The sequence below is a fragment of the Macrosteles quadrilineatus genome, unplaced genomic scaffold (genome assembly GCF_028750875.1).
Source record: "Macrosteles quadrilineatus isolate MER2022 unplaced genomic scaffold, UCM_ALF_1.0 Scaffold_1__1_contigs__length_201487025, whole genome shotgun sequence".
Classification (NCBI taxonomy): domain Eukaryota; kingdom Metazoa; phylum Arthropoda; class Insecta; order Hemiptera; family Cicadellidae; genus Macrosteles; species Macrosteles quadrilineatus.
In genome coordinates this window covers 143,387,044-143,459,132 of record NW_026542594.1, presented here as the reverse complement: position 1 = coordinate 143,459,132, position 72,089 = coordinate 143,387,044, and the positions used below count along the sequence as shown (strand labels likewise).

The 72,089-nt window shown below is 31.2% G+C and overlaps 1 protein-coding gene across 4 annotated transcripts; it reads right to left on the bottom strand.

The window, feature by feature from the left end:
* Positions 1-27,219: 27,219 nt before the first annotated feature.
* On the bottom strand, positions 27,220-69,433 carry LOC128982945 (uncharacterized). 4 transcript variants are annotated; one of them, XM_054402043.1, is made up of 2 exons: positions 39,062-39,155; positions 27,220-28,240 (listed from the first exon to the last, which is right to left on the bottom strand). In XM_054402043.1, exons 1-2 carry the CDS (start codon positions 39,104-39,106, stop codon positions 27,965-27,967), a joined length of 321 nt encoding a protein of 106 aa, XP_054258018.1. In that variant the 5' UTR covers positions 39,107-39,155; the 3' UTR covers positions 27,220-27,964. The 4 variants fall into 4 exon arrangements, with proteins under 4 accessions (XP_054258018.1, XP_054258016.1, XP_054258020.1 ...); XM_054402041.1 differs by lacking the exon at positions 39,062-39,155 and adding an exon at positions 69,230-69,433 and having other exon boundaries at positions 27,221-28,240; XM_054402045.1 differs by lacking the exon at positions 39,062-39,155 and adding an exon at positions 44,644-44,932 and having other exon boundaries at positions 27,221-28,240.
* Positions 69,434-72,089: the final 2,656 nt, after the last annotated feature.

The window sequence follows — 72,089 nt, the reverse complement described above, 5'->3', positions numbered from 1 at the left end:
CCCCCAGCGAGCCAAAGGCGAGTATATATTTATATGGCTGCAATGAATCAATCTTTGTCTCTAAGTACTGTTTTTTTTTTTTTAATAATTGGGCGAAATAATTTGGTTATAATTTGAAATTGTATGTAAAACATTCTATGGCAAACATCTACACTAATAATTTTTAATACCGTAATTTAGAAAAACGGAAAGAGTCGCATCGTCGTAAGCTAATAACGTATTAAATCTTAAAGCAAGAAACTCAAAGATTTGTGAAACGCGGTATAAGGTTAATTAGGCTACTGTATTATAGAAACTACACCTTTGTGCCTACTTTTTAGTTTATAGATTGTAACATCTTAGAATTTTTCGCATAAAACCTTTTATAAATAATTTCATCGCGTTATTAAAAACCATCTCGTATCATAGTTCTGAGTTAAATAAATTGGTTAAATCTGAAATGTATACAACTCATTAGTTTGTAGTGGAAATTACTATTTGATTCCAAATATACATTCTTCGGACTGTACTACGTTATTTAGTTATCTTAGAAACCTCTTGCTATATTTTAAAAGATACTTAGACCGTTTTAAATATACGACATGAATAATTATGGATTATCTTAGGGTTTAGTTTGATTTCTGGACTTACCACTCCTCCTACCATATAAGACTTTACCTAAGTTATACTGTGGTACGGGTACCTCACCAGCTTTCTGGTTAATAGAAGTTCTTTTATATTAAAAATAGTAGAAAACATCAACCACTCGCCTCTAAATAAGCTAGGTACAAATTTTAATGATAAATCTTTTAGGCTTGCTGTTATGTGGTATCACATTAAAACTTTAAAGTTTGTATTTCAACCCTTCTTTACATGTAACCGACGGGTAGATGTGTTATACAAGTTAGCGCTATACAACAAACATTAAATTCTAAAACTCCATTTAGACATAGGTATATGTCATACTATTTGATAGTGTTATTGTATAAGGGGTCTAAAAGTATCATTCTCTCGACGCTTTATCAAGAAAGTGGCCAAGTACAAAATGAGACTAGTGGGAGTTCTGGCGACCTGACCTGAGCTCCGTTCTAAGTGGCTCTTTGTCACCATGACACTTCTATTTCCACTTACTATATTGTTTGGTTCTTCCTGACACAAACACATAACTCATCGCCGCAATGTAGGATTGTGGTTTACTAAATATACAGTGACACACTGTAAAAATAACTAAAACATCAATGGATAAACTGTAACGTCTAAAATATTATACATTTGTCAAAGTGTTGACCAGACAAATAATCATTAATAATTAACTGTTAGCATAAATAAAAACCCTTAAAAGGAGCAACATGTCGCTCTCTGTAATTTATTAACACTCTGTCCGAGTAAATTTAATATAATTCCTAAATAGAAACTATCTCGTAGTTAATAGCAGAAAGCCATTATTGAAAGTTGTTTAAAAACAAGAGATAATATGTACTGCGGTTACATTTTAGTTTCACTATTGTATATTATCAAAAATATACTTTGCATACAGTTTATCGGAGTAAATAGATCAGAGTAACAAAGAGTTTAAAGCGAAGCATAACTGAAACTTAAAAGTCCAGAAACATGCAAGGGAGAGTTAAAAAATAATAATTTTCGTAACCGAGTGTCGATGTTCAACCATATGGCGCAGATTGTAACCAGACATCAACAGTGGCCTGGCTCTGCGGCTCAATAAATATCGTAAAAATGTATAAACAAAATCATAAATTAGAATAAATCAGAATTTGATGGATTAATGTTATATGTCATAATATGTTATATGTCATAAAAAATACCCGCAGGGGGCCCATGCTTGCGTGGGTACGTGGCCTGGCGACCACGCGGACCCTAGCTCTCCCAGAGGGGAGGTAACTGCCCGGTGTCAGACCCGGCACTTCAGGTAGACCACAGTTATGGACGACTGGTAAGCGCCAGCCCCTTAGGGGGAGCCTCCAGTGACATTCCCTCCATTCAGGGTGGGGGGGTGTTTAGCTCTCAGTGACGCCGTTAATTCCGCCTCTCCTCATCTACCTGTAACTGTGGTTGTGACACCGTCCTACCTGTTGTGTTCGACTGACATTTTGTGAGGTATATCCTCGACTTTGGAAGTAGCCTCGTTCTGGGAGGTGAAAAACCTAGCCCCCAAAGGGGAGGTAACTGCTCGGTGTTGGTATCGGCATTTTCAAGTAGGCCACAGACATGGACGACTGGGCATTGGGTCCCAGTGACATTCCTTTATCCAGGATGGAGGGGTGTTTAGCTCTAGGAGAGATGGAAGTGCATCATATTCTCTAACCTACCTGTGTCTGTGGTTCTTTGGGCTTCGGCCTGCTTGTTGTGTGCGACCAGCATTTAGTGTGGCAAATCCTCGACTTTGGAAGTAGCCTTTCCTGGAGGTGAAAACGGGCAAGTACCCGTAGCTCACGGGGACACTCAAGGGCAACGCAACTTTCCGCAGTGTGAGGGTAACGGTTTGTAGGCACTTATGCAAACCAATCCCTGTCTCTGAGCACGGACGGTATGGTTATCTTGAGTGTGGGGGGTTTTTCCCGGAACCTCAATTGAGTCAAGGGTGTCGCCACCTCTGGTGGATAGGTTCATCCGGGTGGGTCCCACTTCTATACCTGCCTCCTTTTGGGAAACCCTGATGGCCTGGCAGTGATGTTGGGTCTGACGGGCAAACGAAGTAGATCGGGTGCTGGGTCCGAGCCCGCCAGGGGTATCTGGGGATCTATCGCTCTGGTTATCTCTGGTTTCCCAGCAATGGGTAAGGCCTCGATCGGGTAGTGGTGTAAATGGGAGGTTGGGGTTTCCCCCGTCAGCGTGCTGACGGTCCCCTTCCTTCTGGCTATGATGGCGGGTTCTGCCTGTCAGGGATTAGATAGGTCCCGAGTGTTGCTTGCACTAAATGCGTCGGGGCGCTCCATTATGGTCCTCTAGGGTTGTACCTGGTGGAACCCAGGTGGAGTGACGCTTAAACAAGCAGCCGGAATCCCTGGTTAGGATTGAGGGGCAACCCTCTTTCCGAAGGGTCTGCTTCGGCAGCCGGCGAGCCTGATGACCTTAAGTCATCCGCCCATGATGTGCTAAAGGTTGATGCGTAAGCTTCGGCCTACGTCATGGAGCCCGGGTATGTCCTCAAGGATAGGTACCGGGTACGCAGTCAGGGGGCTTCGGCTCTCATGACAAAGAAATAATAATAATAATAATAATAATAATAATATATGTCATAATCAGAGTAAGTACAGCCTTAGAAATAATCCAATTAATTATAGTATTCATTTTATTGCATTTGTAATTAATTTTATGTTTTAATTAGTGATGATAATAACGTCAAATTGACGTTAGATATACAGGATACATTGAATTTTGAGAATTTTTAACCCAAATGTTTGGTCCATCTATCCTAATTTCTTGATGTAGTACGTAACATTTGATCAAATTCCGAAATTGATGACATACAAGTATCGGCAACTCGGTAACATCAATAGTCGGAGAGGATATAACGATATTCAATAGGAGTTAGGAAAAGGAAGTTACCAAATCTCGAAGACAATTTCCTATTGACGGCAGCCAAATCGGTATCATTGCCATTATTGACACAGTTGTCGGATTCTTGACTGTCACATCAACTGAATGCATTCACCATTGTGTTACAAGTAGAGTTACATAACCTTAACTAGCTCTCATCTTCCTCCTGGCCAAGGATATTATCCTAATTTATTTTGGGCCAATTTATTTACTTTTAAGTATTTTTAATGCCTTGATAAAAAATTACACTGATGGCGTAGACACAAAATATATATGGTTAGGTTAGGTTTGAATCTTTATGGGACAAAAAAATCCATACAATGTTAGCAAAGTTAAATCTTATAAACACACTAGCTGACCCGGCGAACTTCGTATCGCCTAAGTTATAGGTTTCCCCTAAGACAGACCGATGGAAAGAAAGTACCGTTACGTTTAATTTTCAAGATGATCTCGTTCGCATCGCTCAATCACGTCCTGGTTGAAGTTCGTTCGCTACGCTCACTCACCTTTGGGTTGGAGCTCGTTCGCTACGCTCACTCACCTTAAGGTTGGAGCTCGTTCTCTGCGCTCACTTGCCTTCAGGTTAGCTCGTTCGCTACGCTAACTCGCCTCCAGGTTGAAGTTCGTTCGCTACGCTCACTCACCTTTGGGTTGGAGCTCGTTCGCTACGCTCACTCACCTTAAGGTTGGAGCTCGTTCTCTGCGCTCACTTGCCTTCAGGTTAGCTCGTTCGCTACGCTAACTCGCCTCCAGGTTGAAGTTCGTTCGCTACGCTCACTCACCTTTGGGTTGGAGCTCGTTCGCTACGCTCACTCACCTTAAGGTTGGAGCTCGTTCTCTGCGCTCACTTGCCTTCAGGTTAGCTCGTTCGCTACGCTAACTCGCCTCCAGGTTGAAGTTCGTTCGCTACGCTCACTCACCTTTTGGTTGCAAACTAGCTGTTGTCATAAATGTAAAAGAAATAATAGTGCTGCACCCTGTTGGTAATCCTTGTAACTTTAATGCTATTGAACATCATAGAACAGAACCAACTTGTTTATAGTCCAGGCAACGAATGCTAAAAAAAGGGTATAGAGGGAAATGTTTGGAACACAATTTCTGACTTCGTAACTTTGTTTAGTATAGTTAGGAGGTTAACATACCAAAAGTCCCCGCCTCTAGCCCATGTGCTGTGGGGGAGGGGGGGGCTTGAAGGTACCATTTTTCGGTTTTTTGCTAATATCTCGGAAACCATGCGTCCAAGCGAAATTATGCTAATATACAAAATTAAAGCTTATTAAATTTCCAGCAAGTTTGTAATTTACTATCTTTTGATATCTTGTATGGTTTTCGTGTTATTTGCCATCCAAAGTTTGTAAATTTGGAAAAATACATTTTTTTCTCATGTTTTTTGTTCTTTTTGACAAGTTGCCTCTCAAACTATGCACCCGAAAAATAAATGCTGGGCATAGGGTTGTAAAGAATTAAATTCCCTTCAATAATATATATAACTTTACTAGTTTACCTCCTTCCGTTCAGATTTCAAAGCAAATTAACTGTCAGTATAAAACAATTAAATTTAATTAAAATTTAAGAAAATTAAAATCTAGTGTTGAGCAAGGAATTTGAAGTCTTGCAACAGCTGTTGACTACTTAATATATTTTAATTTATCGCCTTACATTACTAGTTGGTTGGAACATTCACTATCAAGTAGCTAAGGTGAGTGATGGGCGTCTAAAAATAGCACAGATACACTATAAAAAATATATACTTGTGGGCTGCCTAACCAGCTTCCTCACACTTGATGATCTAGCTAGACTATTGTAATGGGAAAATATGGTGTTATAACCATGTTTATGCATATAAGAGTGTCCATATGACACTGGAAACCAATCACAACCATAAAATTGAAACCAAGACAATTGACATATTTAAGTAGGAATTAACATAAAACATTACATTAGTGAGTAGCCTTAGCCTACTATTGAGTCAATTCAGCCTTGCAATCTTAGTTTGGAAAGGACTACCATCCTCATAACCGTTTTTATCCTCTTATTCTCTTATTCTCTTATTAAAGAAGGTAAGGGAATGTGCTTTTTCTCGCACCATAACATCTTAACAAGGGTTAGATGATATTTTGAACGCGATTCTACTGGATATAACAAAAAAATCTTCAGCATTTGAGAAAAGCAAGGTTGCTTATGCGAAGTTGTATCTGAATTCCCCAGTGGCCCAAAATGCATCATCTGTCTTTCACGCCCCCTCTCCAACACCACCCAAATACAAAAGGTAGGGAAAATGTACATCTTGATTTGATATGGGCTTCAGCGAGAGAGGTATCGTGCACTTCAACTTCAATCTATACAGGTAGAAGTCAATTTTTAAATCGATGGTCTCCATCAAGCCTAATATCTCTTGTCTTCCTCCGACTGATGGTGCTTTAAAACATCGTTTCCTATCATGTACATTCCAAAAGGTTCAGCTGTGGCTGGGAAATAACCTGCCTTCTCTTATATAAGAGTGGAAAAGAATAATAAAAACTCTGTATTAACAGAGTACACTCAGCATGAAACTACACTGAAGGATATCCTCAAAATTGTTTTCTGCCTATGCACATAAAACTGTACTCGTGCAAAATCAGGTAGCAAAAAAGCAAGCCTAAAATAAGTATGCCAAAAACGTCAAAATGTTGTCCCTGGGAAAGATGACTAAGAATATGAAGAAAAACAGTATACCTATTTCCAAAATAGGTCCGATGGAGAAAAAAAGGATAAAAATGATGAGGATGGTAGTCCTTATTAAACTAAGATAGCAAGGGATAGAATAGTAGGCTACTTACTGATGTATTTTTTTATATTAATTCATTCAAATATGTAATTTATCTTTGTTTAAATTTAATGGTTGTGATTGGTTTCCAGTGTCATATAGACACTTTTATATGCATTAACATGGTTATAACACCATATTTTCCCATTACAATAGACTAGCTAGATCATTAAGTGTGAGGAAGCAGGTTAGGCAGCCCACAAGTATATATTTTCTATAGGGTATCTGTGCCATTTTTAGACGCCCATCACTCACCTTAGCTACTTGATAGTGAATGTTCCAACCAATTAGGAATGTAAGGTGATAAATTAAAATATATTAAGTAGTCAACAGCTGTTGCAAGACTTCAAATTCCTTGCTCAACACTAGATTTAAATTTTCTTAAATTTTAATTAAATTTAATTTTTGTATACTGACAGTTAATTTGCTTTAAAATCTGAACGGAAGGAGGTAAACTAGTAAAGTTATATATATTATTGAAGGGAATTTAATTCTTTACAACCCTATGCCCAGCATTTATTTTTTGGGTGCACAGTTTGAGAGGCAACTTGTCAAAAAGAACAAAAAACATGAGAAAAAAATGTATTTTTCCAAATTTACAAACTTTGGATGGCAAATAACACGAAAACCATACAAGATATCAAAAGATAGTAAATTACAAACTTGCTGGAAATTTAATAAGCTTTAATTTTGTATATTAGCATAATTTCGCTTGGACGCATGATTTCCGAGATATTAGCAAAAAACCGAAAAATGGTACCTTCAAGCCCCCCCCTCCCTCACAGCACAAGGGCTAGAGGCGGGGACTTTTGGTATGTTAACCTCCTAACTATACTAAACAAAGTTACGAAGTCAGAAATTGTGTTCCAAAAATTTCCCTCTATATCCTTTTGTTGCCTGGACTATTAATTGAAACAGCTGTTAAGATTCATTAATTCCATTTCTCATAAGGTTAACATGGGAAACTCCAGAGCCACTGGGGCGGAGCGCTTTTAAGAATTTCGAAACGGGAAATAGTTTACGTCCGATTCGCATACCTACAGAATTTACACACCAAATTTCATAACGATCGGTGAAGTCGTTTCGGAGGAGTTTGCAGACAAACACTGTGACACGAGAATTTTATATATACAACTTTTTTAAATGTTTCATACAAAAAGCGTAGAACACAGACTTGAATGTATTTGCGAAACAGGTCGATCCAACCATGGAATATATTTTTCAGGGGTGTTACAGTCTCAATCAATTGTTTAACTTCTTTTCCACCCAAATACTGTTAAGATGTCAACAATATTTCCTTAAACAGTACCTAGTCTAATATTTATATAAGAAGATGAACTAACTTCTGAACTGACTTTACATTTGTGTTCTTCATCATAGTTTTCCAGACATAACAACCACCAAATTGCTTTATACGGCTTCTTTATGAAAAATGCATGAACTGAATATTGCTTTCATTAATTTAACTCAACAAAAATTTCCATATATACCTAATTATTTAATTAAACTTACAGCACTAAACTTACTTGAAAACACAAATTGTGTGCTTACTATAATTTTCTTGTTTTCCTTACAGCAGGAGCTAATATTATTGAACATGGACGTTGATATATTGGAAAATTCCTCTATGAACCTGTATGAAAAAAACCTAGTCAAGCAATAGGGAAATTAGCAGGTTTGTTGCGATAGGGTTGTTTGCGATAGTGTTTGTGGCGATAGGGTTTGCGATAGGGTTTGTGGCAATAGGGTTTGCGATAGGGTTTGTGGCAATAGGGTTTGCGATAGGGTTTGTGGCGATAGGGTTTTTGGCGATAGGGTTTGCGATAGGGTTTGTGGCAATAGGGTTTGCGATATAGTTTGTGGCAATAGGGTTTGCGATAGGGTTTGTGGCAATAGGGTTTGCGATAGGGTTTGTAGCGATATTGTTTGTGGCAATAGGGTTTGTGGCGATAGTGTTGGTGGCAATAGGGTTTGTGGCGATAGGGTTTGTGGCAATAGGGTTTGCGATAGGGTTTGTGGCGATAGGGTTTGTGGCAATAGGGTTTGTGGTGATAGGGTTTGTGGCAATAGGGTTTGTGATAGGGTTTGCGATGGGGTTTGTGGCGATAAGGTTTGTGGCAATAGGGTTTGCGATAGGGTTTGCGATAGGGTTTGTGGCGATAGGGTTTGTGGCGATAGGGTTTGCGATAGGGTTTGTGGCGATAGGGTTTGTGGCGATAGGGTTTGTGGCAATAGGGTTTGTGATAGGGTTTGTGGTGATAGGGTTTGTGATGATAGGGTTTGTGGCGATAGAGTTAGTGGCGATAGGGTTTGTGGTGATAGGGTTTGTGGCGATAGGGTTTGTGGCGATATCGTTTGTGGCAATAGGGTTTGCGCTAGGGTTTATGGCAATAGGGTTTGTGGCGATAGGGTTTGTGGCGATATCGTTTGTGGCAATAGGGTTTGCGATAGGGTTTGTGGCAATAGGGTTTGTGGCGATATTGTTTGTGGCAATAGGGTTTGCGATAGGGTTTGTTTAGCATTTGAACAATTTGTCAAATCGTAAAAGAAAGTAACCAACTGTCCTCTCGTGTTAAGTTTTCCAGACAACTAATCCCTATAGACTACACAATTATCATTAACATTGTTTACAAAAAGAACTGACGTTCGTAAAAGAAGAAAAAGCAGTAAAAAACTTGTAAAAATAGGTGAAGAATTAAGAATCAAACTGTTAGTTTCAACTTTTTTTCAGCCACAAATTTGAGAAAGTGTTGTTAAGAGTAAAAAACAATAATGTTTTTCTTATTGGACACAAGAGTAAGAGTAAAGATATAAAGGTTGCCATATATAAGTATCGAAATTGCAAACGACAATTGTGTACATTCAGTCAACAGTGGAACCGTTCACTTTATATCGCTCTAATCCGCCAAATGTAATTAAATCATCCTAAACTTTATCTCCGGATCTAGATATAAAGTACAGCTGATAAAGCCGTAAGTTTCAATATTGCTCTAGGAAATTTATTGTGGCCATAAACTGTGCAGTAACTCATAATTTATTTTAATGTCTTTAGAAAAGAGCGGCCTTTAGCTTATTTAACGTTCACTCTTTGTAATATACATTATCTATGATACACACCACGCAATGCATTTATTAAAAATCAACACTATTCAATAACACTGGTAATCACTGATTTATATAAACAAGGGTTGATCCAACCTATCCTTGGTGCAGCAACCTATTAAATCAAACAAAAATAACAAGAGGATTAATATGGATTTACATCATATTTAAAACATAAAATTCAACTAACGAAACACATTATTTATACGAAATATCATGCCTCTCAATTTCCTATATTTGTTAGATCAAAATAGATCACTAAAAACGCATTTTTACACGCATTTTGAATTCATAAATTGGTTTTCTGTGGATATTAGCCTAAGTCCCCGTTGTACAATCTCATGTCAATTAACCCCCCCCCCCCCCAAGGCAGCGATGTCGTGGGTTCGGATCCTGGTCACTGCCGAAAAAATTTTATCAGTACAGTCAAAAATACAATTTGGATTTGTAACCATTGGTACATTCACCTTCGTACTGTACCGGCTCACCCCTTGCTTTGCTGGATAAGGCCCACGTACGGTATTATACGGTACGGTATAATATGGGGGCAGTTAGTCCATGTGTACGGGCAAATGCAAGATTGAAAGAGGCCACCAAACTCTAAAAAGAATATATATATATATACTAGTGTACCTGTTGCTCGAATTCGAGCAACTGCGAAGCATTACAGGCGACTCACGAAGATTATGGAAATACTCACGATCTACACAACAGTTAGATATAATCAAAATCTTTTTCATTGACACATTAGAAGCAACTAATATACGACTGCAACGGAAGGAAAACCAAGATATAAAACAAGAAACACTGTAAATTTTAAGTAACATAAAATTGATAATTTTAAAAACATATTTGGAATATTTGTCTTTCTATATAGGGTTTTTTTTTATTGTAGTCTAAATTAGGGGCTGTGGCCCCTACAGGCCACTAGTATCTTATATTCTTGAACTAGTTAACTTCTCGAACTCACTTGCTTATATTTAATTTAAATTAACCATACGTAAATATACAGGTAGGGAAGAAAAATTATGTGTATTGAACCATGATTGGAGGTGAATCCGTATCCGTATTAAAGATACCCAAGCTAAAGCCGTCCATCTTCAGCGTATTGTACCAGTCCCGTTTGTTGTGTTCATTGTTAGGATAATTTCCGGCGAAAACACAAAATAACGATGTCATTTCCTGATGGCAATATTAGCGATTCACCGTGGAACGGCCCGTTGCACCTCATTACCATTACCATTACCACATTAACGTCTCTGTAAATGTCATCCTGACTGCCACCGCATTACCTACATTACATTCAATTACACACTAATTCACCAATACATCTACATCGTGAATTATGTTTGTTTACAGCGAGGAAGACACATCTAGGCGAGGTAACTATTAGCCATAAAACATATATAATATTTAAGAATAAATGATTATGTATTAGCTAGATTTCTAGCATTGATAGTATAAAAATATCTGGCTATATTTGTTATTTAAGACACAATTGTAATTTCGGTAAACAACATAGTGTATTGTATATTTTGAAAATGCCGTAAATGCCGTTATGTGAAGAAGTGTGATATAAATAACTGCGTTGTATTCTTCACAGAATGTGGGTATTCGATTCCAAACGTTATAAGTTGAAAAGTCTAACTCAGCTCTTCGTACGTAGTAGAAAGATACACTATTGTGATGTAACTATTTCATTCAAAAGTTATGATTCAAGCCGAGTTTGCCGCTGCGGAATGAAGTTTTCATCCTCATACTCTAAATCTTCAATCATGCTAAACTGAAAATTGAATTAACTGTTGTAGAGGCGATATGATAGAACTATACCTTGGAGAAACTGAAGAATCACGGCATTTTCAGTTGCATTTTTGTGATCATTGGCGAAACCACTAAGAACAATTATTGGCAAAACTATAACAGAACAAAAGACATATATCTCAATAAATAATAATAATAAACAACAGTTATGTCACCTGTTTTGATTTAGGTTGTAATACTCTGTTTATTTTTTATGCTGTTTGATGGTCATACCATCGCAGGTGAAGCCGCGGGTACAAGCTAGTATGTCCATAAAAAAGAAATCCACAACAGTTTATTTATTCTCCATAACAACAACGTAAGAATTTTCGGTACTTACGTATTATACGGAGGCCACTTATTTTACAGCGCGCTGCGGCGGTTGGGTTAAGTTGGGTTATCATAAATATGTTTGTAGAACTTTCCTAGTTTCGTTATGAATCGAACTATACGAGATGAGTCATAAAACTTATGATAACCCAACCTAACCTAACCGCCGCAGCGCGCTGTAAAATAAGTGGCCTCCGTATAATACGTAAGTACCGAATTTTCAAGTTACAGTTTTAACCGTTAGTCGTAACAACAAAGCTTAAACATACTAGATTCTTGTTTTTAAGCTCTACAAATTGGTTTGAAAGAAATTACAACATTTTTTTTTGTTTTGAGGTAAAAAAATAAGGACAAATTTTTACCTCATAAAACCCCTCATAGACCCCCACCCCGATCCCACTATCCGACCATGATAGTTCGCGAAAACGTTTAAATTATAGGTAGGTTTACACGTTTGTGACAAATGTCATAAAAATCTGATCATTTTTACTAGAGTTTATGCTAACGGACATTATATACTGTATATGGTGTTTATATGAATTTGAACGGATGTTATTTTTAACCTCTGGGGACCTAAATACGAAAAAGTATTTAAATCATTATCGGTTCTAGGTCTTACCATGAGACCTACGGTACGGTAATAGCTTATTCCCTGTATGGGAAATTCACAAAATCAAAAAGAATATTTTAAGTAATGATTACAATCTCTGAGACGCTTAGTTCTCTATAAGTTCTCCATGTTTAGAAAACTAGCTGCAGACAATAGGATGTTTTATTTTAAACAACAACAGTCAATTTAAGGCTAGTACATGCAACATTTTGAACATAATTACACATAACCTCGTTGTTTGCTTTCGTAAAAATTACCAACAATATTTTCATCTAGATGTAATAATTGTCAACAGGGATTTTACAATATGGCTTTAAGGACAGTTGACAAATGATTAAATTATTAAACGTGAAAAGCGAGCTAACACATGTAACATTTTGCTGAAGATAAAAAGTTCAACAGACGACATGATGGAACATGAGTGTCATGTAATTGTCAAAACATGTCGCCAGAGTTTGGATGTCGGAATGAACTCTGATCGTCCTGAAACAGTCTCGTAATTTATCAAATACCGGGAAAACTTTAACAAAAAGTACAACGGGTAAATTGCCTGTTAAATTATAAAGCGGCAAAAAGCGCTCTTGTTTCATTAATTTGAGCAACATTTATAACATCAGAATATTGCGAGTAGAATACAAATCATTAATTTCACTAGGGGGTTTTTATTTAAAACTCTCTGTATTATGTTTGTTTAGTAACTTTAGCGTTTAGGTGTTGTTATAAGGGTACAGTCTTTACTAAAGTAGACATCCCATCTACACGTATATGGACCAGCTGTTGCCAATTTTCGTTATTAAAAATAACGTAGTCGTGTGGGCCAATCACACAACGCGCCAGTGTCTAAACATTATTTTCTAACTTATATTTTTTGCTGTCACAGTTAATGGGTCATTACAGTTGCTATAGTTTTATGTCGTTCCATCAGTTTGAGTTGGTGAAAAAGTTAGGCAGTGTAGTTGACAGAAATCAGTAAATTACAACAGCACAATCTGTCAGTGGCTCACATCAACTACGATGATTTTGAAAATAGAAACTGGTGACGACATCAACTGAGTTATAAAAAGGTTTATAGTTTTTTAATGTGGTTGAATTAGTATAACTTAAAAATGTAAGGAGGGTGGGCCTTGAAATTGAACATATTCAATTATGATAATCAATAGTTAGGACCATTACAAAAGAGCAAATCGTTGAAATATCCTTTAAATTATGTTATTACAAAAGAATAGCTGTGACACAGAGTAAAAAAATGGACTAAATTAAATTACATGTTACCTAACCCTCAAGATCCTTGATATTGATGCTCAGAGAGATGTGAGTTAGGATTTTACTTGTAGTGGGAGGTTTTATACCCAAACACTAATAACTACGTTGCCATGTTTCTGTATCAATGTTCTACCCACCGTTTAAAGATTTATGTATATTAAAGAAACTACCTATTTGCCTGACATTTTCTTAAATCGAGAATCTCCTAACTATTCTGTAAATCTTGCAAATTTAAGGTCCTCTTACTCTCCTTTGAAGTTTTGACTCGTATATCAAGGATGGTCATATATAATAAATATACAGGGTGAATTTTAAATGAGTTCCCCCCCTACTTTTTTCTACATTTCTTAAGATATCAACTTCGGACCACGTCAGATCATTGTACTGTAGTAAGTACTTCATTTTGACTGGGTAAATATTTTTGGCCGCCATCTTGGATCCGCCATATTGGATACAAAATTTATTTTTCAAATGTAAAGGTAGGGTTGTGACCCATTGTTTCAAACTAGAATTTTACGCTGATTACAATGCCGCAATTAGTTTTTAAAAATATTAATCCGTTCTAAAGTTATGAGGACTTTTTATAACTTTATTTTTAGCCCATTTTAACATTGTGCATTTACAAACTAAGACCAAAATCTCAAAATAGTGCTAGATAAAGATAAGTATACACCACCATTCATTGTCGACTTATTATCACTTGGTTATGACGGATGTATTTTTTCGGCCACCATCTTGGGTCTGCCATTTTGAAATGTGATAAATTACTTTAAATATGAAGGTGGTGTTGTGACCCATCATTTCAAACTACTTTTTTATGCTGAACTCAATGCCGCAATCCGTTTTTGTTTCTCAGGCTTTCTTGATGAAATATTAAAACTATCTTACTTAAATTTCCAATATTTCAAAAAACAAATATGAAAATGCAAAACGGATTGCGGCATTAAATTCAGCATAAAAAATTAGTCTGAAATGATGGGTCACAACACCACCTTCATATTTAAATTAATTTATCACATTTCAAAATGGCAGATCCAAGATGGCGGCCGAAAAAAATACATCCGTCATAACCAAGTGATAATAGGTCGACAATGAATGGTGGTGTATACTTATCTTTATCTTGCACTATTTTGAGATTATGGCCTTAGTTTGTAAATGCACAATGTTAAAATGGGCTAAAAATAAAGTTATAAAAAGTCCTCATAACTTTAGAACGGATTAATATTTTTAAAAACTATTTGCGGCATTGTAATCAGCGTAAAATTCTAGTTTGAAACAATGGGTCACAATCCTACCTTTACATTTGAAAAATAAATTTTGTATCCAATATGGCGGATCCAAGATGGCGGCCAAAAATGTTTACCCAGTCAAAACGAAGTACTTACTACACTACAATGATCTGACGTGGTCCGAAGTTGATATCTTAAGAAATGTAGAAAAAAGTAGGGGGGGAACTCATTTAAAATTCACCCTGTATATAGTATGTTATACTTACTGACCTATGAAGTTTGTATTAAATTTCTACTAACCATCCTGTGAGGTGTGTACATCAAGGTTGTACGTACTTTCCTGTGAAGTGGTTTTATAGAGTTTTCACTAACTACCTCTATAAGTTTTTATATTAAGAATAAACTACGAAATGCCAATTATGTAGTCACTGACAAAAAAGTATAGTAACAGCATAATATAACTCCACGGAATTTTTTGGCCAATATTATTTAAACACAATTTCTTCAAAGTGATTTGTTAAAAAGACAAAAAGCCTTATAAAAAAAAATAAAACTCTACAATTTTAAGTATATTTCATGTAATTTAAACCAATAACATGTCTGGATGTGGTTGTTTTATTTTAAATAAATAATAATATAACAAAACTGTAGGATAATCAAGATACTATTGAGCTAATAACACATTTGACAGTTTTTGCACATAATTAATCGACTACCTGTAAAATGTTGAACCGAGCTAAAACGATCAAGGGTTTTATGTTCCCCTGAAAACAATTTTGGCGAGGTAAATTAGTTCTAAGTTTCAGTTCGAGGAAATTATTTCCAGCCCCGACGGAGATTTGTTTGAGCTGTTTTACTCAATTCAATTTACGCTAGTAAGACAGTAGAAAGTTTTATTATTGTCATTATTATGACTTCATTATTATGAAATGTTACTTTTGAACCGTACTTTATTTATTTTAAGAAAAGCTACTCTTAACAAAATTATGTTTTACAACTTACGCTGATTTAATCATAACTCTTTAGAATTAAATGTTTTTGTACCTTCCATCTCCCCCCACCCCCAATGAAACCCCCGGACAGCGTTAGTGGCCTGATGATGGATAGCAAGAGATAGGCTGTATTTATCATCGTTGTTAAATGCCATGATAACGAAACGAGTGCTGATAACATACACGTTACTGAAAACACAACATGTCATAAACGTTTTTACACGGTTTAATATTTTCTCCATCATGAATTCTCTTTGTTTGCTTCTAAACCAAAGGCTGGCTTGAAGGATGACTATTACACAAATAACCACCTTATATTCGTTTAATTTCCTCATATTAAATATGGTTTGTTTTTTGTAGTTTTAGTTCTGGTTGAATCTTATTGTTGTTATTTATTATTTGTTGTAGCCTTGTAGGTAAGGAGGGGGACACACTCACCTAATCTCGTTCAATCTTTTCCATGGGCGTTACCCGTGGGTTTGAGCGATACATTACGGAAAATAAATGTGGCAGGTCACACCAGAGAAAAGACGTCCGTGAATGCATGATAGCAGACTAATAAGTTTTACCGTAGACAAAATAAGTAGGACAACCTAGACAATTAGCTGTTTCCACTAAGCAGTTTTGCTATCTAAAATGCAATTTTAAAGACTCATAATTGTGTTTTAGTATTTGCTAACGACACAGGGCTGTAATTGGTAATAACATTATGGCTTATGAATAAGTGATTGAGTTCACTTGTATATTTCCAAGAGTACAGTACAGAACAATGACGGACTACTTGTTGATGTTGGGGTGTTTACCCTACACGAGTTGTCTACAGTAAAAGTGTGACGACGAACAATAATTAAATTGTGGTTCGCCATATACAGAGAGAGACATCTCAAGCCAGCTGATGAGTTGAGCTTGTAATTTTCCAAGAGTTTTCCACAATACAAGTGCAATGACGAACAATTAATTGTTCAATTATATTTTCGCCTGCCAATATTACGGACTATTTTATGTCGAAATTGTAATCAGCTGATAAGTTGTGCTTGTAGTGTTCCAAGACTCATCCACGATACTGGTGTGATGACGAACACAGAACCTGCCGTACGCAGAGAGAGATATCTCTCAGCCAGCTGACAATTATGCTTATAGTTTTCCAAGAGTTGTGCACAATACAAGTGCGATGACGGACTATTTTATATCGATATTGTGGTCCACCGTACTCAGAGAGTAATATCTCTCAGCCTGGCCGATGAGTGATGAGTTGTGGTTGTATTCACCAAACTGAGATATCGGCATTCGAACGATCCATCACAGTGATTACTTTTTAAAATACAAACTATTATCAGAATTTAATTATTCTGATCGAATATTTACAAACAATTTTACCGAAACGCTGTAGATATATATTTCTTTTCAATAAGTTTTCATATCGACAAACAAATCTAGAACTTAATACTACCTCAATATTGTTTCCCCCTTTCCGTTATGTCAATATAAATGCATTGGATTAAGTTCATAGTTTATTTACTATAAACTGTGAGAATTTATTTACATCGTTTTTAATATCCATAGTTATAATTTATTATTGTTAAATATTTTATTATTGTCGATTATCGTTCCCCAACTGCAGTACGGGCACACAACTCTACTGAAGATGTACAAGACAAGTCCATCAACGGCTATTTGAAATGTTTACTTCTGTGTCTATTGTGTCTATTGGCTGAAGGTAGAAAACCTCTCTCAACCAGCAATCAAATCAAAGTTAAATCCTTCCATCAGTGTAATTCTTTCGCAAATCATTAAAACATGTTTTCTGTCACCTAAAAACATATTAAAAGTGAAAATAAACATTTAAGGAAAGCCAATTATTCAGTAATCTCTTATAGCTTGTTATCACCTAACGTCTAATCATTACTTAAACTACTTTTGAGCTAGTTGGTGGTTTGGGTTTGGTAGATTATTGACTCTTTAATACTGTTTAACATAAGTCCTGTTGACTATAGCAACAAATTATGAAAAAAAAATTAAATCACAAATTAAATAAAAATATAACTTATAGAGATTGGAACACTTTAATGTACTTTCTATTTGCTTTAAATTATTGATAATTAGAAACAACGTTGGTAAAGGACGAAGAAATTACATGTTTTGACAAGTATGTATGCATCTATCTAATGTATTGCAAAGTTAGTTAAGAATGGACATTAAGTATATGTAAGGAATAAATGCATACAATTACGGTTAATGTTTCTAATCAGTAAGATTTTATCCAACCATACTCATTTGCCATGCTTCACTTTAATTGTAGTAATAATTACAGCATGTTAATTGTAATTTTATTCTATTTTTAAATCAATGCAAAACTATAATTTCAGAAAATAAAATAAAACTTTTACTTTGTAAAAACAAGAAAGACACGGGATTCTTATGTTTTAAGTTACCCAAGATTATAGAAAGTTTAATTCAGTATCAGACTTATGATCTACAAAACTTAAACCATCTTCCTTTGCCAAACAATTCTTTGTTGTGGTTAAAATTTCGGTTGTTTGTCTATCTGAAATCTTAAGTTTTCAAATAAATCTAGCCTTAGTACAGCAGAGAAATAACCATTTATAAAGATGCGTTTTAAAAAAAAAGTTTATTTTCTCCACTTTTAAACATTATTGGTTATTACTATTACATGATCAATATTACGATGGGATACGTGCGCCAATTGCGCATTCTTACAAAAGAGTTAAAAACTTGTTCCCCGAGGCAAAATAACAATGCACTTCCCTATTATCTTTCAAAGATTATTATGTTTGTTAAGACTGTTATTACGTAAATAAAACAGACTTCAAATGATTAATTGTAGATCTATGCCTTACAGAGTCATTTACTTACCTCATCCAGGTTACAAGTATACCTATAAGTAGCCTGTTTAAAATGCATTTTTCTAAGCTGTTCGTCGACGGTTTAGAATTTGACTGTAGTATACATTCAATTGAAGGATGATCTGTTATAAAATTCAAATTTCATATTTATACACATTTTAGTTATACAGAAAGATAGTCAGCCTAACTGGATCTTTGAAAGTGAACTCGAGAAATAAATCAAACGCTAGGGGGTCGAAGCCCTAAATTAAATTACCTTTTTGGTTATCATTCGTCATTACGCCAGGCCATTAAACATAAGTTATAAATGACATCTAAATCGTAAAAAAATGCTTTAGCATGACTTGCTGAAAAGGATAAGAATGTTATATAACTAAATTTAACGTACATTTTGTCAACGGGGACATTATTCCTCTAAAAAATTACTGTACAGGTATTCAAATTTATAAATAATTCTTATTTATGAAAACTACGCCACAATAACATTTTATTTCATCAGTTCAATTCAAAAGGAATTATAAAACAGACATTAAAACAGTATATATTTGTTTATTTATAGAGAGTAATAAATGAAAAACTGTAAAACTGTAGTGCCAAGTTAATGAGGAGCAGAGTTTTAATTCGAAGAAACTTAAAAATCGTTCCAAACCCTCAGCAGCAATGAAGGTTAATAGTTCTTCTGACTCTGACCAATCATGATAGAACCTCAAAAGATACAACTGTGTTATAGTAATGATGGTAATATGTAATATTGCAAAATATTTTTAGTAACTTAATTCAATCATTAATTTCATAACATTTTACGGAAACAAAAATATATACCTAAACAAAATACGTCTAATTACAAAGTGTTATTTAAAATATCTGTTTAATAGTGATTTAAGCAGCAATTAATTTGATCGGTTATGCATAATCTGAAACAATTTGAGAAACAACGCAGACGAAGAAACTTTTGGGAAGGCTATTAAAATTCAATAAAACGTCAATTTTATCAATGTCTCAAGATTTAGTCTTATTCTCTATCACAGAAATGCTGATACTGAAGTTATACAAAAGACATACAACAATACAAAAAGAAAATATTTACTGGAATTGGTGAACATTTCAATAATAAAACACAAAAAGACAACCATAGATTGGTTAGAACAAATGTTCTAGATCTAAAAAAACCTTTTTATTTTTATCAAATATCTTTATTGTACGCAGTATCAGTCGGCGATATTGGATTGATGTCCCATAAGAATAATTTCTATCACAATTTCTATTGTGACCTCCAAAAACATTCTGCTCATAACTCTAAAAATCTTTACAACAGATAGAACTAAAAGTAAACAAAAAATCCATCTTGGGGACAAGAAGTAGCCTAAATTTTATTGATAAGGATCGGATATAGTCTACATTTCATCAAATTTTAAGAGTGAAATCTGTTTATGAGCAAGTAAGTACTTTTTCATAAAAAAAAACTCAAGTGTAAAACGGTCATATTTCATAAATGACCAAAATGTGTTTAACTTCTTTGTAGCGAAATCAACACGTACAAACGTTGGTAAAAACCAACCATGTTGTTGCTCTGTTTGCGGATTTGTTTGAATGGCAAACCTGCTGGGAGTTTTTTGTTTGCATCGTGTTTTCCCACTTTTTCTGATGATAACAGTTAAACATGACAAACATTAAAGCAGAGATTGCCAGTGTAATGTGTTGGTTTTTATTCCCTGCAGATTAATTTGGACAAAACATACATAGTATCTTGCCTCAGTGTTTGTAAATCACACTTTTCTTCGCATTTACCCGAAAAATGGAATTTTGCTATCCATAAAAACCATAGCGCACCGGTACTAAAGAAGTTTCAAGGTAGTTTTATCTATCTATCTATCTATCTATCTATACTATTATAAAAAAGAGGTGGTGTCTGTGTGTGTGTATGGGAAAAGTAAACGCGAAAACTACTGGTCGGATCGGGCTGAAATTTGGCATGATGATAGCTCACATTCCCGATTAACATATAGGCATATTTTTATCCCAAAAATCCTTTCGGGCTCCGCCCCAGTGGCTCTGGAGTTTCCCATGTTAATCTTATGAGAAATGAAATTATTGAATCTTAACAGCTGTTTCAATTAAACAAGTTGGTTTTGTTCTGTGATGTTGAATAGCATTAAAGTTACAAGGATTACCAACAGGGTGCAGCACTAGCACTATTATTTCTTTTACATTTATGACAACAGCAAAAGGTGAGTGAGCGTAGCGAACGAACTTCAACCTGGAGGCGAGTGAGCGTAGCGAACGAGCTAACCTGAAGGCAAGTGAGCGTAGCGAACGAGCTAACCTGAAGGAAAGTGAGCGCAGCGAACGAGCTCCAACCTAAAGGTGAGTGAGCGTAGCGAACGAACTTCAAAAAGAACCGAAATTTCTTAAACCATGTCCTCACTCATAACTGCTATAAGCATTTGATACTTATATGCCAACCCCGTACGAAGGACGGGTACTCTGCTAGTAGTTTATAAAATATACAAATGAAAATAAACCATACATAATAGGCCTACAGCAATATCTTAAAATATTTTATTGTTTTCACACAAAAGAGATTTCCCTAATACAATTGACTATTGATACTGAAGTAGACATCCCATGTAGATGGACCAGCAGTGTAGCCAATCTTTTGTAAAAAAAACGAAGTTGTGTGAGCCAGAATGCGCTAGTGACTTTGAGGGGTTAACTTCAGTGATGTGCTGTAAAATGTTCAAGGGGTCTGAAGTTGGTTTTCGGTTTAGTAAAACGGGATATTTGCCTCATATTGATAAGTCTGTTGACCAGACAATTCTGGATAACAAACTTGCGTTTCTTAAGTATACCACCAATTTGTTTTAATCTTTAATGGTAATCAGAAAACAATTATTATGCCAAATCACCAAATCACGTTGTCATACTACTGCATTACGAAGTTTAACTGTTCACAAAAGTCTGGTGTTTTGTTTGTATATAGTTAAATGGAACAAACCCAATAATATAATGGTGATTAGAAACACGGTTTTTACGACTCTTCGGTTTTCCATTGCATCATGAGTTTATGTACCACTCCAAGTGCTGCAATGCTCGCTGATGTTAACATTATGTCCACAATAAAGAAGCCGTAAAATAAATGTCGAGAACTAATCCACTTTATATTTATAGCTGCCTTCAAGCGTTTTACTAGCTGACTTACATTTTATTGTTATTCTGACGATGGAATAATCAGATGTATTTCATGTACTCACTTATATTATTACTCACAGTGTACAGAAATAAAATAAATCCAGCTTACAACCATCACTGAAATAATTATTAGTTAAGCAGTTTGAGCAATCAGTGTTCTTAGTAGTTTTAATCATAGCCAACTTTCGTATTATCATAAATAGTTTATTTTAAAATACTATTCTCTCTTAAAAGTACGTTTTACAAATAAAATCATTTGTTAATCTTCTGTCAACAAACTAGTTTTAAATTGGAACGATAAAGATAAATGAAACTACACATAAACAAAGAACACATCGTTTATGTTTACGATCCACTATTATACGAGTATAGTTTGAGCGCACTATGTTCTCAAAACAGCTCAAACGATTCTCTTTAAATTGTTAAACCATCTTAGCTTTAGGCTAAAAACAATATTTATATTAGTCTCTCAATGTAACTGATAACTATACTAATATGTTGACTGTTGAGAGACGTACAAGATAATGTCCGGTCATGTACGACATGTGTACGACCCACTACAAGATAGGTTATCTAGTAGCGTTGAATAGTCAGCACCTGTACTGCATTACATTACCTTTGTACATATAATACTGAAATTAGTGGTCAAATATTCAATATTTTTACCTTGTCAGTTCACTACCACTACACAGCCCTTTGCGTACTCGTCAGAAAGTAGCTATTTAATATTTATACAAATTCCACATGAAAAAAATATATTTGTGCCAAAAAAATAAATGTTTAAATAAAGTCAATATAATTCAAAATCCTAAACAGCACGACGTGTAAGTGCATGTTACCCATTTCTAAAAAAACAAGAAATTAAAGTGTTTAAACAGCTCATTATGAAGGGAACTCATATTTGATTCATTTGCGCCGCCATACAGTGTTTGCCAGATAATCGTTCATTCTCAGTAAAATACAAACAGTGATAAGTAATTGCTAAATTATTCCTAAGGATTTGGAGTAAAAACTCCATTTGATTAGGATTGTATTATTATTTCCTTTTCAAATGAAAGGGAAACCCCTAGCTTAAAGGAATAATTGTAATACAATTACTGAATTCAAAACTTACACAGTAGCTTCTCACGAAGCCATTTCAATGGTATACATACAAATGAGCAATACCTATTCTGGGTGTTTGAGAATAATTGTGATTCTGATATAATTGTGTCGATATTGCTGAAGGTAAAAAGTGAGCAACCTCCTGATGAGGTGAAGCTGGAAATTTCCATGTAAAATACCAATGTTGTGTTCGTTATTAAAATTTCAAAAGTTTCCATCATAAACCTTTTGATACGACCATAAAAGCTTCCTTAAAAAGCCTATGCTATTTATTGGGTAAATTAGTTGGTGTTATAGCTGCTTTTAATAGGTTATTGGAGCTTTTCCACATAAGCTATAAATGAACTTTTACCGTTCTAATAAATGTATAACATATAGGAAATATAGGTCACAGTGACATTATAAATTAAAAGTCAAATTTCACAAATTCAAATAAGTTATCTCTGAAGCTAGATTATCAGCATTTCTTCAGTAACTTACTTACGTATACATTTTGCAAGTTTGTGTAAATTCAAATGATGTTACAAATGGAATACTGTAGTGTAAAAATTCAAACATTTTCATGAATTATTAATGTTTGCTTAATATTGACATAAATTTCACTGATTACCCATTTCAGTTAATGGATGCAAATTCTGGTGTTGCAGTATTCTGACGACCGCCAGAGTTGGCAACTGTGTTTGGCGAGTTTGAGAAAACTTGGCCCATAAACTATCTCCTAACTCACGCGCTGAATCAGTAATTGTTTTACATAATGTGAACAGGCAAATAGGACAGCAAATGAAGAAATGAGCACTACAAATAGTCAAATTGACGTAATAAAGGTAAATTTAGTACAATCTGTAATCAAAACCAGGTTGTTATATAACACACGAAATGTACATAGCTCATTAAAAATATGGTTAATCTTCTTATATATTAAAAACCTTGACCGGTTTTTTTATTCACATATTCTGAAACAACCTCTTGTCAGATTTTCATGATGATACTGTTGAAAAAGGCAATTTTAAGAGGAAAGGAATGTCATCGCCATAATTATAATTTTGGATTTATCTTTTCAAGATATTAAATTTTAATTTTGAAAAAGTCGCAATATAAATTGCAATACAAATTTATTTTACGGAACAGCTGGTTTTATTTCTGTAAACTATCAATGAAGTTTTAACGTTTTAAACTGTTTGCAGCATAGCCTATTTATCGTTGGTGTATGTTTTATGATCATACTAAAAGTAGTTTTTCCTACCGTGAAGGATATATGTTCCCAGGAAATGAGTTACAGTATTTTGAACTTTAAATCCCAAATGTTTAATTTAATAAGCTTTGTCGCAAATTCAATTTGTGTGAATGTAAGTTTATGAAGATTTCGAAATGAGAAATGAAAGTTTATGAAGACTCATGCTATGGAAATGTTGTTTTGGAAAACTTTCATTCGATTTTACGTGCTATGAGTGGTTGGTAACATGTTGATAGTTCGCTTTTCTTAATGTTATGTCTGTCTCTCGGTATACCACAATGCTGGTTATAAATTAAAATGTAAACCTATGGTGTTAAATATTGGTCTCTAGAAAAACTGGCAAAACCCCAAAATCAACGTATACATAGCATACCATGATTTATCACAGTACTACAGTATGCATCAGAAACCTATGTGGGCACTGACCAGTAAAAGAGAACTCATCATTGTTAATCTTGGTTTGTTGGCTACTCATCACATAAATAAAATTATACACAATTTACTAAAAAATGTGGAGGTATATTTCGAGTATACATCAAAACTCATCTTCAGCTTTATTTACATAGAACTCATCATGTGTTTGAGAATGGAATGCTGGTATCCCATTATTACAATAAACGAATCAGTTCAAAATCACAAAGGTGTAAAAAAACTGGTTACGAAAACAAGGTTGGTTAGGTTACGAAACAATAGGGACTTAATAAAATACAGTATATAAACACCGGCTAAGTGTGGAAGAGAGAAGATACTTCAATATTGGTTGGTATCCAATGAGTTACATAGATGAACACTTGAAAGACCTAGAATGAGATTGAAACCCCAAGTAGGCCTAACGAAATACATAGATTGGGATCTACCTTAGTAGAGGCAGGTGATAGATTAGAATGTAGGCAAATTGTTTACGAAGTCAAAAACCTAATACGGTTTCGGTATCCTTGGCGGTTAGGTAAGGAAACTAATATACTAAAAGTATCTATTATAAGGTGTGTACATTATCTCCTAAAACCTTTCCTTCAGATAGACAAAGTTGCGGTTTTATAGGATTTAAAGTGTATATAATTGGTTATTAGGGTGTTTAGTAATTCCTTTGTCCGCAGCTTATACCAATTCGGACTCAACTATGTAGGTAGCTGAGTGATTATAGTGTTTGTCTTCATATCTGAAGTCGCTGGTTTGATTCTGAGCGAGATCGTTACCAGAGTCATATGTCATTAGTCATTAGGGAAGGCTAACAGTTAATTAATGATGAAAAAGGTCAACGTTTGATAGTAACATGAACTAACACGACCTTTGATAATACCACGAGGAAGGATTATAAAAGCCAATAGGCTACATTATTTCAAATGCACAGAGAAACAATATTTTATAAATGAGAAAGGAATGAATACTTTTACTTTGTTTATGTTGACACTGGTTGTTTTAAGGAGGGGGTGGGTGCTGTAGACGCCAGAAACATTCTCCTATGCAGATATATTTTAAGACATTGAGTACTGAGAGACAGTTTGGTTGGCAATGAAATCCATGACGTCCTGCAATAAACCTAATGTCAACTCTCGCCTGGTTTATGACTCACTCAAGATTGAATACAATGATAAACTAATTACATTGCACTGGGGCTGTGTGTAATTGTGACACTCTAGTCATGCTGTTGGAGTGGTAGTTTTCTAATACATTGAACAATATGTCTAGTAGTCGTAAAGATTTAGCGTAAAAACTCCATTTGATTAGGATTGCATTATTATTTCCTTGTCAAATGAAAGGGAAACCCCTAAAGAAATAATTGTAATACAATTACCGAGTTCAAAACTTACACAGTAGCTTCTCACGAAGCCATTTCAATTGTATACATACAAATAAGCAATACCTATTCTGCGGTAAGAGAATAATTGTGATTCTGGCATAATTGTGTCGATATGGCTGAAGGTAAAGGGTTAGCAATGTGATGAGGCGAAGCTGGGCATTTCCCTGTAAACTACCAATGCAGTAGCTGGTGTGGTGATGACACTCCCTTATAATCAAAAGCCGGATCGGATCGATCCTGAAAAAAGTCAGCAGCTTTTCAATGATGCGAAACTGGACCTAGCTGTCCTTGATCAATGGGCTTTTAGTAAATGATCCTGGCTAATAGAACATCCGGTCATAGTCAGTATAAAACTACACAATGTTTTTAACTTTATTCTACACTCATCTTTCAATCATAGTCGGTTATATTACATGCAGGTGGCGTACCCGTCGCAATATGTAATATACTAACAAACTGATGATAATAATGTAGTTACAGTGATAAACCAATAGCATTGCACTAGGCAGCGTGCAATTGAAACACTCATATTGTCGTTCCAACAGCGTCCAATACGATGTTTCTACGATGTCTAGTATATTGGATGCAATGTCAAACTAAATTACTTAACTAGGCACCTTCGGCCCATTTTACTTGTAGGAAATAATATAGGTAGTTCGTATATTTGTGTCTTTGAATCTTTGAAAAAATTATCTACCACTGAGTTAACTTTGAAGTATCCGATTAGCTATCTTGACTTTTAGTGTGTTACATGGTTTCGTTAGTAACAAATAACAAGAGAAATAGGCCTACTATACTTCTAAAAGAATACTAATATTATACTTATAGTGTTTTTCTATTATTGTGGAGGAAATTAATGTCATATATAAGATTTCTTATATTTTACTAATAACTTAAATATTTGATCGGTTGCTGACTAAATCCCGAATGATGTTGATATCACTAAAAGCATACTCAATGGTAAAAGTAACTGTATATTTTCATATAAACTTGTTCAATTGAATTTATTGTAAAATTTCTTACAAAGTAAAGTTACCTTGAAATTCATATTGAAGAGGGATCAAGATAAAATTTGAACCCAGATTTCAGCAATTAATAAACAGATCTCAGTCATTAGTAGTGCTGGACGTGAAGTGTTATCAGTGTATTAACGGAAAAAGGTAGGTAAACCCCTAAATTTGGTATTGGGGACTGTGTAATAAATCTTTGCACAAAAACGTATGTCCAGCAACTAAGTAATGACATATACTACTGTATTTCATCTTGTAATAGCCAGACAACCTAAAACATAGTGTAGTTGTTCTGAGCTTACGGAAACATAATTTTGAATTAAAATAAAAGCAAAATTATTGATATTTGAACTTTTGTTGATTGACAGAACAATACATCATCTTACAATTATAGCACAGTCAAAGATAACACCAAATATGATATCTTACTTCTTCAATTGAGTGTTAAGTGATTTCACGTTTGATTTTCATGACTTGAAGCCTTTTTATATAGGTAAAATATTTGTCGTATTATTTACAATATATTTTTACATTGTAGTTAGACAGTTTCTATACAGTTTTACTGATTTGATTTTTCGTGGTATACTGAAAAGTCAGGCTCTATCTAAAGGTTTGCAATGAAAAAATAAACGTAACAGTGCAATACTAAATGTTTAATATTGCAGAAATATATATTCAAACAAATAACAACTATATACAAATATACATGATATGAATATCGTATGACATAAAAATCATAAACAATATGCTAAAAGTTAAATTTATCGTACAAGGCAAATCCTGAACAAATTCTTAATAATGCGGTATGTAAAATGTATTGCCATCACATTTAATTAGCATAAAATAGATTAAAGTAAATATGAGCATCAATTAAGCTGGCATAATCAAGGCTGGCTGCTCACAGAGTATATATGAAATATTCTAAATAAAACTACTGCAAACTGACTCTTCAACACATCGAGTTCGAGCAAACATATCACACACACAACATACGGTAAAAATGCTAATAGCTAATGGTAAAAACGGTAACATATTTACATTTTCGCGAATATCACAATCTATTCACACAAGTTTGATCAATCTGACACGAGGATCATACGAGGCCCATCCTGGAGGTGCCGACGAAGACGACGAGCCAGAGGACGAGGGTGGCGATGATCCCTACGAGGAACGTAGTCTTGAGGCGGTCCCAGGGATTGGTCGCCATCTTGGTCTTGTCCACCAGCATCTTGGCGTGTAGCGAGCGACATCTGTCCGGCTCACACTTGTGCGGCTGGCTCTGGCCGTTACCGTTGACGGGACCGATCTTCACGTCCTTCAGCTCCATGCTGTTCCTGTCCACATCCCCCTCGAATGCCGAGTTCTCCATCTGGAAAATGACAGACATATTAGCCGCTCATAGTCTATTGATAATTATTACAAATATCCCAGTTCCATAAAAATGTCACCGTTCTTCAAAAATGCTCGTACTTTAATTTTCATATTTTCCCATTTTTTGATGAGTTCCCTGATTAGTACTTCAGAACACATAGCTTTGTTTTTAATTGAAATAAAATAAGATTTCTCAATCACGTGGTTAGTACCGGACGTTCGGATTAGCGGGATTTGGTGTACACAATAAGTTTTATTAATTACTTCAATAACAATAACGCTGCTTCCAGACGATTAGAAGAAATAATTTGCTTAAGTAAAACGATCCCTTACAGCCAGACTCCCGAGAGTGTATACACAGAGTACAATGTAAAGTGCAAAGGTTACAGGATTTCCCCCACTATCATAGTCTTGGTACCAGTTTTTTCTTCCAAATTACAAACTTATCAATTTTTGTACTGTAAGTTAAGTTAAATTCCTTACGTGCGTTGTTGAAAATTTGTATAGATAGAAGATTCTATAAATTATTTGATGAAAGATTCTCCTAGGCAAAATTGCGTGATGTGATATTGTTTTTTTTTAATCTAATATCCACGTTCAATACTAAAAGGATGATCAGTGTTGTATGTTATACAGAAGGCTAATAATGACTTCTGGAAATTACTAGAAACTGTTGGACTAAAATGCGCTTGTGGGTAGCAGTCAATATACAGTATATGTTCCATTCACTTGATTAAGAGTTAAGCTTACCTTAATTACAAACAAATTCTTGTGGCTGGAAACAAACTTAAATATTATATTTTGTGTATTTTGTCAAGGAGAATTATCCAACACAAAACCAATAGTCTGTACCTACACATTCTCCAGCTATGTGTACATAGTAATACTGTACATTGCTGTACAACACATACACTACATTACTGTACTACTGAAGTATGTTTGTACATTTTACTATGCAAAGAGTTTTACACTTTACAAGACGTACATGGTGTAAGAGCGGCTCTCCTTTCTACAGTAAACTGCATTTTCTATAGTGCATCAGTCGTAAAGACAGCTGCAGTAAATGAGACTATAAAACATATATCTTCATGACTTTGTTTGTGACTGCAGATATAGTCTATACTACTAAACATCGCTGATAGGTTTTGTATCTTTTACGATAGAAATACTGTTGTTTGCCATAGTCTCAACTCTGATTTGACATATACTGAAGGATTCTCATATATGAAAAAAATTATTATTTTTAACCGATATATTCCAATAAAAACAGGTCCTTGACATCGATGTATCATTTTGTCGAAGCAAACTTTACAGCCATATTAAACCGGCGTTAAACAGTAAATTTAATACTTACAGTATTGGAGTGTCATAAAAGATGTTGGTCATAAAAAACGTCGCGAATATTTTCCAGCCTTACATTTTAAAATCGAGCTCACTGATATGATGTGAGCTGATCAGGTCGCTGGACCTTAATTTCTGTACAGGAAAAATACTACTTAAATAGTTAAATATATTAAAAGTTATACATATCCGTACTACTCAATCACCGATTACAATTGGGACACTAGTCGCAACTAGGCGTATATAAAGAATGTGAATTGTGATATATGTTTTATTATATAAATATTATCATGTATATATCATGAATATATATACTTATAATATACTTATAAGTATATATTATCATGAATATATCATGTAATATTATTTATTACACAAATATTGTAAGTTTTAGTATCGAGGTAAGTGTAACTGTATAACTATATATTGCTGGTATTAACGAATGTTAACTTTATTTATAACTCTATCGAAACCAATTCATGTGATTTTATGTTAATAGAAAGTCTTAAAACTCTATTAATCTGTAAAATTATAATCTTGAGACCATTTGTCGATAATGTGAAGTATCTTAGCACCTCCCATCCACTTCCAACAAGTTGAATACTTAAAATTGGGCGGGGGAGGTTAAACCTTACTGCATACCCATACGAGAACCTAAGACTGCACAATATCACTTCAGATATTCTACATCATTTGGCCACTCAGCAGATGATGCAAAAATATAATATTGGTACTGTGTAACCTTATGAAAGTAATTGAAGTAAGTACAAAAAACGAGTCTCTGCTATCTGAATCACTTGTCAAGTTGAAAATGTTTGAGCAGTTTTTACAAACTGTTTATCTAGTTTATAATTAATTGTTATTACGCGCCCTTGTGGACGAATGAATGGCTGCTTAGTGAACCATGACCGGCAGATATGATAACAAAAGCTGCCATTACTTTTTAAACAAGTTCATTGTGCACGTCGCGCACAAGTTTGTAAGGATTTTTGGCGTCTACTAAAACACATAGCCTAACTCTGTTATCTCCAAGTGAATTTGTAAAAGTACATAAGTAATAAACTTCCAAATTTTCCTTTTTGATATTTTAAATGTTTTACGTATCATAATCACTCACATGCACAGGCAAATATTAATAATTGATTGTTTACAACACTTTATGCACTTAAGTTTTGGTTCCTAATTAAAAAGCAACAAATAAGTTACATATTGCTAAAAGTAAATGGGAATACTAATGAAAATCATGTGGGATTTATTACCTTAAACTAAAAATACCCCCACCACAGCAAACCTGCAGACTAAGCGAACTTCCGTTTGCCTGATTGAGTTTTTACTGAAATATTTCCTTAAACATGTCAGATTCCTTCCCTATCTAAATAGAATTAGGTAAAACGATAACTAGTTCATATGTTTACTGCTACTGGGAAGGTAATAATGTGTGTTTTTAGTGAAATGTTATCAGCTTAGGATAAAATAAGAAGTTAAGTTTGCCAAATTTGATCAGTATATATCAATGAAACAGTTTTATGGAACTTTCTCTGTTACCATTAGGCATATAAATGCGCTTCAGCATACTAAATTATTTGTGTTTTTGAGCATCTGTTGTTTGAGGGTAAAAAAATGGGCAAACCTAACGATTACCCTATAAAACCCCCATTTCCATGCTTATAATGGGTTTCCTGTTGGAATAAATAAATAAATTTCGTAAGTCCGATCATGCTGATTTGCTAACTCGTTTAAAATGTTGTGAGTGTACACGTTTTTACTAAATTGCTTAAAATTTGATGATTTTCACTACAGATATCGTGCTAATGGACACACATATAAATATATGTAAATAAATAAATATAAAGGTCCAATTAAAAACTATAAAATATCAGACCAATGAAAAACTAAAGACTGCCGCCATTGTGTAATGGGTTGAGATAACGACATCTAAGTTTTGCTGATATTGTATTTAACTAATGGCTTTTAAAATTAAGTGTCACTTGATGGGGCTTAATATTAAACGATTTTAGCTGCTCCCAGAACCCCATTTTGGGGTTCCGGACGAAATTGGAATGTCAACAAAAAAGTGTCAAGTCATATAGAGATGACGGAGTTTTATTTTCCTGGTTATACGCATTAAAAAGTTGAAACGGGATGTTCCTACTATTATAGCTCTATACATATAAATGAATTTGAACAGATGGTGTTTTTGGGCTCTGAGAACATAAAAATGAAAAATTAAATCAGTCCTGTGTCCGGGTCTTACAATGAGACCTACGGTAATATCTCATTCTCAATATGGTAAATTCACTAACATAAAGGTAAATCCTTACTGGAAAACTTTAAACAGACATAACACTTGAAAAATTAGGGACTTAAAAGGATAGGTCTTTTCATGGTTTTATGCTAGTTCATCTACATGTTTTCGGTTAAACTCCGCATTCTTCAGAGTTTCTTAGAGGATGTTAATTTTCTTTTACATACAAATATACTTACTCTTACTCAATGAAAAAGATTAATAGTTAGAATCTTTAGTTACTTTACTTTAGTTGTGAAAATAAAGAGAGAAGGCGCAATGCAATGCTGAGGAGGTCGATGGTACATTATTTGTGCATTTCATAAAACATGTGTAGGCAACTGGTTGATGGACTCAGAGGCTTTAGGAAAATCGGTTAAGACCTTGAACATCTCTAAACTGGAAGGTAAACAGTGATAACCACCACAGATAAGACTTTGGCATAATATGTATTATCAGCGTAGAGTGACAGCAAAGGCTAAGTTCCAGCACAAGTTTAACTACTAACTGGCGAGTTTGTTATAAAACACATGAATCTGTTTAATCATTGCCTCGCTTGCTACGTGACCAGTAGTAGCCAACTGTATGTATTTGTTTATTTATGTTATTTTTGTCTTTACATTGCGGTTATTGGTTAACATCAAATAAATATAATATGAACAAACAAATCTATACTTGTACAACTTGTAAAGCAACTTGTTCCAGCTTGTATATCTAACATTGGCTAAGTATAAATAGAAATAGAGCAATTGTTTGTGAACCATAGGAAATAAAGCACACCTAATTATGTACAGTTTTCGCCATGTTTTAGTTCAATAAGCCAGAATCTGCTTTTATTAGTAACATTTGTGTACAAAGTTTTAGCGAAAAAATGAAGGAAATGTTCAAACTGTAAATTACATTGTAGATGAGAAACAGGTATACAACTACAAAGTGCACTTAAACAACCATTACACCTGCAAATTGCTTCCCGCCATATCAATGTGCTTATCCGTGTAATGGAGGGTTAAACGTAAAGTGTAACACAACACTGACGTCATCGTCTCACCCACATGCACGTTGTAATAGGTACAGTATTTCTACTTGTAAAACACATCAATATAAATATGGTGCGGAGGTTGGATGACTTCAATGCTACACTATCTGATTAATATGACAATTAATGTCATGCATTTAAGCTGAATTCTTTGTGCTTGTTTTGGGGTTAACTATATCTGAAAATATTTCAAATATAGCAGTGAATATCTCATCTAAGTAAATGTGGTTCCATATACACTTAGCATCGCACACAGTTTAACTTTGATGCAGTTATCAGTAACCAACATTATAGAAGTCGACACTAACTTGGTCGCATTCTACATTATCACTAGTTACAACCGTATAACTCTGTAAGAGAGAAAGATTATAACGAACCGAGGAGTTTTTAAGTTTAATTGTAATTGATTTGAGTTTAATTGTAATTGTAATTAATTGTAAATGCAGGTCTCTGAAAACACATATAATGAAATCGTTGTGTTTTTACTCCCCTTCACTTTGAACAATCTATATTATTATTTCTTAAGTGGTTTTTTTACGTTAGACTATAATTCTTCACCAATTTTAATAAATAAGGTGTAATTTAGATCACATAGTGTAACTCATGATCACTCCAATATTAATGATCTCTACGCAAATATTTTCTCAATTTAAAATTGTAGGTACAAGTAATAATGATGATTGATAGTGAGGGTCAATGACAAAGTAATATAATGCCTTATAATAGCTTAATATAATAATATAATATATAATAATTATAATATAATATATAATAATATATTATATATTATAATTATAATATATAATTTATTATAATATATTAATATAATAGCTTTGCTTAAATTTGGGGACACTTGTGCAAACACCACCTGAGTTTGGTAGGCAACATTTCAAATACACCTTGGGTTTATTAGACTATCTCGCCATTTAATAAGAAAGTATTAAAGTATTAAAAGTATTAAAGCATCTATCTGTCCAACTTTCCCGAACCTAATGGAAAAGTGTAGATTAAATTTAAATGCAACGTTTACCTATCGTTCAGGTTATATGATTTATTATTTGTGTAATGCTTAGCTTAAATAAATCTTTGGTAGTAATAATGACTTTATATCTACTTGTTAAATCTTGCCTTATAAATCTTTAAACTCATAATCATGAGCTCACAAGCAGTTAAGTGCTACATCAGTCAAAATAATTAAAAGGTTGTATGTAATGTTAAATGGTATACTATCCCTAATTGATACTTGCCCCATTATTGAATGTTGTCGAGCAATTAATTGATAATTAACTAACCACTGTAGCCGATCAACTAGCAATGTAGGCTTGAATGTTACCAATGATAATTACCTAACAACCCTTCAAGCAATGTACAACATCAACTAATCAATGTAACAAAACAATTAACCAGTAGAATTGACTATTACTATTGTCCCGTTGATATGTTATGCACTAATGGATATATCAAGTTATTATGTAATAGATCAATTAACCAATATGCTTAGTTGATAGTACTGACTAATCACCATTGAGGAGTTTGATTAAGTAATGTATTCCTGATCATTGGGCTTTGAATAAATGATCCTGGCTAATTGAAACAGCTGATCTTAGTCAGTAACAAAGCTACACAGATCATCTCACACCATTCTACACTCATCCTTCACTCATATTTGGGTTAAAATACGCACCTAGGTGGCGTCCCCATCTCAATGATTGATAATTAATATGCATCAACGTAATATAAAAATTAGTAGGTTTGATTGTCGTTACTGACGGTACTTTATACACCCGCTAATGTAAAAGGCCAAGTATCTAATACTTCACAATAAATAACCTAACCAATCCAACAACGAAATTGGTCAGAGCCTAATATTGTAGGCCAATTATTACTAAGTATTTTCCGACGGACCATTATGCTGTCAAGTAATGTTGCCCTCAAGTAAGCAATTAGTAAAAATAGAGTAACTTGGTCAAATTGATCGTTTATGACCGTGTTCAATTAGTTGACACATTGACTTAGTATTTTAATGATAGTTTCACGTCTTTGGAGTTTCTTTTGTTTTTAGTGTCTACGCCATCGCCAGTGACTTTTTCAAAGAAAGCAGTACAACCATTAATTTTAAAGGAAAGCGTTTCTAGCTTATCATATTTTGTAGTATATCTTCATGAATCGCAACTTTTAATGATACATTAAAATAAGGTTGACAAAACATTGTTTTGACTGTCCATATAAAAAATGTGGTCACAAAACATTAGTTTTTTGTAGTGTTACTTTAATTATTACATAATTATTTTTGAATAAAACCCGTGCATTTTATGAATACTTTAATATATTAGCAAGCATGCAACATTTATCCACTTATTATTTTAAGAGGTAAGTAAACATAATTGCTAAAACAGTACCTACTTTTCATTGTGTGCAGGTACACTGAAGAAGAAAAAAAACACTGCCAAAAAGTGTTGGCACAAGTAAGTAGTCTTGTTGATTTTTCTACGATAAAATAAGCGTTAAGAATTCCATCAATGTTATTAAATAAATTATAGCTTATAACTAGCTTGGGGCTATTTGCAGTTTTATCAACAATTATTATGGGCTGGGATGTAAGTGTTTTCAATAATAGACACTCTTCATGCATCCTTATTGAAGAAGTTTAGATTGTATTGGCCTGGGATTAGGAGTATGCATTACTACATACAATAATTAGTTGGAGAAATTTCGTATCAACAAAAATTAATAAATGGCAAAATATATGTAGGCCTACATGCTAGCCACTATGGTTTTCATACGGGGTAATAATTTTTCAGGAGAATTTGATTAAGTTAGGAACGTAAGATTAGTTATATTTGTTTTGAACGTGATTGGAGGAATCACCGTCGAAGTACAGTGTAATGGATTACTACAGCTAGGCCCAGCGGTTGGTATTGGACGTGACAGTCCCGGCCATGCATACAGAACTACACTGCTCCAATCAACTACTCTACCTTACCATAGTAAATTAAATTGAATTTGCCTAAAATTGACGATTTGGAACATAATCTCGAATTAAATCCACTTCCTTTTATTAATTACACACTAAACGTCAGGCTAAAACAAACAACTTCATCTTAATTTTAACACAGCCGATTTATTGAGTGGAGCCTTCATCTTCAAAGACTACTCAGAATGAATCATAGGCCCTTTGGAGATTACCATTGATTAAAAGGAAACAGTATTTTACTGATCTTCTATAAGATGTAATCTAAATTAAAACTAACTAAATAAAATTACTTCAGTTGTTTTTCACTCCTACATTCCACTAACAAAGGAGGGAGTGCGATTTAAATTTTAATTATACACAATAAAACAAACACAGAAACTTGTTCTTTCCTGATGTTTTACCAAGTTAGTTACTCTCATCGAGGAATAATTTCTGTGTTGCTTTGTGTTATGTGTGTAACTGTGTTATGTGTTATAGTTAGTATGCATCTAAATTTCACCAGCCCCAGAAATAAATTAATTGTACGGAATGTTGGGAGCAGAACATATTTAACGTAAAATCAAATCATTTTTCACATATTCTGGCAAGTTTTAATAACCATTTAACTATACCAGGTAATTGTATTGGCTTAGCCGTTGGCATGTATAAATAAAATAAAATAAAATAAAATTAAATTAATTTGTGCTTTTTAACATAAACTCAACTTTTTCTCAATCACGTCAACGAGCTACTACTCCATAGAACCTGGAGCGTCGAGCTACTAACCCCCCTGTCTATCTGTCTGTATGTCTATACATTTCATAGAGCTACTACTCCATAGAACCTGGAGCGTCGAGCTACTAACCCCCCTGTCTATCTGTCTGTATGTCTATACATTTCATAGAGCTACTACTCCATAGAACCTGGAGTGTCGAGCTTCGAGCTACTACCCCCCTGTCTATCTGTCTGTATGTCTATACATTTCGAAGTCCAGCGGAAGGACTTTGACTTAATTTAGAAATTATATTGTAGTAATTGTAGGAACTTATAGCCATAAAAACGTGATCACCGACATCCTTAGGAAATTTTTATTTCGCTCCTTAACTAAAAAAATGCTAAAATTAATTGGCCTTATGGGTTGCCAAGTAATTATGTTGGTTGAACAAAATAGAAAGTAAAATGTAAACAAAAGACTTGAAACCTGTATTTATAACAAGCCATCCACAGCATACTAGAAAAATAAAATAACAAACACAGTAAAAATCCTGTTATACAATACAGTACAAAGTGATAAACATCAGTTGTAGCTATTGAGCAAAGATTACACTGAAGATTACTCGATATAGGAGAAAATAGAGCAAGTCAGTGTCGATGAAGTGTTTTGTGTTGGTGCCGTTTGAGTGCAATGGTGTTCACTCAATGTTTCACTTATTTAAGGGCAGATTTTACAATTATGTTTATGCATTTTTATAGTTTACCCTACATATTTTGGACAGCTGTAATCATAACCAGTCGAAATTCCACGGGAACTTAAATATTAAAATCCAAAATAAGTTGTTAAAAACGTTAGTTTCCTTTTTATTGCTTTTACAATTTAAATAAACTATACCGAGCCATAACTAAGTGAGGTCCGCCGGTACATTTGTTTTATAGATGTAGGCAACATTGCATTTGCCCCCTTCGAGCAATATTCATGCAATCTACTTCAGCAGCTATGGTCGTTAATCTGTTGTGGTTATGATAACCATCCAATTAAATATCACTCCTAAGCTTAAAACTGTTCCTTTGAAGGTTCATGACATGCATCCATGATCAGAGATGCGTAATTTTCGTGTGAATGCTATGTTTAAGCAAAGTAACAGTTTAATTAGTCCATAATTTTTTTCATAGTTGAGTTGTTATCATACGAGTTTACAAACCTCTTAAAACACTAAAATTAGAATGCCATTTTGGATTTTATTAAGATTTATGCTACTAAAATGCATGGTTTTAGTAAAATAAAGATACTTTTATAAAAGTATGATGTTTCCATGTTATCAGAGTAACTTTCATGTAACTCTCTTTATTTTGAAGGGCTAAAAAATAATCATTTAAAGTGTTTTTGGAGTATAAGTAATATGTTGTAATTTGATTGTTTATAGATGTATGTATTTTGATCAATCTTGGCAAATCTATTTTTTACTAAGAAGCTATGAATATTTTACCTAAACTCATTTTATAACCCTCCCTGTCACATCAAACCTAAGTACTCATTAAAACTATTGTTAATTAAAAAGGTAATAAAATCTGACCTGTTTAAGGAAATGTTTTAGTGAAAATACAATTAGGCAAATGAACATTCGCCTAGTAGTCAGGTTGACTAAGGCGGTGATATTGATTGACTGTTTTCCTCCTTACATTATGGTAAAATGTTCTCATATTCTAATAACACTACATTGTTTATTTTGTGAGGTCAAAAGAACGTTCGCACCCATTGTGAACGTGTTTTGTCAACTTCGTGATCTTTTTTTTGGTTCTAAAACTTGCAATAACTCATTTCCATCCACATTGAAATATGCCTACTGCAAATAGGCTGTACTACTATGCAATTAGGCCAAACATCATAGAGGTAAAAGAAAACAATTGGTCAATGGTAAACCACCAACACTTCAATCCTTAGAAACGTTTAATACGAGTATTACATTTAAAAGTTTTGCTGCAACGCACTTTAATTCTTTTAAAGATTCTAATAAAATTTAAATACCCTGAACGAAAGTGCTATGCTTACATGTAATCATATTACATGTAAAAATCAGTATCTTATTACTAACGTGTTTGGTAAAAGTTTGATATGTAGTAAGACAAACGACTACTACAGGTTCCCAAGACAGCCTTACTACTATAGCCCTACTACTGCATTATACAGTAATGAGTTACTTCATTGTAAAGCCATGTGTTCTGGGTTTCGTTAAAAAAAAAAAAAAAAAAATACTACCTTTTGTGATGTGATATATTTGCCGTATGTATGTGTATGCAAACTAAACCGCGACATAATTTTCAAAGACTATTCACAGCAAAAGTTTTATATACAGAACACATATCTTTTAACAATGTACAATCATTAAAAGATGCACTATGCTTAATCTTCAAATTCTAAACCCCTAGTTTCAAAACATTCGACTACAATAGTGTTATAAGGAAGATATTTGTTTGCGATCCAACTTACTTTGCAACAGCAAGGACATCGGTGGACGGTGGTATGCATGTCCATACACTACTACACCACTACACATGTACAACACACACACTACAGTCTTTACAGTACAGTCTGTACTCCTCGGTCTCGTCTCGTCCTGTCGTCCTGTCCGCGGGAAGCGGTTAGGTTGCTGGTTAGATAAGAGACTGGAAACACAACATCATCTCTACCTTCGTCTCTTCTCTCTTTCCTATTTGTATCATAAACAACTCTGTTTTCCTGCTCATAATGTTTTGTTTGTTGGTTGTCTTTTTGTTAGGTATAACCTATTACCGTAGGTGGCACGTCAAGATCTAGGCCCGGGAGAGATTTACTTTTCTCATTTTGATGTCTCTAGAAGCAAAAAACTAACTACAATACTAACTAACCAAACTAGATCCAAGATGGCGGCCGAAAAAATTACATCCATCATAACCAAGTGAAAATGGGTCGACAATGACTGGTGGTGTATACTTATATTTATTTTGCACTATTTTGAGATTATGATCTTAGTTTATAAATTCGCAATGTCAAAAAGGGTTAAAATAAAGTTATAAAAAGCCCTCATAACTTTATAATGGGTCAAGATAAAAAAAAAACGGTTTGTGGCATTGTAATCAGGGTAGAAATTTGGTTCGAAATAATAGGTCACAACGCCACTTTTACATTTGAAAACAATATTTTGCATCCAATTTGGCGAATCCAAAGTGGCGGCCGGAAATGACCACCTTTTCAAAATGAGGTACTTACTATCAAAAAATGTTAAGAAGTGGTCTGGGATTGATATTTCAACAATTGTAGAAAAATCCTAGTATATGGGGAAGGGACTTTATAACCACCCTATTAGCATTTACCTAACTGATTAGTTGTTTATGATCATACATTTTTATAGTCACTGGTGTCGAACATATAAAAAGTAAGCATAATTTTGAAATGCAATATGTTCAGTATGTTTTGCGAATAAAACATAACGTAATAAGTTTCGCTTAGCTCCTCACTTCACTCGAAAGTTTCCAAGCTTAACTTTGTTTCCAAGTGTATTCTCATGATATATGTTCATCAGCAGTAATAATAGGATAACTTAAACTATTGTTACAAAGTGAATATCTCCATTGAACTGGGATATTAGTAGGCTACATTATAGTTCAAACATAGTTGTTCAATACTACATCAACTAACTAATATCAACTATTATTACTTGTGCAACAAATTTATAATTTTATTACATTAAGACACTCATGTATACATTAGTATGAACTGTAAAGGGAATTGGTGATCATAAATCTTATTACAGTAAATAAAAGAAATAAAACTGATGAAAACTGTGTTAATGCCATGCAAAGCGCAATGTTGAGGTCAGCTTACTGTAAATAAGCCCTATAAAACTTATTTACGATGCAGTTTTTGTGAATTACGACCGTAATAAATAGGAAACCGAGGTTCCTAACTTTCTTATATCTTAGGCATAAATTATATCAACATTGCATTTATGCTCGGTTTATGTGCCTTTAAGGTACCTGGTTTTCTCACTCCACGAGTTTTATCGGTCTCGCTACAGTTGGCGAAACCTAAATGTATCTGTTACATTTCCTGTAGTGACATTCACCAGCCAGACTTTGTCCCAGACACATTAGTGCTTAATCACTTTGTTTACTACTGGTGATAAATCCCTTACCTACTCTAATATAAGTGGAGCTTTTTGCTCCTCTAATCCCTCCTATAATTCAGCATCTGTAAAACGGATTGTCAAAACTATTTTCTCTCCTACACTGGCTCATGAATTTGTGAATTTTTTTACTGAATAAAATTTGTAAAATTAGATCCTACTTAAAATAACTGTAAACAAAACGTTTATTAATAATGCAAACTAATTGGGCTGCAACATACATTATTACGTTTTGGGGGTATTTTAAACAGAAAGCCAATCGTAAAGTCGTGAAATGATCCTATATTATTGGCAAACATTTGAACAAATTCTTTTGTTGGCTAAGTATGGATGAGCTTACAGTATAGAAAGCGGCCTAACCTACACCTGTACCTGGGGACTGGGCGCCATGAGCTGTCGCTGCTTGGACCTCACTTTCACCACACTGGCTCACTGTTGCTATGGCTACTGCATGATGCAACAACACTGCACAACTGAAGCTGGGTGTTGCTGCACCACGACCTTATCCTTCACACTTCACACTCTACCTACAGACAACTCCCCCCTCCTCCACTGGTCTACTCTGGCCAGGCTAAGTATTTTTACATACTGTACAAGGATACGTAAGATGTTTCAATAAAAATAAAAATCTTGTAAATAGTACGAACGATTACGCACTCTCGAATTATTACAACCATTGACTAATTTTCGAGTATCCTCACCTTACCTATAACTTTATGGTGGAACTGAAATGGTAATCGATTTGACTTGACAATTAAATTCAAAAATGTTTGTTATAAAACATTAAAAGGGAACAAATGCCACAGAAATGTTAACACTTCGACACTTTTGAAGAAAAACTAAACTAAATAAACAGTTAAAACCTAAATAAAACTCTCAATAACGTAAAACCAAATCAATTGCTATTAAATGTATCATGAAGATGGGTGGTTATTATTTAACACTATTTTCAACCAGGTGAATACCGGTACTCCTTTATGGATCGTACTTAGTTCAAAAGTGTTTGTATATTTGTATAAAAACGTCCAATAAGAGCTAAATTTAGGTTGTTTAATATTTGATGTTTAACATTTAGAGCGAAATATACCGTAAATCGTAGCTATATTATTTAGTGTTAATTCGAGATCCTCTGTTTGATTTGATATAATTAGAATGTTTAAAAACCTTTGGCTAATAAGTTAAAATATATATAACACATTTACCCTTTTAAACACAACAAGTTATGGTGAAGTTCTTTACGACGTAGTTAAAGAAACGAAGGTCTGCAGACAAGGAAGCGAAACAAATTAGTGTAATCCAACTGGCTATTGAGATAAGTAATCGCTTACTTCCGGACAATTACCAGTTCAAACGTGGTCTGTCGGCGGCAGTACAGGGGGAGGAGGGATACGTCCTCGGATCTGCATAAGAACAAATCCCCAACATCTCTTCTACATTTACGACCTAGTCAGAGAGATAAATGACATTTAAATATATAAACTTTCACCATGAGGGTTGAGGAATGATGTTTGTATTCCCTTAAGCGATAAAATGTTACATGTATTCCTACTTCTCTTTCCCTGCCTATTGAGACAATCTCAACTTTGGCAAGAAAGCTGCGTTACAGATCAGGTGTTGTCGTTTGACATGTTGTCTTTTAGGTCAACAATGAGATGTCAGATTTGACGGCATCCGTTGTTTGTTTTTCTGCATAGGAAGTTTTTCATTTTGATACTATCACAGTTTTCTTAATTTTCTCTATTCGTCAAATTTATGGGAAATCCCCACCATTAACACTATTCAGTATTAAACACTATTTTTAATGTGTATATTATACAACTATTATATTATAGAAAAAATGTCAGATATTACTTCTAAGATAGTTGCTAGAGAAGACAATACGGGTACAACCCACGGTTAATGAGCGTTTATTAGATCGACCATACATTGGTAAAAAATATATATATATATATAACTATTCCTCAACAACTTTCTTCGTCAATGTTCTCTCATAAGAGTAAATATTAAATAAAATTATTACCAAAATCCACTACGAAGACCTAATTATTTGTAATTACGAGAGCTGGGGACAGCAATGGAAGCTTAAGTGAGTCGAAGTAAGGATTTATTTTGGATGATGTTCAAATAATGTAAAAATTGATTGTGTTGCACAGGGTTTGACAATAATTAAACATATTTAATTTATACAATATCAGATTAATTATTATATAAGAAATAATGTTTTTCGCTAATTTTGTTTAGAAAATGACAACAAATAAATAGTAGAACTTTCATTATTAACAAAGTGCGTGTACTACCGGTATATAGTTGTGAATGTAAGTTCTGTCACACTAAAAATTAAAAAAATAAATATATCTGCCTAAATTTTCGTTATTATTGATAAGCGGTTATTAAATGTACTTTATAAAACACCCTGTGGAGGTGTAAACTGAATTACACGATTATACAGCTCTCATTCTGGTCAAGTTAGTGGAACTGGATTGAATTATATAAATGTTTACAAATAAAATATTCCCTTGCGTATAGCTGGGAAGTAATTATTTATTGGTCACGAGTAAAGATATGTAGATTTAAATGCTAGGCTACAGAATCAACGACACAATTGTTTAACCTAGTTTGGGGATCACAAAACCAAACATTCAACCTGTAAGGTGCTTTTAGACTTCATTCTGCAAAATTACATTACCATTTCATAGTTACATGCACTATAAACCCTTTATGTTGCATAAAACTTCCTTCAAAAAAGCAGAGGCTCTACCTTGTTTTATTTACTTATACACTCCATTACAACTCATATTATGTGTAAAACTATGAACACAAATATTCAGTTTAAGGGAAAAAAATCTTGTAATACTCATATTTCTCTCACTAAAATATATTGTTCGTTTGATTTTTAATTACAAGAACAATGTTTAAAACTCTAAACAGTCTGAGACTAGAGTTAAACAAATGTGTTTATTCGAGAAGAGTTTTAATGAATAAATCTTCAGAAACTATGAGAACATCATGCCGAGCTGTGGCTGTATAGAAGGCAAGAGTCACAGACTATAGAATACTGTAATGGTAAGAATACTGTAATACGGTAATGTAACACTGTAGAATACTACAATAACTGTTTACTCTATAGTCTGTGTAAGAGTCGCCTCTTATATCCTTACTGTGGGAACTCCGCGTAAGCGACCAAGCGGGAAATACTTAAGTTAAGACCTTCTACGACTACAGGGAAATATATACCATTCGACTAATCTATAATCCAGGAAACTGATTACTAAATTAGTTACCTTTAATTACACGATGGAAGAAATAAATCAAAATACCCTCGCTGCAGCAAACCTGCAGACTAAGCGAATTTCCATTTGCCTGATTTGATTTTCACTTTTAGTAATATTAGGTTTAACAAGCACTTAGGTTTGCTGCTACAGGGAGGGTAATAAAGGGTGTTTATTTTAAAATATTAATAGCTTAGTATAAAATAAATAAATTTACCAAGTTTGATCAAAATATTTATAAACAATCTAACTACAACAGTTCATAAAGCATTTCTTATAAAGTAATTTTCTTCGAAAAAAGTTTCATGCAAAAACATCAAATCAATTAAACTAAAAATAAGTGTGCTAACTAATTATGAATTGATTGTTCTCTTGATTTTGAACTCCAGCAAAATAAAATGAAGACGTTGTTTTCGTTTTCTAATCTTAAAAACAAACAAAAACACTTTTTCTCTTGCCAACTGCGATATAGCTTTGTTTTTTGAGGTTATTGTGATAATAATATTTCACATGATGCTTATATCAACATCTGCAAAATATATGCAAAACTGCTGAAATATACAATTTTAGGAACAGTTTCGATGATGAATTATTGTCGATTCGGTTGTTGATTATTAAGTCAACAGTTGTGTACGTACCGTAGTTATGTCTGGTGAATCCTCATTAGTGAGAGACACAGCACACACGCCAGCACCGTAGCTGCCATACCAGCGATACACTGCACTACAGTACCAGCAACGTTACTGCATCCTACCACTACCGATACTACCGGTACTACAACCTGAGCTAGTGTTGTCAGTGTACCAGCAATATCATACACTACAGTACTAGCGATCACAACACTACACGAATGCTACTACACTATGTTACATGAACACCAGAGCACCACAGTACCACAACGCGGCGCCGACTGTACTGATACTAGAACCACCGCGTGCCGTGCGGTGACTAGTCCAACATGACCTTGACCTTGCTATCAGCGCATCCTCCTCCCTGAGGTCACCGATAAGTTGTTTCTTACAGACACTAATTGTATAATTCGTCGTTGTTTCATGTCACAGACTAGACTGTTGTACATTGAAAAATGATAAGTTACATCTAATCTTTGAACTGATTGCTTTGATAAAGTTTGTCCATAAATTTGCGAGTTGTCAATCTGACCTAATGTAATTTAATAGTTAAAATGCTTGATTTTGATAGAAAATTTACGAAAAAAAACATTTTTAATGTCAATGAAAAATCAGAATACAACAATACAAGTTGAGTCAATGAGTTGCGGGAATAAAATCAATATGACTATGATAAAAAAAATACCCCCGTCGCAGCAAACCTGCATACTAAGCGAATTTCTATTTACCCAGCTTGATTTCTACTAAAATATTCCCTATACATTTTCAGATTTATTTCCTATTTAAATAACATTAATTTTAGTGAGTAGTTAGGTTTGCTGCTACGGGGAAGATGTTGAGGAGTGTTTTTTTCAATTGAAATATTGATAGCTTAGTATGAAATAAACCAAATTGCCAAATTTGATTAAAATATATCCATAAACAAGCAAACTAGAACAGTTTATTTATTCTCCATAAGAATAACATGGGAATTTTAAATTTACAATTTTTTTAATTTTCTCCTTAGTCAATGAACATTTAAAAACACTTCAATATACTAAATCATTTGTTTTTTTAAGCTCTTCAAAATGGACTAGAGAGAAATTTAGAAATTTAAAGTTTTTAGGGTCAAAAATGAGAAAAACCCATTTTTACCCCATAAAACCCCCCATAAACCCCTGATCCCATTGTCCGATTATGCTGGTTCGCGAACTCGTTCGAATAAATGTAGGTTTACACGTTTGTACCAAATTTCATCAAAATCGGATCAATTTTGCTCGAGTTATCAAAGCGCTAACGGACACATATATAAATATAAGTAGATAGTAATGTACCAATCCTAGCGCAAAAAAGTACGAGTTCAGAAAACCAATGTAAAATCTCTGTTTTTGACAGAAAGAAATTGTTTGTTCTATTAATTAAAATATATTTAATCTTTCTTTAAAATCCATTGAAGTTTTGTTGAATTTGCATTTATTTATTAATAAAATTTACCAAAAAAGGAAGACTTTAATAATTTAATGAAATTTGTTGTTTTTCAATACTAATATGTTTAATTTTTGCCTCTTTTAGGCCAATTTCTAACATTTTCATATTTTTCTAGAAAAAGTATACAATTTTGATGAAATTTTCATGAATATGTCTATATTTTACATAAAATTGACTACAAACTGAAATGTTTTTAAAAACAAGTAAAATTTTAAAATTTTGTATTCAAATATTCTAAATATTTTATTTAAATTATTGTTTTTGTAAATAATATTTTTCCTATTTGAGTTATTCAAAATTTATTAAAAGTATTGAATTTTTCAGAAAATTCTAATGATATTTAATGTATTATAAGTCTAATAAATGTTAAATTGATAAGTAAATGTTTTCAAAAATAAATTGTATTTGTATTAAATTGTTATATAAAAAAGAGGTTTTTAGTAAAGTTTAAGCTTTTTAACTGTCATTAATATGATTTAAAATTAATTTAAGTATATTACTTATTTTTTCTTTATAATAAATGGAGAAGAAATGTTTAAGATGTAAATTGTTAAAAGATGTATCAGAGTTTTCAAAAAGAAAATCAGCAAAAGATGGATTATATTATTACTGTAAAGAATGTGATAAATTATATAGAAAGGAATTATTTGATAATATTAAAGGATTTGAAAGAAATCAAAAAGAGTGTTTAAATTGTAAAAAAATCAAAGATATAGTAAATTTTTATAACTCGAATTATAGTAAAGATAAAAAGTTAGCAATTTGTATTGAATGTTATAGAGATATGTTTTTAAAACCACAATTTTGTGAGTGTGGAAGAAATATTAAATGGGTCAATAACTATGTAAGACATTTAAAAACTAATATTCATAATAAAAATATCAATAAATAAATAATTTAATAATATTATTAGAAATTGTATTAGTTGAAAAAAGTTTTGATATTGTTAATATTCTAAAGAGTTGTTTTTAGATAATATTGAAAAAATACTCTAGAATATTTAAATTAATCAATAATTAGTTGATAATTTAGTTGATTTTATTGAAAAAATGTTCTAGAAGTTTTAAATCGACTCCTAATAACTGATACCTTGAAAATATTGAAAAAATACTCTAGAATATTTAAATTGATCAACAATTAGTTGACTGTTGATTTTATTGAAAAATACTCCAGAAATTTTAAATCTACTCTTAATACCTGATATCTTGAAAATATTGAAAAAATACTCTAAAATTTTTAAATTGACTCTTAATAACTGATTTCTTGAAAATATTGAAAAAATACTCTAGAATATTTAAATTGATCAACAATTAGTTGACTGTTGATTTTATTGAAAAAATACTCTAGAAATTTTAAATCTGCTCTTAATAACTGATATCTTGAAAATATTGAAAAAATACTCTAAAATTTTTAAATTGACTCTTGATAATTGATATCTTAAAAATATTGAAAAAACAAGCTGGAAAATATAAATTGACTAGTAATTAGTTGATTTCTGATTTTATTGGGAAAAAAAACCTCTAGAAAATATAAATTGACTAGTGATTAGTTGATTGTTCATTTTATTAAAAAGTTGTTTTGCAAAAATTTTCCTTTAATAAATGGAACGACAAAGTAAAAATATTTTATGCCCTTATTGCATTAAAAATATATCTTCTACAAATTATTCAAAACATTATAATTCAAAGAAACATTTAGAAAATAAAATAAAATATGAAAATGAAACTAAAAAGTTAAAAGAGTGGTGTAAAAATAATAATATTTATGATTATGAAACAAAAGAAATTGATGAATTAAAACAGATCAAACAGTTATATGATCCAGCAAACTATTTATTATTTAATGAAGAAAAATTAAAGGAAATTGCTAACAAACTATCTGTTAGAAACTATACAAATTTAGTAAGAAATGAACTGATTAAAAGACTAAATAAAATTAAACAAAATCCTAATAATTTTAAATATAGATCATTGAAATTTATTCAAGATTTAGCTGTTAAAAATAATATTAAAATTGTAAATAAAACTAGAAAGGAATTGACTGAATTATTGACTGATCATCTTAAAAATAAACCGATTCCAAAAGAAAATATAATAAATATTCAAGAAGCTTCTTCATTAAAAGGTTATTTTCAAGAATATATTCTAACAAATTCAAATGATGGTTTGGATATATCTGATTATTTAGAATCACAAAGAAGTGAAATTCAAAAATTAATTGAAAAACAAAAATTTAAAAATATAAAAGGACAATTAGCTTTAACATGTGAATATCAAAGAAAATTGGTTAGTGGTGAAAATCAAACCAGTACAATGTATTTTGCTCTTAGGAGTTCAGATATCTTAAATATTAATGAATTTATAAATGATCAGTTTACAAAATTAATATTAAGAGAAAATTTGAATCAACCATCAAAAGGTAGTGGTTGGTCATTAAATAGATGTTTAGAATTAAATCTAAAATTGAGTAAAAATAATTCATTAAATGCTGGTTCATATATTGAGTTGCCAAAACAAATTAAAAACAAAAAGTGTTGTATAAATTTTAAAAATAAAGATGAATACTGTTTTATTTATGCGATTAGATGTGCGATTGATAGACCAAAAAGAGATTCTGAACGAGTTAAACAGTATCAGAGTTATATAAATGATGAAATTTTTAAAGAATTTGATTATCCAATGAGTTTAAAAGATATAAAATTATTTGAAAAAAGATCATTTGATTCTAAATATAATTATCCATCCATGTCAATTAATGTATACAGATTTGATGAAGATAAAAAGATTGTTCCATTACAAATATCTGAAAATTATTATGCAAAATTAGACATTGATTTGTTGTATTATAAAGATGGTGATAACTCACATTACATACTAATAACTGATTTAAGTAAATTAGTTTCTAACCAAGTTTCAAAAGATGGTCATAAACTATATATTTGTAGAAGATGTTTAACACATTTTTACAAAAACAAAGATTTAAGTGAACATTTAATAATTTGTAAATCTCTTGAACCTTGTCGACCAATTATGCCATTTTCTGGTGAAACTGTTAAATTTGAAAATTATTATAAAAAACTTGAACATCCTATTGTAATTTATATGGATTTTGAAAGCATTCTGAAAAAGATTAATACTTGTGAAAATAATCCAAATAACTCATATACAAATAAAATTCAGAAACATATACCTTATGGATTCACAATTTATTTAGTTTCTAGAGTGACTAATAAAATATATAAACCAATTTGTTATAGAGCAAAAATAGATGAAGAAATAAAAAATGTACCAAATAAATTATTTGAATACTTAGATGGGATTTCAAAGTATATAGCTAAAAAATATAATTCGAAAAACAAAAAGCCTATGCGTTTAACTAAAAATGAAGAAATTGAATATCATAAAGCAAGTGTTTGTCATATTTGTGAAACTAGTGGTTTTGATAATGACACAAGACGAAAGGTAAGAGATCACTGTCATTTAACAGGAAAATTTAGAGGTGCAGCACATTCAAGTTGTAATTTAAATCTAAAATTTCCACAAAATATACCTGTGTTTTGTCATAATAGTTCAAACTATGATACACATTTGTTTATCAAAGAATTAGCTAAAAAATATGGTAAAATTGATTTAATAGCAAATACTGATGAAAAATATATAAATTATTCAGTAAATTCAGGATATGGTTATGAATTTGAAGATGATAAACCTAGAAAATTTGTAAAATTCTCATTTGTAGATACGTTTAGATTTATGGCCTCATCAATTGATAAGTTAGCTAAAAATCTGAAAGAATTTAAACACTTGACTAAATTTATAAAAAACATTGATATAATTGAAAAAGATGATGAAACATTTGAAATATTATCTTCTAAAGGTATATTTCCTTATGAGTTTATAGATGATATTGAAAAATTAAATTATGATAAAATATTAGATAAAGCACAGTTTTATAGTTCTTTAACTGATGAAAATATTAGTGATGATGATTATAAATACTATCTAAAAGTTTGGAATAAATTAAAAGTTAAAACATTAGGAAATTATTCTGATTTATACAATATTCAAGATGTGATGCTATTAGCTGATATATTTGAAAATTTTAGATCAGTTTGTTTAAAGAACTATCAATTAGATCCTGCACATTATTTAACATCACCATCATTAGCATGGGACTCTATGTTAAAATTAACAAAAATAGAATTAGAATTAATAAGTGATTATGATATGTATTTGATGATTGAAAAAGGTATAAGAGGTGGAATTTCTCAATGTGTTACAAGGTATTGTAAAGCAAATAACAAATATACCAAAAATTATGATCCTAATAAACCTGAAAATTACATGTTATATGTAGATGCAAACAATTTATATGGATGGGCCTTAAGTCAAAAACTACCATATAAAGATATTAAATGGATGAATCCAAATGTATATACAACTGATGAATGGAAAGAAACTATATTAGAATTAGATGAAAATGCTGATTATGGTTATATTTTAGATGTTGATTTAGAATATCCAAAGGAATTACATGATAATCACAAGGATTTACCATTAGCTCCTGAACATTATAATAATAAGCTTTGTACTACATTATTTAATAAAAAAGACTATGTGGTTCATTCAAGAAACTTAAAATATTACTTAAAAAAAGGATTAAAATTAAAAAGAGTCAATAGAGTGATTGCATTTGATCAAGACAATTATATGAAAAAATATATTCAATTGAATACAAAATTAAGAGCTCAATCAAAGTCAGATTTTGAAAAAGACTTCTTCAAATTAATGAATAATTCCGTATTTGGTAAGACAATGGAAAATGTTAGAAATAGATGTGATATAAAATTAGGTAATGAAGAATATTCATTAAAACTAGCTAAAAAACCAAACTTTAAAACATTTAAGATATTTGATACCGATTGTATTGCTTCTCACATGATTAAAGAAAAAGTAAAATTTGATAAACCAATTTATATAGGATTTTCAGTTTTAGAATTATCAAAGCTATTGATGTATGAATTTTATTATGAAAAATTGAAGAAATTTGATCCAAATATAAAACTATTATATATGGACACTGATAGTTACTTTGTGGAATTAAAGAAAGATCCTTATAAAATTATTAAAGAAAATATAAATGATTTCGATACAAGTGATTATAAGAAAGATCATGAATGTTTTAATGAAAAGAATAAAAAAGTAATTGGAAAATTTAAAGATGAATTAAATGGTGAAATTTTAGAAGAATATTGTGGATTAAGATCAAAGCTATACAGTTATGAGTTTGATAAGAAAAATCCAGTTAAATGTAAAGGAATCAAGAAAAGTGTTGTAAATAAGTCAATTAATATGAATGATTTTAAGAAATGTTTGTTTGATGATGTGGAACAATATAGAGAGATGACATGTATTAGAAGTTTTAAACATGAATTATACACAGTGAGAATTAACAAATTAGCTTTAAGTAATAAAGATAATAAAAGATTTGTATGTGAAAATAGAGTAGATACATTACCTTGGGGACATAAAAATATTACTAAATGAGCGATCAACCACATGCATTAATTATACCAAAAGAAGTTTTAAATATAAATGATAACCAAATAATATATTTATATCCAAATATGACTTATGGTAAAATATTTTTATTTAGATATAAAAATTATAATATATATCAGAATAAAGAAGATAAAAATTTAAAACCATATAGAACTAAAATTAAAGAATTTATTAAAAAATATTTTTAATAAATGGAAATAATAATTATACCAAAAGAATTAATAAATAGTAAAAATGATCAAAAATTATATTTATATAAAACAAAAATATCAAATAAACATTTAGTTTATCTTTTTAAGTACAACCAATATTATGTTTATCACTTAACATTTAATTTTTGTATTATGCCATTTTTACATATAGTTTTAAAATATGTTAAAGATAGTTTTAAAGAAAATGATCAAAATATAATTAATATGTAATATTTATAGTTGAATTATTACAATTTATAGGTATATTACTTTTTTCCAATTTATTAAATTCTTTCTCTTTTATTAAGTTGTTTTATATCATTTTTAATAGAACTATATAATTTACATTTATCATTTTTATAATTTATTTCTTTAAACTCTATATTATTTAGTTTTAAAACTTTTATAAACTTATATTTTTAATTATTTAAACAAGTCACAATAATAGTGACTTGATTATTTCTTAATAAATTCTATAAAATCTATTAGTTTATTTAATAATTAAACCTTAATTAAACCTTTACAAACTTGTTTTTTTAATCAATTAATCTACTTCAATATTTTTATGGTATAAAAAAACTTTAATAATTCTAATATATTTCATGTTTTTTAATAGTTTATTTAATAATTAAAACTTTTATAAACTTATATTTTTAATTATTTAAACAAGTCACAATAATAGTGACTTGATTATTTCTTAATAAATTCTATAAAATCTATTAGTTTATTTAATAATTAAACCTTAATTAAACCTTTACAAACTTGTTTTTTTAATCAATTAATCTACTTCAATATTTTTATGGTATAAAAAAACTTTAATAATTCTAATATATTTCATGTTTTTTAATAGTTTATTTAATAATTAAACCTTTATAAACTCATTTTTTATCATTTATTCACGCGTCGCGATTTTTGCGACGCGTCAAATATTTAATAAATTCCATAAATTTAATAATTTATTTGATAATTAAACCTTAAATAAACCTTTACAAACTTGTTTTTTTAATCAATTAATCTACTTCAATATTTTTATGGTATAAAAAAACTTTAATAATTCTAATATATTTCATGTTTTTTAATAGTTTATTTAATAATTAAACCTTTATAAACTCATTTTTTATCATTCATTCACGCGTCGCGATTTTTGCGACGCGTCAAATATTTAATAAATTCCATAAATTTAATAATTTATTTGATAATTAAACCTTAAATAAACCTTTACAAACTTGTTTTTTTAATCAATTAATCTACTTCAATATTTTTATGGTATAAAAAACTTTAATAATTCTAATATATTTCATGTTTTTTAATAGTTTATTTAATAATTAAACCTTTATAAACTCATTTTTTATCATTTATTCACGCGTCGCGATTTTTGCGACGCGTCAAATATTTAATAAATTCCATAAATTTAATAATTTATTTGATAATTAAACCTTAAATAAACCTTTACAAACTTGTTTTTTTAATCAATTAATCTACTTCAAGATTTTTATGATATAAAAAACTTTAATAATTTTGATAAATTTCATATTTTTTAATAGTTTATTTAATAATTAAACCTTTATAAACTCATTTTTAATCATTTATTAACGCGTCGTGATTTTTGCGACGCGTCAAATATTTAATAAATTCCATAAATTTAATAATTTATTTAATAATTAAACCTTAAATAAACCTTTACAAACTTGTTTTTTTAATCAATTAAACTGGTTGCAATTTTAGTGACTCACATCTTAATAAATTCCATAAATTCAATAGTTTATTTGATAATTAAACCTTTATAAACTTATATTTTTAATCATTTAAATCTAATTTTATATAGAAGATTCTTTTTTTAATTTTAAATACACAATCGATCTTACATTTTCATTATTCAATAAATTTCCTTCATTATCTTGAATAGTAATTTTAATATTTTGAATTTTATTTATATTTTTTAAAGGAACATAATTAATTTCATTTGGCTTTTCACTAATCTTTAAACCATATTCAATATTTGGAAAGAAAGAATATAAAATTTCAGATTCTCTATGTAAATGTAAATGATCTTTATGATTTTCAATGCTAGGTTCAACTAAATTACAATGGATTTCAATAACATCAAAAGGTCTTAATTTTGGTAATTTTATTCCTTTTATTAATACATTTGGTTCAATCATTTCATCTTTTAACCCTAATAGATCAATTATGAAAGCTGTGACTATAATTTTAACAGGTGATTTTATTACAATAAAAGGACCATTGTTTTCTAATAAAAATTCATTTTCATTAAATTTATCATATTTATTTTTAAATTCTGTTAAACTTTTTGTAAATAATTTTTTTATGTCTTCTAAGGTGTAATATCCTTTCTTTATATTAAAATATTGATCAATTGTTTTGTTTTGATCAATAATACTAAAACCATATATATTTTTATAATCATTTGGTACATTTAATATAAAATTATCTGAATAAAATCCACAAAGACCAATACTATAATTTCCATCTAAATGAATTGGATGTTCTAATCTTAGTTCTATCTTTGAAGAATTGCCTATAATTTTAAATAATTTCATCTTATTTAAATGGAAAAATTTTTAAAGGAAAAAAATAAGATAAAATTTGATACATATGATGAAAAAATCAAGAATAATCAACCAATTAGATTGTTAATAATAGGATCAAGTGGTTCTGGTAAAACAACATTACTATTAAATTTCATCTATAAAAGATTGATACCATACACAAATTTATATATTTTTAGTAAATCATTAGAGCAGCCTGCATATATAAAACTACAACATAGATTTAAAAATATTGAAATGAACATTAACAAAAAAGTTGCAAATTTTTTTGGTTCATGTAAAGATATAATTTCATTAAATGATTGTAAACCAAATTCATTAATTGTTTTTGATGATTGTATTTTAGAAAATCAAGATAAAATAAAAGAGTATTTTGTAATGGGTAGACATAAAAACATATCATGTATTTATCTTTCACAATGTTATTCAAAAGTTGACATTAAATTAATAAGGAATAATTTAAATATGTTATGTATTTTTAAGCAAAATAATCATTATGTAAAACAAATTTTTGATCATTTTGTAGGTTCTGATATGTCATTTAATGAATTTAAGGATATTTGTAATGATTGTTGGAAAGAAAATTATGGATTTTTAACTATGAATTTGATATTAAAAACAAATGAAGGAAAATATATGAATAAGTTTTCTAATATAAAATTTTCTTCTAAATAAATGTGGTGTATGCTTGATTTAATTGTTGATAAAGTATTTGTTATAATAATATTTGCCTTATCTTTAGTGTTTATTTTTCTTATTAAATTTACAGAAAATAAAAAGTGATGTGTTTGTGTTTAATTTTAGATTTACTTATTATTTTTGTTTTATTTATATTAATCATTAGTGTAGTGTTGATTGTGCTTAATCGACATAGTTTATGTTTATGTTAACATGGTTTATGTTTATGTTAACATCATTTATGTTTATGTTAACATATTTTTTCTTTTAATAAATGGATAACATAACTGTTGACAAAGCTAAAAAGTTAGATGAAATTGAAAAAAAATTAATAAAAGAATTTAAAAATCAGATTAAAATTGATGAAAATTATGAACAAATTAAACAAAAAGCATATGAACCAATAACATCTGCAATTGGTAAAGTAGAAAATAAAATTGGTGATGTTTTAAATGAAAATAAAAATTTAATGGATTTAGTACCTATTGTTAATCAATTTGCAAACATATCAATTCCACAATCTGAAGAAGAATTTATGTTACCTTCAAGTACTCCATTTAGACCAATAAGAGAACAAATTATTGAAGAAGAATCAACATTTATAGATCCAAATATTGTTTCACCTCAAATATTAAATAAAATCATTGGTCCAATTGCACAAAAATATTTACCTAGAGCAAAAGATGATAAATTTGGTTTGTATTGGGATAAACATAAAAAATCATTTATGATTGGTGATAAAATAACAGTAATTGATAATGATGATTTACTTGTTAATGGTAAAACATATACTGGCACTCAAGGTTTATGGAGATTATTGACATATAAAGACAAACCAGATGATAATTTATATAGTCAAGATGATTTAAATAATTAGCCTACTCAAAAATTTTATGGGAAACAGATTCAATTTATAAAAATAATGATCCAAGTACTAGAAAACCAAAATCAAGTAAAGGTAATAAATATATGAATTTGATTAAATTTATTTGGGATTCTAAAGGAAATATTGAAGGATCTGGTATAAGAAAATATTCAGAAAATAAAATTGAATACAGATATATTGATGATTTAAACAAATTAGAAAGTATAATCAATTATATATATGCTCAAGAAAAAGCTGGAAATAATAACTTTATCAATGAAAAAAGGGCTATTAAAGATTTTATTTCAAACAAATTAGATGAATTAATTGAAAAACCTGATGGTATAAAATATTTAAAAAGAATATTACCAACTATAACATCACCAATTATAGGTTCAGGATTATTAAATGATTTTATAAATAATTTACCATTTGAATTGCATGTACCTGGTTTTCAATATCTAGGACCTGGAACTAAGCTACAAAAAAGATTAAAAAGAGGTGATCCTGGAATAAATGATTTAGATAAAGCTGCTAAAGAACATGATATATTTTATAGAGATCATAAAGATACAGAATCTAGAAATGATATTGCTGATAAAATATTACAAGATAAAGCATGGGATATAGCAACATCTAGTGATCATGATATAGGTGAAAGATTAGTTGCTTTACCAACATCAGGTGCTATGTGGTTAAAAAGAAAATTTGGAATGGGATTAGAAATAGGATTAAAATTTTAACCTATATAAATGGAGAAAGTTAAGGTAAATTTAACTGATTATCAAAAATCTAAAATTAAATCTGCTTTTAAGAAAAATAAAAATTTGACTATACAATTTGAAATAGATCAATTTAAAAATGGTAATGATGTATTATTATTAACTAAAAGACAATTGAATAAATTAGAAAAACATAAAAAATTAAATACTGGATTAAGACTTGAATTTTCTTATAATCAACTTAAACAAATAAAAGATGGTGGTTTATTAAATGAAATATTAAATGTTGCTGATTATATTCCTGGCATAAATAGTTTAACACCAAAAGTTAGAAGAGGAGCTAAAGTAGTAAAAGACAATGTTATTCCAAAATTTAGAGAATTTATAAATTGGTTAGATCAAGAATTAGCTAATGTAAAAGGATCTGGATTAGATGAAAAAACATTAAAATATGTTAAGAAAAAAATTTCAACCCATTGACTTTAGCTGATTTAGAAAAATTATGTCAAAATATTAAGAATTTTAGAGGTGTTTTTATGAGAGATATGCTTCCAAAAACTGTTAATAAATTTGAATGTGGTGTAGTCAATTTAGATTCTTTTTCTGGTAATGGAACTCATTGGATATGTTATTATAAAAAAGATAAAATTAAATATTACTTTGATTCTTATGGAAAAATTGTTAATAAACCTTTTAAGGAAATTGTTAAATATTTAGGAAAAGACAATATATTTTTTAATGATTCACAAATTCAAAATTATAATGATCCACCTATATGTGGTCATTTGTGTGTTTTTGTATTAAATGAGTTGAATAAAAATATAAGATTTGATAACATAATCAATAAATTAATTCTTAATAAATATGGATTCATTAAATATATTTGATCTATTTGGTAGACAGAAAAAAGATTTAATTGAAGTAAAAAATGATTATATTAATTCAAAATTAAATTCCATTTTTAATGATATTAATAAGGATTTAAAAAACCATATTAAGAAAACTAATAATTTGGTTAATGCTATTAGTCTATCCAAAAATTATTTAAGTATTAATTCTAGAAGGATTGTTAATGTAAAACCAAGCATTAACGACTATGATGTTGTCATAAAATCTGAGTTAAATGAAGTTTTAAATTCTATTATTAAGGTTGGTAATGATCATTCAAAAACTAAACAGGATTTAAATGAATTGGTTAATTCATTATTTAATCTAAAAATTTATGTTAAAGATTTAGAAAAACAACTTGAAGATAAACTTGCTGAAAAAATAAGATTAGTAACTGCTGGATTAGCACAAATATTAGAAGATAAACTTAATACAGAAAACCAAGAAGATCAATAATTTTTACTATATAAATGGAGTTTATTTACTGTCTTAAATGTAAACAAAAAACCAATTCTAAAGACATTCAAACAATAAAATTAAAAAATAAAAATATGGTTAAAGCAAAATGTTGTATATGTAATTCAAAGAAAAGTAGTTTTACAAAAATTTCCTCCTAATAAATGGCTCTATATAATTCATTTGATTATTTCATTATCAGAAACCAATTTCTATTAACCAATGAAGATTGGGATATTATTTCAGAAAAATATGAATTGAATGATGAGATGATTAGATTGTTTCAAAATAAATTGAATTGGGAAAAAATTGCTAAATATCAAATTTTGAATGAAAAGATTATTACTGAATACATAAATTATCAGTTAAAAGATCATATTGATTTGATTTGTAAATACCAAACATTATCTCAAAACTTTATTGAAGAATACAAATATATGTTGGATTGGGAATTACTTATTGAAAACCAAAACTTATCTGCTAAATTTAGTGTTGATAATGTTAAAGAAATTCAATATTTTAAAGATAAAAATGATTATGATACTGTTGATTAAACATTTTTCAGTTGATTAAATAGATTTCAGTTGATTAAAATTCAAAATTAATAAAATTTTACTTGTTTTAAAAAACCTTTTTCTTTCCATATTTTTTCATAAATTTTTCCTTAATAAATGGCTTATACTTATGAAATTGAAAGAGCTGAATATAAAAATTTTTATCCTTTATCTAAACTACATTTGAATGAACCAAACAAAAAAACTGAATTTAATATTGATTTTGGTGATGGATTTTGTTCATCTAAGTTTCAATTTTATATTTCAGGATCATTAAAAAAATCTGATGATAAAGACTATAGTGCTACAGATAATGTAAAGTTGATTAATAATTTTATACCATTCTTATTTTCAAAAATTGAAATTAGAAAACATAATAAATTAATTGAGGAAATTGAATATCCTGGACAATTGAGTACAATAAAAGGTACTGTTACTTATTCAAAAACAGAAGCAGTATCCAACATTTGTAATGGATTTCAATCAGATTTCAAAAAAACATTTGAAGCTGTGGGTAATCTATCACATTTTGGATTAGGTTTCTTTGAAAATGTTAATGTTCCAATATACAAAGGAGGATTCAATATATGTTTTGTTAGATCTGAAGATAATGATGCTATTTTTAGATGGAAAACTAAAAAAGTTGATGGAACTTTTGATGATACTACATTACCAAGTGCTGGAAAAATAATTATTGATGACTTTTTTATTAGAGTTCCAATAATTGAGTATAAAACTACAAGTAAAATTCAATATATTAATGAAATAACTAAAAAAGAAAAAATACTATTTCACTTTAATCATTGGCAATGTATTGAACAAAAGACAATAACTGGAAAAACAGTTAGTTTTGATATAACAAATATTTATCGAAACATCTATCATCCAAAATTTATAATAATTGGTTTTCAAAAAGGTAGAACTAATGATCAATTATATGACACTTCAAAATTTGATAGTATGTATATTAAAAATATTAGAGTAAAATTAAATAGTCACTATTATCCTGATGAATTAATGAATCTAGATATAAATAATGGAAAATTTAGAATTGTATATCAAATGTATCAAGATTATAAAAAGGTTTATTATAACAATAGTGAAATGTATTATGATCCAACAGAATTCATTGAAAATAGACCATTGTATGTGATTGATACAACAAAAACTCCTGTTAATATTTCTGGTTCAAAGAATAATATTATTATAAATATGGATTTTGATTATGATATAACTGTTGCTAGTAAAACTAATTGCTATGTGGTTGTTGTGTCTGAAAGATTATTAGAGTATAATGTGATTAAAAATGATATAACTGAAATAAAATAAAATTATTATAAAACCACCATTTATTTACTACTTTTTGACATATTTTTCAAAATATTATTATATTTTATGAACAATGAGACTACTATTGTTAATTTAAAATTTGTTTCATAAAAAAATATTAATAAATAAAATTTTTGATTTTCAAGGTCACAAGAAATAAATATTTTAAATTTTATTATTTAATAAATTTGTACTTACCTTATAGATATATCATACCAAATTTCATGAAAATATCTTTAAAAACAAAGAAGTTATTAAGGTTTTTAGTTTAAGGGTAGTTCACCCTAAATTGGAAAATTTTAGTAAAAACATTGATTTTAAACATAATTTTTCATAATTTTTAAGTTTTAGAATTATTCAATAATTTTTTACATTTTTATAAATAAAATACAAAATAAGGGATGAAACTACCCTTAACATAAGTCAAAAACATTCTTCAATATTCAATGAGTGTATGTTTCAAATTTGGTTAAGATTGGTTTAAAAACACTCAAGTTATAACATACAATATATTTCAAATAATTTCATTCGATACTAACAATCGAATAATAAGTTGAAACATTCGATATTAACAGTTAAATTACTGAATAGGAATTCAAAATAACTCACACAAACATAAACAAATAATATTTACTAAACATTTCAGATTTATCAAAGCGTGCATGCAATGCACGCTTTCGTTGAACATCATTTGGTTTAGCAAAAAAACTGTCAAATAAAACAGCACAGTCACTTAAATTTTTCTACACAAAATATTTACTGTACAATTCAGATTTATCAAAGCGTGCTTTAGAAGCACACTGTCCTTGAATGTCATATGGTTTGGCAAAAAACTATCAAACAAAGCAGCAATCACTTGACCTTGAAAATTCTGATTGTTTTATAAACAAGTTATGATTACAAACAATAAAAATAGTCTATAAATAGTTCAATAAATCACTTTTACTTATTAAAATATTAGTTAAAACACTTGAACAATCCAAATATGGTGATGAACACTTCAAACACATTTCACTTCACAACACGATAGTTTCACAATTTTCATAGTTAATCTTCTTTATACTTCATCTTCAATCAATAAATAATAAACTTTTACCATCAATAAACTCTTATTTTAAATATTTCTTCATAAAACAAAATGAGAATATACATAGAAAATCAGCCAGTCGACAGAGCCACACCCATTATGATAGCTAATGACGAGATTTTTGCTAACTTGACACTTTTTTTTGTTCAATCGGCTAGTTTCATTAGCTAACTATTTAACCATTGATTATACATTTTAAGCATTAATTATAAAATACTTTTCGATTAGTTTAGATAAATCAAAATAATTATTTTAATCCACACTGCAATTTACTAACATTCAACTGGTTATTATTTTATTCAATCACTTATTTTCATCAAAAGATCAATCAAACAAATTAGGCCATAGACTAATATTCCTTCAATAAGATTATATTTACAACACAATTTGTTTTTGTTGATTTTTACATTATCTTTAATCATACAGAAATGTATAATATATGAAATAGCACTAATTTTTAACAAGCTTTTCATTGGTGACATTTATTTTTAATTTAAATCAATACTTATCTTCTTATCTTAAGATTATCATTTTTGATAACATTTCATGTTTAAGTTTAAAATTATTTAAAATAAAATATGGACTTGTAATACATCAAATATCATTAGAATTTTCTGAGAAATTCAATACTTTTAATAAATTTTGAATAACTCAAATAGGAAAAATATTATTTACAAAAACAATAATTTAAATAAAATATTTAGAATATTTGAATAAAAAATTTTAAAATTTTACTTGTTTTTAAAAACATTTCAGTTTGTAGTCAATTTTATGTAAAATATAGACATATTCATGAAAATTTCATCAAAATTGTATACTTTTTCTAGAAAAATATGAAAATGTTAGAAATTGGCCTAAAAGAGGCAAAAATTAAACATATTAGTATTGAAAAACAACAAATTTCATTAAATTATTAAAGTCTTCCTTTTTTGGTAAATTTTATTAATAAATAAATGCAAATTCAACAAAACTTCAATGGATTTTAAAGAAAGATTAAATATATTTTAATTAATAGAACAAACAATTTCTTTCTGTCAAAAACAGAGATTTTACATTGGTTTTCTGAACTCGTACTTTTTTGCGCTAGGATTGGTACATTACTATCTACTAATATATATATATATATATGAATTTGAACGGATGGTGTTTTTGGCCTCTGGGGACCTCAAAACGAAAAAGTAAATCGGTCCCGGGTCTAGGTCTTACCATGAGACCTACGGTAATAGCTTATTCCCTATATGGGAAATTCGCTAAAACAAAAAAAAAAAAAAACATCTACCCTACTAAAAGCGATATAGTCATGTTTGTTAGGCTGTAGCGTAGAAAGATATAAGAGCAAGCGTTTTCTTCAATGCAGCAATCTTTCCTGTAGACCAACATTTTTACTGTACATTTCTTATCTAAATGATAATTAAAATAAAATAAAATCCCCAAAACGAAGGGAAACAGCCCTAACGATAAAGTGGCTTATTTTTTAATCACTAACCGCTTTGTTTTCAAGGTTTGGTTTTTTTTTTCAATTTGATTTCACTATTAAAGGGAAGTAAACGCATTGCACATTGATCGCATTTAATAAGTTGATAAAATGTATTGATAAATGAAATGACAAAGTTATAGAACTCATTTGGACATTGTATGGAACCCTTTTATATTGTAATACGATTGCAAATAGATAAGTATTAAATGACCTGATAAGTAGATAAGTATTATGTGAACCACACAAGGAAGGCCGAGTAAGTGGTCCAGATAGGAATAATGCACCTGCTCCAGACTGGACGTTATTACGTAACTTGGTCAATAATTCCTCCGATCTTACGTTATTTAACTAGAACACAAAACAACATAGTTCGTTCAGAGTTGGGAAGACAGAGCTCAAGAATGGTAGTTTGTACATTCGTCGCCCAAGATATATCGTCCAAGTTGTGAGAGTATTGTTACAACTGTCGTTCACTCTTACTACAATATACCAGCGCTTGTCGAGATTTACTTCTTTCAGCATTTTCATCTTGTAAACTTAAAATGTTTTACTACACTTTAAGTTTCTGTTATACTGTAGTACAAGATTTTCTGTACCAGTATAATTAATGATTTCACTTTTCGTTTGTGAACTCAATTGGTCAATTACCAATGTAGGCTATTATTATATTTACAGTGAATGTATGTATTTATCCCTAATACTCTATTACGGTATCTTAATAATACTAGTGTCCCTGTTGCTCGAATTCGAGCAATTGCTAAGTATTACAGGCGTTTTTTTTAAATGAATCTCAACCAAGTCAGCAAGTTTGTAGCAAACTGTTAAATTAGCAAACTTATTGACTGTTTACAATTAACATATGCTCTTCTTCTCACTTTTGATTTGTGACAACAGCTGGAGTTTCATAACAATTTTTGTTTCCAATGTTAATCTTACGGAGAAATACGAAACTTTGAAGGGTTCCATGGCCTCCCTCACTCATTATTTCCCTAAAAAGAAAGTTTCCTGCACAACTTCACGTTACGTTCTTTCCAATGACACCAAAAACATGACAATCGGTTCAGTAGTTTCGGAGGAGTAATTGTCACAAAAAATCTGCTTGCGTATTAAATAAGTAATAGATACTACATCGGGGCTTCAATGTCATCAAGGAATTGAACATTTAGAACATCAATGTATAGCAATCATAAAGGGTTAAAATAAAGCTTGTTTAACCTTGACGTTGCATGTCAAGGTCAGTGGAGTAGTAAGGCTTGGCAAGGAAAATATATTAATTTCAACATTTAAAAACGAAAAGGTCTTAGACATTTTATCACCTAATATACACAATTTATTTGAAATAAAATACAAATTCAAACAAACTAAACAAATGTTTTTAAACTATTTTATAACACTTACAAGTTTTTAATACAAAAGGTAATTCGTTAAATAAAATATTACAAAGATACAAACATGATTAATTTTACTAATTTTAGATTGGATAAAGTTACATTTGAATTATATACAGTGGAATAATTCAACAAGTGTTCTCACAGTCCACAAATAGTAGCTTATTACATATAAGAAGATAAGTATCATAAGCTTAATATGCTTTGTCCTCACAGCTGGAAACACAATGTTTAACGCAATTATGTGAATTAAATCAAGTGCTCCATTTAAAACATTCTCCTGCCCAGGATTGTTTTTCACATTACTTCAGGCTAGGCCTAGAGGTTGCGTCATTTTAACTTGGATAACATACAGGGTGGGGCAGCATAACTTCCTTTTTTAAATTTGCGCCATTTTGTTTGTTCATGTCATAGCGAAGAGCTAGCAGTCTCGTTCGAGAGAGGAGGTTATAAAGTTTTGTCCTTGCACAGTTTAGTCGCCATTATGCCTTGGGACAGTGAAGAGTGTGCGTTTGCCGTTGAGGCCTACTTTTCCAGTGGATGTTCAGTGATCGCAGTTTAGCGCGCCTTTCGGATTCGGTTTAATTTAGCCCTGTTGGCCCCTTTTCCGGACCGGAAATCAATTGTTTTGTGGTTCAATACGTTTGTACAAACTGCAAGTGCAACAAAACGAAAAACTGGGGTCCCACGGACCATTAGATCATCTGAGAACATTGATGCAGTGAGAGCTTTAATGTTGCGGTCACAAAGCGTCCAGTGCTCAATCATACGTCTGCCCTTGGACTTTTTTTGGTTTTTCCAATCGTTTTGTAACGAGAGTTTGCCATGATGACCTACATTTCCATCCATACAAGATGGCGATTGTGCAGGAACTGTCAAAAACGCCTTATTTCAATGAGGGGTGATTTGCAATGGCCGGCTCAATCTCCCAATTTGTCCCCTTGCATTTTTTTCATGGAGTTTTCTGAAGTCCCGCGGTTATGTTAAGGACCCTTCAAGATAAAAAAACAAGATCCAGGAAGAAATTGCCAACATAACACCTTCTATGCTTGAAAGGGTAAGGACAAACACCACAAATCGGTACATTCAATGTATCTAGAATGGGGAATGTTACCTGCATGATTTACTCTTCACAACTACGTAAAACAAAACTTTAGGAATGTTTTTACATTGTAAAAACCAAATCAAGTTTGTCTGACTCATACAATGCGTTTTATTAAGCTTTGAAAAAAGGAAGTTATGCTGCCCCACCCTGTATATTGGCAATTGGCGGGACTTGAATCCGGGACTTGTGGGACAGAAGTCCGTGTTTTACCACTAGGCCAACTCGCTCCTCACATTTTACCATTGAACAGTACGAGTACGGTAATTATTGAAGCTTGTGTAGCCTAATTTTGAAGGATTTAGGCCAAATAAATAAAGAAGCAAACAAAACTATTAGAAAATCAAACCATGCATTAAACATTTTTATTAAAAGTTAATAGTAAGTTTTAAAGTGGGTTATAAAAAAAGTTCAGGTATGTCAACAAATTCACAGGATAGGGGGTTTAAAACTATTTAAAAAATCTAAAAAAAGAATATGTAACTTAGTAGCGTTTAATGTATAGCTGTTCATTAGAAGAAGGAAAAATCAGTCATTACATTTATAAATCAGTCATAATTTCTATGTGGTAGTGTGACTGCACTGTTTTATTTTTACTTTATTTTGCCTTAATTTTGGCAACGCTTTATTATTAGCTGTAAACATAATTCTTGATACATAGGCTATTCCTTTTTTAAATCAATGTAAAATCCAAGTTTCTGCCTACGACGGGTTAGGGCTACTAATTTCTCTCTAGTTATAAAATGTCTAATCTACGAACAGAGTTTTTCCAACCCCCATTCAACATTTGTAAACAGGTGCCCATTCACACTGTTTCCTAATATGTGATATCCCAGAGGCCGAGGAAAAACCTATTTGTCATTCTGAGACGGAACCCAAGTTTTATGATTGTGTTTTGAGATTCTTATATCAAGCAGAGAAGAAACTTTTGTTTGTTTACCCTATCTCTTTTAACTTTTATATTTCACTCAAGGGCTTAAATTTTCAGATGTCGGATGGATTTTATCAATCTTGCTTTTAGATCATTGCTTCCATAAATGAACACAGAGTTTACCTAAGTTTGGATATTTTTCCCTAATATTAAGCTGCAATAAAGGGTTTTAAACATTTATTTTTGTCATAAACATATAAATAGATATAGACTCCCCATTGAAATAAATCAGGTAAATAATGGTACGTTACGTTAGGTCTCAATCAATTCAAAAGGACTATATTGCAACTCTGCATAATATGTTAACATATTTATAAAAAAAGAATTATGTTGGGTTTGAAACTATGTAACGCTGTTAAGATTACGTAAATATACCAATATAGATCATTTAATATTGGATACGAATATTTACATAACTTGTTTTAGTGACTAGGATAATATTATTTTCAAATTTAAGTAACGCTATATTACTTAAAATACTTATGTTTAACTTTATAAAATAAAACATACCTAATCATCGTAAAGCTAAGTAATATGAATATACTTTATACTATTTAGAAGTGAAATACAATAAATTGTGTTTATTTATACAATAAGGATTATATTATTCAAATGAAAAAATTTTCCTTATGCAAATCTTTGAATGGGACATTGTCTCAGTTTTCCTACAGGAGCCCATTTAGGTTATTTGCAAGGCAAATCCGGATGCGCTAACCTATGTATAAAGAGACAAAACATCTCCACAAACACATTTGTAGCTCTACAATAACATTCCAAAAGCTTTCTTTTAGGAGTTTCCCGCTCCTAGCAACAGCTTATACCGTAAAGGGAGGGAGAAACGAAGCGTTAAACGGAATTCTTGAGTATGTTTGTCTTTTCCTGGGATAAATTTAACAGGGCTAGAGCTTGTACACAAACACAGAAGTAAGATGGAAAGATTAAACCTGATTCATCAACATTTTTGATGGTTGGTTGGTAGTAAAAAGAATCCAAAATTTAATAATATTGAACATACTAATACTATAGATTTGTATTAATAATACTATTGAATAATACTATATGCAAATATATTAACCAACTCAAAGTGACAACAGTACTTCCATAGAAATTAGATTCTTTGATAATGTTGACACTATATTGCTCACATATCAACGCTGGTTTAGAGACATAAACAGTTTAATACATATAAAATCTTCTTATGATATAAAAAAAAGCTTTTTAGTTATTTCAACAACATAACTGACGCAACTACTGTATTTATTAGATTGGCTAGCACACCTGTTTGTAGGAATATTCCAGTATAATGACTTAGGGTACAATTCTTAATGGATTCCCATTTAGGGTGTGCTACTTAAGATTAGTTTCTTAGGAGACCACTTATCGAGTAAAAAATAAAGTGTTAACAGTTAACTTCTAGTTAGTTTCTAATGTCCTTTGTATTTGACAACACAAGATCGTGTTACAATCACGTTACAATACCTAAACATGCTATAAAACTAGAAATTTTGTTGTCACATTATTCTATCATGTTAAAAAGTATTACACATTATATATAACTCAGGTAGTCTTTTCTAATTATTAATTAAGTTATGGCCAACAATTACACTGAACAATATGGATGAAATAAATTCTCCAATAAACCACAGCATATATACAAATGAATCAAACCTGCTGCAACCAAAGTACGCTATAGAACCGATAGGAGAACCCCTGAGATGGCCATAAAACCAGCCAAGAGTAAAGATTTATGATTCAACCAAGTTTACGCTCCTGAAGTTTCTTATACGCTTATATTAAACTTTTTTATACGTCTTAGCTTCTTACACATTTATTTACTTTCAAAAATTATATCGATGTCACTTCTTTGTAAACAACTAAACGATGCCTCATTAGTAAATTATTTTTTTTTGTACTGGTACTGGGATTTTCTTAAATAATTAATCTATTCATAAATAGCTGGTGTAATATTTAATTCGGATTAAATCTCTAACTGTTGCGGATTAAAATCTAGCATGTGTTAACTCGTGGACTAAGCATAATTCCTTTAGTCTAGGCTTAAAAATTAGTTGTTGACTAAATTTAGTCACTGACTTAGTAATAAGTACTCTTATCAGAAAGATATTTTTCTCTGTCCAATAATAAAATGAACATTAGCTTATTAGACTAGTAATACCTGAATCAGAAACCCGCCCTTACGGTATTGTCTATAATACAGACTACTAACTACGTCTATTAAGGCCATTCTTTATATACACAAGAAACATGTCATCAGTATTAACACATTACAAAGTTTGTCGTCTCAAAGAAAACACGACAATCAAGAAACAGAAACAACATGTTACAACGATACAACAATATAAGTGTTACTCTCTCATCTATCTGCAGCGGCTATAGATCTAGAGAAGCTATGGCTCTCACACTTTTCGTATAACATGAAAATCCTTCTGCTCACTAAACGTTATTATGTTAAGTAGAACTAGTATTTTACAATATATTTTAGAGCTATACTATAAAGAGTAATTTATCTACCTCAATCAGGCCACAGTTGTTGTTGGCTGTTTAAAATACATTTTCATCAATTTGTTTAGTCTTTTGTTTACAATCTGACAGTGGCTAAAGGAACATATGTATGTTGGATTACAATTCACATTTAAACCGTTAGTACCTGGGGACTCATAAATTTTAAATTAATGACACTTCAATCGTAAGGTTTGGTTAGGTAGGACGGCTGAAAAAGGGACGTTACAGAGAAACCCCAATTTTGTATTAAGTTTATACACAATTGGTGTTACCAGCTGACTTATAACAATACAACGTGACACACACCGCAACACAACACAACAAGCGACACAACACAACAACAAGTACAACAAGTGACTGACCGCTCTACCAGCTGCGACTATAAATGATTCGTGTTATACGACTTATAGCCATACAAAAAAAGAAATGATTGGTATACAATACATAGAGTTGTCAGCTGACTTACAACAATACAACAACATACAAGTGACTGACCACTCTAGCTGCTGCGACTACAGATGATTCGTGTTATACGACTTATGACCAGACAAAAAAATGATTGGTATTCAATACATAGAGTTTTCAAATCACTTACAACTATACAACTAAATACAAGTGACTGACCACTCTAGCTGCTGCGACTACAGATGACTCATTTTATTATACGACTTATAACCAGACAAAGAAAGTAATGTATGGAATACAATACATAGAGTTATACATAGAGTTTGTTCGTTGTATAAAATACAACGAAATACAAGTTGTTATTAATAATACTTAATAATATTAAATAAGGTAAGATGACTTACCCCTTTAGCTGCTGCGACTACAGATCCAGCGACAATTCTCAGTGTGTTAGAGTTGCTACTGTCCATACTGGAACTTTCCCCACGAGTACATGATGCTCGGTTAGTTTGTTCGTCTACTATGTATTCCCGGTTTGTTTACACTTAGATAAGCCAACGAGATGCACACTCACGTCTCCCGGTCTCAGATGCCTCACTGTCAAGTCTTGTTCCTGCCACTGTCTGCTCCACGATACGTTATCTGTTGTTTGTATTTCAGATCTTCTATCTGCCACGACAAACAACCAGGCTATTGCCAGCCACGTTGGAAATATCCAAGTGGTTTACTTTGCCTATCTCTTTCTTAAATTGAAATTAGATACAGTATTAGTATTGCATTAGATCACTTATCTACCCAGAGCCAGGAATTTCATTGATTCAAATATTGCATGTGAATTATATTTTGTAAAATGTTATAGCTATCCGAATTCTTTCTTACTGCACTTTTAAATGTAAATAAAATATTAAAATAATAACATATATATCCTGATAGGTAACAGCAAAACTGATTGTAAGAACAATATTATAATGCTGTGTAATTATATTTTAAATTACACACTGAAATTGTTAATTTGCATCACAGCAGGAGGATGTGAAACAACTCGAGATGCTATTCCCTTGATATTCCAGTAGTATAAACATATTAAAGCAGAGAGCCAAGTGCCAGTGAATTTACAATGCTCTTTATAGAGTAGGAAGGTATTCGTAGTATTCAAAGAGCTCACGAAATTTCGCCTTGAGGTAATTCGATGTACCGTAGGGGTAAACATGATCTTAGATTTCGATTAGATGATTAATTCTCTCTGCGTCCTAGCATTCCTCAAAACAACTTTCACTTTTACATTTTAGAGAGCGTTTGTTTTAAATTAAAATCAAAGATAGCCAATAATATCGAAATATACGTTGATAGTAAGGTTTTTAGCTTTTTATGTGTATTGTATATGGACTCACCCACTTGAACGTTGGTGATAGTTTCAAGGGCAGTAGGTGAAAACTAGCAATTTCAGACATTGGGACTAGATCTTAATTCGAATGCAGTTTAGTCGTTATGGGCCATATTCATGAAAGACCTCATATGACATTAGTGACATTTACGCGGGGATAAGTGGCAGATATACTTTTACACATCAGTGTATGAATCTTGGGAAGAACGTCGGTTTTCTCAGAGGTCGGTTATTTCCTCCCTGTCATTTTAGGTTTGGATCACAAAACTACATTATAGACGTAACAGGAATGTTTAGCTTATAATCCAACCAAACGATATTGATTTGGCAATTTAAAATGTATACTTGGCTATCCGAATCCCTCGACATCAAGATGCCTGGGAAAATATTTTAAGGAATGGAAGCTTCACTCTTACCCGATCAAGACAAATATAGCACCTCGAAATACGAACCTTACATATTAATAAGATTCAGTTTACGATCAAAATTAGTGTAAAAACCTGCCTTTATGTGATCTGAAACGTTGCGGTATGACAACCAGTTTTAACTCACATACGAGTCATGCCCAGGCCAGTACTAATATTTCATTTTGCTTCATTCGAAGGGCGTCAACATTAATAATAAATTGGACACGTATGACCTATAAGTGAAGCAAGAATATACAGTAGTACTGGCCTGAGGATGACTCGTATGTAAGTCGGAACTAGTTGCCATACCGCATCGTTTCAGATCGCATGAATGCTAGTATTTACATCAATTTATAATATTGAAATGCGACAGAAGGCTAAAATTCTACGAAACAAGGCTTTAATATGGGTTTGGTGTAATTCTATTGGATTACAAGAAACTTCCCGGTTTCTAGGGATCACTTTAGATCGGAACTGCCGGACCGATTTTTTTTGTCACCTGAAAAAACCAAAATAACTGCTGATATTGGCATCCACCACTGCAAATCGCCAACCAACTAGTTCAATGCTACCTGAAAGTCTACTTTAGCAGCAACAACAGTACTTTAATCTATGACCCAAAAAATGTTTTGGTGGCATGTAGCCTGTTTTAAGTGGATACTACTTCTACAAATAAAAGTATAAGCAAGACTCAGATCAGTTAATAAGATCTGATAAACCTTTTCAATAAACTATAAAGTGGGTGAGTAGTATAAAAAAAAAAAAATGTTTATAATTGAAGTTGAAGCGCAACATGAAGGAACATAAATGACAAACTAGATACTTTACTGAAAATATAACTTTTAGTAACACTCTAATCATTTTAGTACTCTGAGCACACAGTGATGTTCGTCACAAGTATATAGTTGAAGAGATGTATTTACTTGGTGAAACATCGCGGAAAAGTTTGTCCGTGTCACAAACCACAGTCACAACTCCGATCATAACTTTTCTCTACAAAGTGTATCTGTAGCTCTGCATTATTTTAGTTTTTAGTTTAAACATAAGGAAAAACACTCTGACTAAAAAAGTTGTATATATTCTTTGTTTGTGTTTAGTGTTATGAGATATGCAAAACTCGCATGCTTATCTGATGTAGTGTTGCTCATAAGACATGCATATTAAATCAAACCGATGGATATTTATTTGGAGTAAATCAAGTTCAGTTTTATTACAAGAGTTTATTATATGAATAGATAAACGAATTGATTCATAGTAATTTTGATTAATAGCAAATTATTTACTTAATACTATTCTAGCTATTATACCCGGGCTTGACAATAGGAAGAGGATGCTGTGAGAATACTACGGTCTTTTTGTCTACTTAAGCTATTGCAGTTTATATTCGCAGACCTGTTCCCGTGGACTCCGTGCCACGGGTCCACGGGAACAGGTCTGTTAAGTATGCTGTATGAAATAGTTGCATATTTATTA

Excerpts from the sequence above, each read along its gene's own strand:
- LOC128982945 (XM_054402041.1), bottom strand. The coding sequence starts at position 69,295 with ATGGACAGTAGCAACTCTAACACACTGAGAATTGTCGCTGGATCTGTA. Across the intron at positions 28,241-69,229 it reads TAGTCGCAGCAGCTAAAGGG|ATGGAGAACTCGGCATTCGA; the intron begins GTAAGTCATCTT and ends GTCATTTTCCAG.